Below are 67,160 nucleotides of genomic sequence, written 5' to 3'. Positions count from 1 at the left end.
AAGTTATTGAGCCTCAAAATGTCCACTCTGGAATGGGCAATATGAAAAAAAAAAAAAAAAAATTGCATTTGTTCCTTTTTAGGTTGAATTAAATAGTGTACATGCAAAAATGTAAATGTCACATCTGAAGTCAGAGTGAACAGTGAGAAAATACACAGTAGTAGTGGAAGCTACATTTACATTAGGAGGAAATACTGCAGGGAAAAACAGTTTTCTCATGCACCTGTCAAGTTTGAGATTTTGGTCTTTTTGGTTTTTCATGAAGTGCTTTTTTTTCAGACTAGTGGAAAACATCCAAAATAAACTGTTAAGTGTTTCTTTCATAGCACTGTATCCATTTGTGACAATAGATTTTAATTGCATAATTTGTAAGGCTGTTTTCTCAAAAATATATTTTTTTCTCCTACACTTCACTTACACACACCAAACTTTACACTTATATTCTGACTATATCCTGAATGATTTTACAGAGGGATTTCACAGAGAATTTTGAAACTGACTTCATCCAGTGTTTAAACTTTTCTACTAGAAATCCATGCAAATTTGCGCATATTTTATTAAATAATGCCTCATTTGTATATTTAAACCTAACATAAAAAAAAAAACTTGTAATACAAAAAAAGCTAGCAATTATCAGTTTAATCAATAACTATTAGGTATTTTTTTTTTTACCATATTCAACTGTGGAGTCTCGCCCTAAAGTTAAAAAAGTAGTGATAATTCTGTCCACACTGATACTTTTCTTTTAAATGACTATTTTATATTGCCACAAATAGATAAATAAATGCGTTTATTGGAGCATCAGTGATGTTTTACTTTAAAAAGTAAAAAATGTCTTTCATACATTTGTAACGTTATCTGAAAACACAGTTTATATATAATCACCCAATAAGATTTGAAAAGGGATCAGCATCAGTTTTGTAAGATAATGTACACAATGCCCAAACTTTAAAATCTTAAATCTTTTAAACTGTTGTTGGCTTTAACAGGGTGGACTTCCATCATAGATTTTGTTTCATAAATGTTTGACCAAAATCTTTTTTTTTAAATGTTTTACATTCTATCGTGATTACACAAAAGGTTATTTTAAAAACTGTGTTTGGTTTTCTACATTTTAAACACCAATGGCCTTACCTTGATTATTGTTCTCCAAATTCATTGTATCAGGTGAATCTTTCTTCATCCTGGTGGAGAACCACCACATCAACAGCATACTAGCGGTGATCAGCATGGTTTGACTTTTGCTGAGAGTCGGATGGAGTCTTCAAGTAAACCGTGCAATCTTGCATGTTAAATATATCAGACTATTGAATTATGTGTGCTATCAAGAAGAGAAAATGTTGCTGAAAAGCAGAGTGAGTTTTGCAGTAGTCAAACAGACTGAGAATTCCACAGATTCTGAACATTCTAATGTTCCAATTATGATGTCACGCTTAACTGCTTCCACACTCTTATGGTGCGTTCACACCGGACGCGACTTGCGCGGAAAAACGCTTGAACATTTGAGTTTACTCGCGTCATTCGCGCGTGACATTTTCTTCACAACAGACGCGAATTCGCGTCATGGGACGGGCTTCTGCCACTCGTCAGTGGGAAAGTAGTTATAAATAGGTGAATGAGCTCAATTTGCCAGCTTTAGCTTGCTTGTAGTCTCAATATGTATGTATATGTAGGTCAAATTGAGTAAAGAGCGTTTTTTAAAACTAACCAGATTGTCCGACCGCTTCACTCACTTTCTTCCTAGCAAGATCCTTTTTATTCCTGTTTCTACAAAAGTCCAAAGATGTATCGTACAGCTCCGAGTGACCACAGACAGCAACGGTGATTTTGTCCGCCATTGTTGTTTCGGATTTCTGCCTCCGTCACTACAAGAGCAAGCTCCTGATTGGTTAACGTGGCGCGGATTTTCGCCAAAGTTCAGATTTTTGAACTCGCGCGTTTCGAGTGATTCGCGCGAATGGCGCGGCAATCGCTTGAAATGCTCAATGCGCGCCGCTTCATTCGCGCGTTTCGCGCCGCAGGATGGCTATTCGCGTCTTTGCATTGACTTAACATGTAAATCACTCGCGCTTGCTGCTTCATTCGTGTCCGGTGTGAACGCACCTTTACGGCGCGTTCACACTACAGCATCAAATCCATGCTCAGTGCCGCTGGCAACGCCACAACGCCACTGCTTTGGGGAGTGTCAAATTTAGAGCAGAGCACGCCTCTGAAAAACAATGTTTACACCCTGTTTGCGCTTCATTTGTCTTTTTTAATGGCGGTTCACAAAATAAACTTTTGCATATAATGAAAACATGCAATGTACATTTATTTTTCAATACTATGTGATTTCAGCTCAGTAATCCACCAGTTTCGGAAACATGCGTCATAGTTGCCTTGCCTACTTCTCACAGCGATTGGTTGTCGCCCAGCGTTTTGCGCTCGAGACTTGCATAAAGTTGAGGAATGGCCAACCTTTTGACGCTCTCAGCTGCTCTCAACGCTTTCTCCGCGCCGCTTCCAATCCCAAAATGCACCACGCGACCGTTTACGCGCAACTTCCATGTGAATGAACTGAAAACGCTCGCTTCGCCCCGCTCGCCCCGTGCCAGTGTGAAAGCACCGTTAGAAATAAAGGTACAAAAGCTGTCACTGGAATGGTACCTTTTCAAAAGATGCACCTTTGTACCAGAAGGGTGCTTATTGTTAGTACCTATATATATTAGTACCTGTTAGTGTCTAAAGTGTACATATTAGTACTGAAAGTGTACACACAGTATTAATAATTAAAATGTTGGTGTTCCGTTGCATTTGGTTGTGTACCTCTCATATTTTAGATAAATTTGCATTTGGATCATCCAGGCCAAAAAAAACCAATGCAGTATTATTACTTTTAGTGGATATTTCGACATTTGAGTCATAATGTCTAGTAATCAGTGCTATTTGTGTTCACATGCGTCTCGTTCTGTGAGGCCAATTTGCACCCCTGAACTTGCTTTGTGTTAACTGTTTTCCTAGTTACTACTAACTACTTAAATATATGAATTTGATGAAGGAGATGCCGGTGGGCTTGCCATAGGAGAGATAGACGGGCTTGCCTCGGCGGTGGCCGGCGGACTGGACTCGGAGGCAGCCAGCAGACTTGACGTTTTCGAGGCCCGCGTGCTTGACTTTCTCACGGCTTGTGAGCTGGACTTGAGAATGGCCAGCGGTTCTGGGCTGAGGATTAGGGTAGAACTTTGGGGTAATTCGGGGCCCGGTTGGTGGTCAGAGCCGTTGTTGCGCTATGTGGGGGTGAGCTTGCACAATATGGCGTGTTCCAGAGGGGGCTGGACGACAAGGTATTGGGGGCAACAGGATTGACATAAATTACACTAACAATTTACAGAGGGCCATGACATCCAGGACAAATAAAAACTGTCTCCAAACTTGGCCTGCTCATGCAGTCTCAGTGATACCAGCCTTTGCAAAAATCACATTCATTATAAAAGCATGAATTAACATAGTCATGCAAGTTTAATTTTATTGTTTCAAATTATAATAAATCAATAAATAAACCATCCTAATGTCACAAACTGCTGTGGGAGATGAGCCAGAGGAACTTGGAGGAAACCAGAGTACATTATAAACAGATATTAATTGAAAACAAAGTGAAGACACTGAACAAAAACCAGACCAAAGTAACACTTAATCACCGACCAGGGGAGTGAGGCACAATGAACATTATATACAAGGAACAGGGGTGTGGTTACAAACGAGATAACAAGGGGGGAAATACAGGACTAAATTGCTGACACCTGACATACCCAAATGTCTACTTGGTCTGATATGTGGGGATATTGTTGTCCACAAGCCAAACACAGGTTATCAAGAGGTTCTGCGCAACATTATGAAGTTGTTTTACATTATATTATCACATGCATTTTTCAACCCAAATTAATCTAATTTAAAAACCTGATTCTTTGAGAAGACATAAACCCAAGTCGTCATTCAATGACTCTAGCTTTTCCTGGATAACTTCTTGATATGCAATTGAGGTATGCATTGATAACCTCAGTAAAAAAGTGGCTAAACTATTTTTCACTGTTCAGTACTTGAATGCTTGAACATATTTAAAATAAAAATCAAACTCCCAATAAATCAAGAATTTACTTTACATTTTGTGAAGACCAAGCTCACCTCACTCTCAAGCTTCTCCCAAGGTCCCAGGTAAATTTTTGATATGGTTCTAACTTGCTTTACAATCTTCCTCTGACTTTTCCTGCCCAGATGTCTTGTAATACTATGAATAATTTCAGAAAAAAATAACTAAATAGGAGGAGGCCACTGGCGGCAGTGGAGGACAGAGAATGTTTTCCAGAGGAATTGGTAGGGTGATAGGAGAGATGAATGTGAGAGATGGGGTCAGGGTTGTTAATGTGTAAGTGAATGTGGTGACCTTTTCTTGATTTTGGTGGAGGATCTTCTAAAAAGTCAACCAGGTGATCAAGGTTTACCCTGGGCAATATTTTGCCATTGTCATCCATAAGGTCTAGACTTTTTCCATCAACTTTAGTGATGGTGTATGGCCCAAAATAATCAGGGTCTAGTTTGCCCCCTTTCTCTGCTGACTTCTTTTGTTTTGGCTCAGTACTCTGCCTCCAACCTGCATGGCAACAGCCTTTCCTTTTTTAGTTTTCACTCTCTTGTTTTTCCATCTGGGCCATATTGTCTTTAACTATTTAGCACAACATGTCCTGCTGTTATATCCATTCAGAAATGCACTTCTCTGCAACCATTTCCTCCACACTTTGTGCAAACTGTGCATACACATTGAACAAGAAATAACAGAAACAATGTTGGCATTTCAAAAGTTGAGCTGTGAACATGCATAAATGTGCTCACCTCATAGGACTCTGCTCCCTCACATGGGTACCTAGCCTCACAACCAAATTGCAGATAATACGTATGGAGATATTTTAATGCCTAAATGATTGCATGCGCAAGAGAAGCTTTGTATAGGTGTAAATCGCGTTTCATGCTAATGCAAAATAAAAATGGTCTGTATTCTTCCAACTTTCATTTCTCCGCGCTTACACTTTTGGCACGTTGTTTTCGCCAAAATACGGTCAAAAGTACTGCAAGCCTGTGAACAGTGATTTGCACGCGAAAACAACAGTTTAAAGAACTGCAAAACGTATTGACTGCGTTGAACCAATCTGTATGTGTAAAAACAAACTGTTGCAAATGTCTAAATGCTTGTTGTGAACGTAGGGCAAAACGTTGCCGTAATAATCCTATATGTACAGCTCCATCTTTCTTTTATCTGCGCTTACACTTTTGGCACGATTTTCTCACTTACTCAGTTTTGCAAGCCTGAGAGAGAGTGGGCGGGTCCACCACCTTCTTGTAGCCAATCAAATGAGGCCCTCGCGGACTCTCCATTTACTCTTATCTGATTGGTTCAGTAAACACAGAACGCACCAAAACATTTATACTAATATTTAGTTCAGGATCGTTCTCTCTGCCGGTGAAATGGAAAGCCTCACACCACCAAAGTAATCTACCATTACGCAGATATACTGGTAGCCTTCTTTTGTTGGTGTGAGCTTTGGGAATCCATCCCTACAATATCCCTGGCTTTTCGAACATAATACAAAACGTCATCTAAAAAGCATAAAGTTCTAAATCATTACACGAACAGTAAAGGTAATAAATCCAGGTGTGCATTTGAAATACTTACTTTCAATAGCAAAGCTTTTAGATCTTCTGAAAAATATGATTTTTTTTTCTGATAAGACTTTCCAAACCTTTTAAATTCAGCAAGCACTTTGAATTCTGCCTCATCCATCTTGTGCCTCAACACTGCACTGATAAATCTAATGAAAGGACCTTATATAATATTACCAATTAAGTTAAATTGTTTAACATAAAACATGAAATTACTTGATTGATTGTGCAACACTAGTCTATTTATTGCATTTATTGTTGCTTGCTGGCTTACTAGAAAAATACTCGTTATTGTTGATGTTTTTTCAGTCTTTACTATTTTATACAAATATGAATGCCATTTATCTTATGATCATGTTACATACCTTTTTTAATGAAAATTGTATAAGTTGCACTTTTTTTCCTCCATCCAGTTCAGCAAATTGTCAAAATAATGTTAAATGCATATTGGCTGACTTACTTGAACAATGGATCTTCTTTTGAATTTATGTCATCTATATAATAAGCCTGAACTATTATATGGTACAAAACAATTAGAACAATGTGTATAGGGTGTATGTTGTCTTCTCCATATACACATTTGTATATACACTGACCAAAATTATAAATGCAACACTTTTGTTTTTGCCCCCATTTTTCATGAGCTGAACTCAAAGATCTAAGACTTTTTCAATGTACATAAAAAAGGCCTATTTGTTCACAAATCTGTCTAAATCTGTATTAATGAGCACTTCTCCTTTGCCTAATATCTGTAATGGCAGGATTCAAATAGAAATGGTGACAAAGAGGCCAAACATATGGACTGCAGCTTTAAATACACATTTTTTACCCAGTAACTGTAACTGATTACAGTTACATTTATTTTGTAATTAAATTTCACAATTCTATTACATGTAGAGTCATGTGGAAAAAGTTAGGACACTCTATTGAATTTCATGGTTTTCCGTATCAGGACATCATAAAAATAAAAATCTGGTCCTTGGCTGGTCTTAAAATTTGGAAAACAAAACCTCAGATGAACAACAACACATGACAAATTGCACTGTGTCATTATTTACTGAACAAAAATAAAGGTAAAATGGAAAAGCCATGTGTGATAAAGTTAGGACACCCTTACTGTTAACATTTGAATAAAGAGGGTAAATAACAGTCAAGCACTGCTAATCAAATACCTTTGATTAACGGATCATCAGCAAGTTTGAGCGCCTCTATAAAAGCAAAAGCTTTGGCAGTTTGCTGGTCTGGAGCCTTCAGGTGTGTCTTAACACAATGCCACGGAGGTAAGACATCAGCAATCATCTTAGAGAAGCATTTGTTGCTGCCATCAATCTGAGAAGAGTAATACGGCCATGTCCAAACAATTTGACGTTTATTCACTGTAAAGGTGCTTCAACTATGTACTGAGTTAAGGGTATGAATACTTATGCAACGTACTTATTTCAGTGTTTTATTTTTAACAAATTTGTCAAATTTACACTCCATACACCATAATAATGACAAAGCATTTGCAAATTTTACAAATTTATTAACAATAATACACTGAAATAAGTACATTGCATAAGTATTCAGTACATAGAAGCATCTTTACAGCCTCAAGTCTTTTTGGGTATGTTGTGGCAAGCTTTGGACATCTGCATTTGGCAATTATCTGCCATTCTTTGCCTCACCTTTTCACCTCTCCATCTCTGTCAGCTTGGACATTTTCTAGAGTCCTAGTTGTTCCAATCGTCTTCCATTATGGAGAATGCTTCTGTCAACCTTCAATGCAGCAGATTTGTTTCTGAACTCTTCTCTAGATCATCGCCTTAACACAAGTCTGTCACTGAGCTCTACAGACAGTTATCTTGGTTTTTGCTCTGATATACATTATCAGCTGTTAGACCTTTTCTGAGAGGTGTGTGCCTTTCTAAATCAGACTCACTCAAACGAATTTGCCACAGTTTAGCTCCACTCCAAGTGTAGGAACATCTAGAAGCAATATGAATGCTCCTGAGCTAAATTTCCAGTGTCCCAGAAAGGGGTATGAATACTTATGCAAAGGGATGTTTTCACTTTTTGATTTTTAATAAATTTGCACAAATGTTAAAAACCTATTTTTTGCTTTGCCATTATGGAGTAGGGAGTGTAGATTGATGTGGGGGGAAAAAAGTAGTTTAACATAAGGCAGCAACATAACAAAATGAAAAAAATGAAGGGGTGTAAATAATTTCGCAAGGCACTGTACTTAACAGCTACAAAGACATTCACATAGACACAGGAAAACAACAAGAGGCAATGTTATCAATGGCGTGTTTAATGAGGAGGAAATACAAAAAAAAAGTGATATTTAAGGCGGAAACTTGTAAAAAATAAACAAGGGTGCAAAACGTCACTGCTTTTACAGTTGCTCGAATAGTCTGAAAAATTATTGTTATGGTTGAACCAGAAGGTTCAACAAAAGGTGTAATGCACACATTCATGCAGAGTCATGTACAGAGCTGCTTTGGGAGGTGTATTTAGAGAACACACCTTTACTAAAACAAGGATTTTACATAACCACACCACACACTTACACCATATTCAACATTACAGCTAAGATCAAAAACACTCTGAGATTAAAAACTTAACAGTGTATCTATTGGTTGATTAGAATGTGTTGTTGGTGTACTCAGGTGCAGGTCTTTTTACTTAATTTATTACATGAATTGGTTGTTGATTTGGTTTCAAAAGAGTTCACTGTATGACTAATAAAGTGATTTGGCCCTAGGGCTCTCAAGTCTTGCGCTGTGGGACACACACATTGCAACTAGTTCACACGCTCACACACCACACCTGAGAAATAACGGATAACTCGATGGGGAAGCTACTCTGAAACCCTGAGCTAATCATAAGTTACAGTAGTTACATATGTAACCCAGTTTCCTGAGAAGGGAAACAAGATGCTCTGTCTTTTCAAGATGCGAGATCCTCTCCCAGTTTCGCTGAATGTAATCAATTTCGAAATCGAAAGTGAAACCGAAAAAAACAGCACACATGCAAAATCGATTGTTTGCAGATTACACTTCACAACCCTGTTCTGTGTCTTGTGTTCCGACTTGTTGAAATACAGTCTAAGGCTGTGTTCACACTTGGCGTCCTTTTTGACAAGAAAAAGTTGACAGGCGCGCTTTTTTAGTTACAAAAAAATCTGGACGCTTTGCAGCAGAGGGCGTCTTTTTGTTGCTATAACAACAGCTGCAACAGTAGCCTATGTGTGGAGCAGAAATGTTGATAAAAGAGGAAGCGAACTCTTCTTTTTTGACATTTTTGCCTTTTATTTGATAGGACAGTATTTAGACAGGAAGCGAAGTGGGAGAGAGAGAGAGGGGGGACGGGAAGCCCGAAGCGCAACGGCGCTACTGTAACGTTACATGTCGATATGCGGCTCAAAAAGCTAGCAATGCTGCACGACGATTTTTCAAGTTAACGGGGAGGCGAATCCGGTGTTGTGCCCAATTCTGACCCCCGCCAGATTACTACCCCCCTAGTATTGGTAGGTTTAGGGTTAGGTGTGGGGGAGGGGTTAGGATTAGGGGTGGGGTTAGGATTAGGCAATCAGGTAGCGGTTTCAATGAGAGGGGGTCATAATTTGGCAGGGGTCGAAAAAAGGCACAACACCGGTTCACAACAATAAAATAAAAGTCTATATAACGGCACCTTTCCGATTTTTCTTGTTGTTATGGACACGACAGGTCTAGCTGCTCGCTTGTCATTGGTCAGCTCTCAAAAAAGCGCTTGACGTAGGGCGTTTTCTTCAGAAAAGTTCAACTTTTTTCAACTTGAAAAGACGCTCCGAGCTGCAAAAAAAGAAGCTCAGGACTTTTTTGAAAACACAGTTTACTCCATAGGATTATAATGTAAAACAAACGCTGGCAGTTTGAAAAAAGACGCCAAGCGTGAACACGCCTTTAGGGTGTATTCACACCAGAAAAAGTACACAAGTTCACATGCTTTGGTCCAGATTTTTTGTGTGTGTTGTTTGGTGCGGTTCGCTTTTACACTGCTCTATTTGCAGGTGAACCAGAAGTTGTAAACAAATCAACACATGTGCTAAGGACATCCATTCATTGGTCCATCCATTCAACCTTACTAGAGTTTGTTTGGAAGCAGATGGAGACTAGCTCTTCAGCTGGATCTCGGTGCCAAAAAGATCCGCACCAAAGGGGGCAGCAAACTTTGAGCTGAGCAATCGGCAAACAAAAATGTATGCAGTAAGGACTTTTCGTGCTTCAATAAGATAATTAACCTATTTGCCTTTTTAGTTTATACGTTTTACATGAAAAATGAGACAATGCAAAAGTATAGTTAACCTACATTTAAATGTTTTATTAAATTTTTGTATATAAAAATACAAATTAGTCTTAATTATATACATAGGTTTTATCTATTTTAGTGGATTTGGTTTCTGGCACCCCTGCTGTCAGGAAAATGTGTGTTTTTTATTAAATTATTATTATTTTTTAAATAGTGTATTAACAAGAATGAATGCAAATTTACTGCTATTTTCAGACAGAGAAAAGGTTGTTTTCTTTGGAGGGGTTGACCTAAGCCCATATTCACAAAACATCTTGAGGCTAGAAGTAGCTCATAACTTTAGAAGAAAATCTTAAAAAAGAATGGCCGTGTCAGTCCTAAATTTAGGACTCTTACATTTTTGCTCTAAGAGTATTTCACAAAGAGTTAAAGCATTAAAAACTAGCTCCAAAATCTGTGAAACGTTAGTAGTGAAGAGAACCTTCTAAAACCACATCCCAACTATACTAAAAGGAATGTTGCTGGCAATTTACCTCGGAACTTAAACGTTTTTAAAAACACTTTGCATTTTGCACACATATGTTTTCCCACACAACTTTCTGTGGTTTTGGAAGTTATCCCAACTCAAAATTTACCTTTGGTTATATCCTTGTTTTCATTACCCAGAAGTAATATCTGTTCTTGCATCCTTGCACGTTTGTATGTCTTACTCTCAGCCATGATTATTCTATTCTGTTAATTAAAAAGGCTGTTTATATGCATCTCAGCTAAATGTTTATGAAAGGCAGACAATCAGATGAACACATACTTTAATTAGTGACACTTGGTATGCATTTTCAAACCTTTATTTAAATATGGCAACATAATATCGCACTCTACAATATTTCTATGAACAAACCTCTGGCAGAGACTCCTCCCCTATCAGCCAATCACAGTGTGCATAGTTAATAAGCATGCTGACATCATCCATAGCAACAAGTTAAACCACGCCCCTTACTTTTAGTTTAAGACTTCTCTCTATTCCTTAGTTTGTCTCAGCAGCTTTGTGAATAGGTTTTAAAAGAAAGCTCTTAGCTAAAAAGCTTTACTTCTATTTAGAAGAACTCTTAGTGCTAAGATCAAACTTTTTGTGAATACGGGCCCTGCTTGTTATGTTTAGGAGAAAAGCTGTCAGACAGGGTGGGACATCTGGCATTAGGACACAATACCAGCAGCCAAGAATGTGTTTTCCTTTAAACGTGCAAAGACAAGACTGGCTTGACTTAGCAATTTCACTCAAGGAATTAGATCTCTAGATCTTTTTATGCGCAGGAGAGATTGCAGAAAAAAAAAAAGTAAAGTTGTGATCTTTCTGGCTGTTGACAACTTGAATAACCCCTTCATTTTTTTCACATTTTGTTTTGTTGCAGCATTATGTTAAACTGCTTTGAATTACTTTCCCCCCCCACATCAAGCTACATCTCATACACCATAATGACAAAGCACAAAACAGGTCTGTAACAACTTTGCAACTTTATTAGAAATAAAAAACTGAAAAGATCCCGTTGCATAAGTATTCATACCCTTTTCTGGGACACTCAGGAGCATTCATATTGCCTCTAGATGTTACTACGCTTGGAGTGGACTTAAACTGTGGCAAATTCATTTGAATGAGTGTGATTTAGAAAGGCACACACCTCTCAGAAAAGGTCTAACAGCTGAAAATGCATATCAGAGCAAAAACCAAGATAACTGCCTGTAGAGCTCAGTGACAGACTTGTGTTAAGGCGATGATCTAGGGAAGAGTTCAGAAACAAATCTGCTGCATTGAAGGTTGACAAAGGCATTCTCCATAATGGAAGACGACTGGAACAACTAGGACTCTAGAAAATGTCTGACAGAGATGGAGAGGTGAAAATGTGAGGCAAAGAATGGCAGATAATTGCCAAATGCAGACGTGCAAAGCTTAAGGATACTTATGCAATGTACATATTTCAGTGTTTTATTTTTAATACATTTGTAGAATTTACACTCCATACACCATACTAATGACAAAGCAAAAACCAGATTTGCACATTTTACAAATGTATTAAAAATAAATCACTGAAATAAGTCCATTGCATAAGTATTCAGTACATCGTTGAAGCAGCTTTACAGCCTCAAGTCTTTTTGAGACTGATCTGACAAGCTTTGCACATCTGCATTTGGCAATTATCTGCCATTTTTTTGTTTTTTATTACAATTTATGTACTTTTTAATCTCAAAAGCTCATCTTGTCTTGCTCTGCCAGAACTCGGTTGCAGCCTCCTTCTCTAGCCAATCGATCTAAGCGGAGAAGTTGACGTCACTCTAATGCGTGATGGATGATTCCCGTCAGGAAAATGCTGGACAGTCTCAGTTAATTTTTGTATTGTATTTGTATTTTGTATGCAATACATATATATATATATGTATATCTATAACAGACTTAGTCAAAGCCTCAGATGAAATCAACTGAAATAAAACACAATAAATCTCTGAAGATCTCAGAAGAGCAGGATTAAACAGCTCCACAAACAGCAGCACCAGCTTCACTCATTACTGACCAGATTGACTAAATTATGATTGAGAACAGAGGTTTAGATTCAAGTGATCAATGTTTGCTTTAGTTGTGTTCTTGATCCTTCAAGATCACCTTGATGCTGAATATATGTTTGCAAAACACATTTGTTATAGCAAAATAATCCAGAAGAAAACATCAGGAGGTTTTACCTGGTTGATGATAAAGTATTGTAACTTACTGGTCTTATCTAAAGACTAGAACTGTGGTTATTTAATATTAACATTTATTATGTTATATGAATTTATGTTGATGAGAGTTTTGTATTAACTAGATAATTTGACTGATTAAAAACACTTTGCTCCCTTAGCTTTTAGAAAATCTGAGATATAGATGCAAACGTTAATGCATTATAATGCATAGTCACAGAATTTGCAATTAATTTTCTGCTAAATTCTACAGTAAAATCTCATGAAAGTTGAAAAAGATAGAGACACGTTCATTCAGAAAAAAATAATTTATTGAAGTGTTCATGTTAACTCTGAAGGAATTTAAATAACACATGTACAATATGACTTTATTTCTCAAGAAAACTACACCGTTTAGTATATTCAAATGTAATATAATTGTATCTTTTAATGAAGCCTACAATATTGATATGTTTTTAAATATTTTCCCCTTGTTTTCGGGCACATTTGATTTTTACCCGCTGAATATAACGTTAGATGTTCGTCAGCTTTTTGGCCGCTTCGAGTCTCTGTACCGTAATACCACAAATAGACGTGCAGCAGAATTGAGGTGGCGGCTGGCTTGACGGGGTCTTCGCAGATGGCGGCTCACTTGACCGCGGTGTAAAACGGGTGCAACTTTCAACATAAAAAATATACTTATGGAAAATTAACTGAGATTGTCCCGCATTTTCCTGGCGGGAATCATCCATCACGCATTGGAGTGACGTCAACTTCTCCGCTTCGATCGATTGGCTAGAGAAGGGGGCTGGCAATCACATCTGGTGAACCAATGGTGATGTTAAAGCCCGCCCTCATTTACATGAAACCAGGAGCGCAACATTTAGAAAACCAAGCGCAGATTGTTGAACCGAGAGCGAGTGAGCAAAGAGCATAAACGTACGAAAACTAAAAATGTGAGCAGAAAACACGATTTTAAGAGTGAATCAAATAACTGTGAATTCACGTTTCAGATTTGTGCGTGCAAGTGTATAAATATTTATCTTGTGCTTATTATTTTTCAGTTTGTGTCCACGTATTTTATTCTTCTGAATGTCTTTGTATTTATTTTCATTTGTGTGCGATATATTTTTACATGCGTTTTCAAATCTTTGATTCACGCTTGGTATTTTTCGATCTGTGAGCGCGATACTTTTGAAGGAAATTTGACCTCATACATCTCTCTCTGAATCAGGCTTTTTCTAAGAAAACATAAATATGAAGGAATTGATTGAATAATTCTACACTGTAAAAAATGACCGTGAATTTAACGGTAAAAAACTGTAAACATGCTACGGTAAAAACCTATGAAATGGTTAACAGTAAGTTCCCCTTCTACAGGGTGGGCCATTTATATGGATACACTTTAGTAAAATGGGAATGGTTGGTGATATTAACGTCCTGTTTGTGGCACATTAGTATATGTGAGGGGGCAAACTTTTCAAGATACGTTAAAACCAATTGTTTTTCTTGTGAAATTCCCGATAAGTTTGATGTCACATGACCCTCTTACTATTGAAAAAAACAAAAGTTGGATCCAAGATGGCCGACTTCAAAATGGCCACAATGGTCACCACCCATCTTGAAAAGTTTGCCCCCTCACATATACTAATGTGCCACAAACACGACGTTAATATCACCAACCATTCCCGTTTTATTAAAGTGTATCCATAGAAATGACCCACCCTGTACATACGGTAAAAAACTGTGTTAGATATTGCATGTAATTTTACGGTAGTATACCTTTTTTTTTAAGTGAAAAAGGACGTAAAATTCACAGTGAATAACCGTAAATTGACATTCCCAGAATTCCCAGTGTTTCATTTTTTTTAATTGAATGTTTTTTTTTTTTTGTTGAAATAACTTTTTCTTCTTAGATTTTTCTTGGCAGTTTTGTACATTAGGGTTGTATGTTACATATAATTATGTTTTTTTTGCATTATTTCAGTTTTATGTGTGTTACCATGATGGTGTTTAGTGTTTGTGTGAATGACACTGTGCACCTTCTATATATATTTTTATTTAAAACCGGCTTGTTCATCATGTAATGTTGTCATCATCACCTGCATTTGATGGTTATCAGTGTATTACAAAGGTACAAAACAGATTTCAGTGCTTCAAAAGGTTGGTACATCACCATTATATCAGTTTAAAAAAATCTGAAATTACGGTATTTACCTGTACATTTAAGTGAAAACTGTAAAATGTAAAACATTGCTACCATATTTTTTTATAAAATTTTACAGCTTTTTTTTTTAGTGTACATTGTTGTGCTATCATCTCTTAATAAAAAACACACAGTTATCATCACAAGTTAGATAGACCACACCCTCAAAACAGCAGTGAAATAAGAGAGTCTGTTATGCTTGTCCTCACATACGAGCAGGATGTTCACGTACACGGTGACTGTTAGCACTGGCAAACAGGAGTTTGCTGAGACAATCAATGACATATACCTGACGCTGGTGGGCACAGAAGGAATCAGTGACAGAACTCCACTGGACAAATCTGTTGTCAAAAAGTTTGGAAGAGGATCGGTAAGAATTGTTTTTTACCTTACAAATTTAGCATTAAATATTTCATTTATTTACTTATGTCAGAAGTGGAAAGAAACGTATAACAAATACTTGAGTGCATTTTTACATTTTTCTACTTTTCGAATTTAATTAAATTGTGGTACTTTGCTACATGGATTTTTCACTAAAAGTACAAAAAGGCATTGATGGAGAAACGGGGCGAGCTGGCGTTTGCCAGGCACTTTTTAAACTACATAGGTGGAGCCCTGCGCTTCAGGCAATAACGGACAAGTCTGACTCAGGGGGCAAAACTTCCACTTTGCTTTGACAGACAATCACTGGTGTTGCTGTGTTCAAACAGTTCAGTTCAATCAGTATTTAAGTTGAATGTAAAAAAAATCTGTGCTCTGAATTTAAATTTAAAAGCAGTTTAAGTAAATATAAAACTCGGTTGATAGATGGATGCAGGTCTTGCAAGAACAATGTAAGTGTCTTAAATGCATGCACACGATTCATTTGAATGGTTAAGCTCACCCTCCTATTAGTGCAGTCAAACTAAATGAAGTAAACTTAGTACAAAGTTGAAATAACCTCAACATTAGTATTTTTTACCTTAAAATAATGTTTCTCAACTCGTGTCAGTGGTTCATCAACTCATAACAGGGTGAAACGGCACTTTGGTATTGGCTTTGCGACCCTCTATCGGCCATAACAGCACTATGTAAGTTTGAGTCGTCGGGTCGCGGTTTTGTAGTTCAAATGAGACTACAAATGCGACTTGCTTTACGGCGTGCTTCACAAAAGGTTTTCATACTTTCATTAAGTCATACAACATACTCTAGCTTGTCACTGGACATCGTTATTTCCAAAGCCGGTCCTGGATAGCCTCCAAACAATTAATGTGCATGTGACGCGACGGTAGGCTAAATTATTTCAACAATGACTGATTGCAGAACAGCAGAACAGCAGAACCATACGTCACAGCAGTCACACGGCAGCAGCAGGCTCAGCCGGTTGTGGGCGGAGTCTCCTGCTGCGGCCCAATCAGGTCCCAATTCGCAAACTATGTCTTAAATGGTATTCGCAAATAGAATAAGTATGTCTCAAATCGTAGTATGTTTAAAAAAGTATTCCAAATATATGTATATTTAATGTTATCCGCGTTATATTTCATGTGCAGCAACATAGTTAACTTTTAGAATGGCAGAAACAAATGATGAGAGTCTGCTGGCCAAAGAGTCCTTCGTGTTTCACTTTGTATTTAAGGATGATATTGATAGGGACATTTTCCTTAAAGAGTGTGTGGACAAAACATGCCTCAGGATTAACTGCATGTTTAAATAGGTTTTTATTTATTTATTTATTTTAGGTTTAACCTAATTTAGTGAGTAATGTGTGGTTATTATTGTTGTCAAATGTGTGCCTTCTGTGCTATAACATTTGTTTGATTTTGTAATATTTTTTGGAAAATCCAGTTAATGATGCGTAGTGTATAGTACATGGTATTATGTACAATGAAAAATTTAGTTTAACTATATAAATAAAAACGTTCTATGGCTCAGGTTTTGTTTTGTTTTTTTGTTTAAGCTTTGTACTCAGTTTATACTTTTTATCTTTTAAGACAACAAAAATGTTACACACACGTAGCCTATATATAATTAAATACATAGGCTATATAATTTAAACAGGCGCGAACACACACACACATATTTTTATAAATATGTATATACATATATTTTTTCAATTAAAAACGTTAACTTTAAATTAAATGCTGACTTAACATTAACAGCTTTGAAACACTTCACAAAGATAAGTAGTGTTTATCATTAATAAATTATTTATATTATTTTATTATTATTATTTTTTAAATAGCACACAACACGTTATAAAGAAACAACATTAAAAATAAGAAAAGGAAAAGAAAAAATATAAGCTGATAATTATGTTCACACTTTAGATCTGAGTTGGAGACTCCGCCCACTACCGGCTGAGCCTGCTGCCGCGGCGCTGCTGCCGTGTCACTGCTGTGACGTATGGTTCTGCCGTTCTGCAATCGGCCCTATCTCAATTATTTACGACAGCGGTAACAGACAATTCCGCTTCCAACCTGTAGAGGGAGCGTTGAGGGAAAAGTTACTTAGTGTTGCTTTAACAATATTGTAATAAATAAGCATGCATTTTTATGTGCATTTAACTGACGGATAAACCGTGATTTCGATTCTGCTTATCAAACCATTAACATTACTTTAAACCATATAAGCGCAAGAAGACTCAGTATCACACACTTTACAGTATGCGTGCAGCAGAGAAAACTAAGTTTGCATTTAAAAGGACAAATACACACAAAATGTCCCTGTTAAATGTCAGTTATGTCTTAAACTTTTTTTGGAAATAGGCTCATTCTCCAGCTCTCCCCGAGTTAATAAGTGGAGTTTTACTGTTTTGAAATTCAGCCGTTCTCCTGTTCTGGCGATATCTCTTTTAGCATAGCTTAGCATAGATCATTGAATCCTATGAGACCAATTTAGCATCGCGTTCAAAAATGACCAACGAGTTTCGATATTTGTCCTATTTAAAACTTGACTTTTCTGTAGCTATATTGTGTACTAAAACCGGCGGAAAATGTAAAGCTGTGATTTTCTAGGCCGATAAGAAACTTCCAGTAAACTTCCTTGGCTATTACGCCGGAATGGGAGTGTAGTTCCTAATCTTATCGGCCTAGAAAATTGCATTTTTACATTTCCGCCGGTTTTAGTACACAATATAACTACAGAAGAGTCGAGTTTTAAATAGGACAAATATCGAAACTCGTTGGTCATTTTTGAACACGATGCTATTGGTCCCATAGGATTCAATGATCTATGCTAAGCTATGCTAAAAGTGATATCGCCAGAACAGGAGAACGGCTGAATGGATTTCAAAACGGTAAAACTCAACTTATTAACTCAGGGAGAGCTGGAGAATGAGCCTATTACCAAAAAAAAGTGGAGTGTTCTTTTATGTAAACATAAACAGTTCAGATAGAAAACACATGTAACATATATTGAATCTGTGCTACTCCTAAAGTGACAGCAGCCAAACATTCCCGCTGCCATCTATAATAACATTAATCAAACAAAAGACCAAAAATTGACCCGCTGTTCTTGCCTGAATAACTTTTGCAACTATATTTGTATTGGGGGCAGCCATGGCCTAATGGTTAGAGAGTTGGACTTGTAATCCAAAGGTTGCAGGTTCGATTCTCAGGTCCGGCAGGGATTGTAGGTGGGGGGAGTGAATGTACAGCACTCTCTCCACCCTCAATACCACGGCTGAGGTGAGTCCCTTGAGCAAGGCACCGATCCCCCAACTGCTCCCCGGGCGCCGCAGCAATGGCTGCCCACTGCTCCGGGTGTGTGTTCACGGTGTGTGTGTGTGTTCACTACTGTGTGTGTGCAATTGGATGGGTTAAATGCAGAGCACAAATTCCTAGTATGGGTCAGCATTTCCTTCCTTTTTTCCTTTCCTTATATGTTTAGTACAGTTTTTATACCTGAATACTGACCATCTTAAAACACAGTTTTTCACCAAGCTATTTATTTACTCTTATTTGAGTCATATTATTTTTCCAATCTTTTACTTGTGTGTGTGTGTGTGTGTGTGTGTGTGTGTGTGTGTGTGTGTGTGCATACATATAATCTGATTTAATTATGTGTCATCAAACACTTTTGTTTCCTCAATAGAAAGCATGCATTATGTCATATAATTACATTTAACAAAATGAACATGTTTTAGCAAGTCATTTTTGCACACACAACCTGTGTGATTCAGTTATGCCTAACAAAATTTGTTGTTAAAGGTGGAATCTGTTGACATCAGTGTGAAGGAGATCCTTGGAGACATAGTCCTGGTGAAACTTGAGAAGGAGAAAATCTTGTTAGATGACCATTGGTACTGCAGAAGCATCAGTGTGACGACACCCTCTGGAGACAGCTTTGAGTTCCCCTGTTATTGCTGGATAGGGAAGGAAAATGAAAAGGAAGTGTTTCTTCGAGATGGCAAGGGTGAGTCCTGTTTCAATCTGTTCACTATCTGGCACTGAATGAAGCATGTCATAAATACTCGTGTTTATGTGTCTGTGTATATACGCATGTTTGTTTAGATCGATTGCCTCAGGATGATAATTTGAAAGAGTACAGAAGCAAGGAACTGAAATCCAGACAACTACTGTTCAGGTTTGATTCCATAGTTAACAAATATTTAATCATATAATGCTGAAAATGAACCAGACAAAACAAATCATGTTTATGAAGTTTGTACACTAAAATAACTTAAAGATTAATTTGGTCGTTTCTGGAAGGTGGAAGGAATGGAGCCCTGGTTTCCCCATGAGCATCGATGCCGATTCAACCGATGACCTTCCTTTAAACATTCGTTTTGAAACGGCAAAATCTGTGGACTTCAAGCTCAATTACATTAAAGCGTAGGTTGTGTTCATACCTTTGCATGCATCTCCAACAAGTACGCATAGATTATATTTAAATTTCCTGTGACACCGTTTGAATGTTGTTAGGACATATCTCAAAATAAATAGACAAACAAGCATAGCTGAAATTAAAGACACTGGAAATCTGATTGTAAGCATTCACCTGTATTTTTCTTGCCATGATTTTCTCTTTCAGGATTAAGAATCTTGGTCTTAATAAATTTATGGACTTGTTCCGGTCCTCTTGGAAAGATATTGCAGATTTTGAAAAGATATTTGTGAAAATCAAGGACTCTCTGTCAGGTTTGAATCGTTTCTTGTTCTTTTATTTACGTTCCACTGACTGAGTATAAATTATTACGAGAATGCTCCTAAACTCACTTTATTATTCCCTTTGACAGACATAAATGCAGAACTGATGCAGAACTGGAATAAGGACTACTTATTTGGCTATCAGTTTTTGAATGGTCCCAATCCTGTGATGATCAGGAAGTGCATGAATCTTCCAGACAAGTTTGCAGTCACACATGGAATGGTGAAGGGCTCCCTGGAAAGAGGTCTCACACTACAAGAGGAGTTAAAGGTCGGAAAAAATTTAATATTTTTCATATTTTTTTGGGGTTCTCTGGAGACACTCGCATGAGTTAAAGAACAGTGGTCAATTCTGGATGTGAATGAATTATATAGAATGGAATAAACATTCTCCAACACTAAATACCTCTCCACTACAGGCAGGAAACATCTACCTAGCAGACTATGCGATACTGGAGGGAGTGCAAGCCAATGACACAGACCCAAATACCAAGCAGTATTTGGCTGCTCCCTTCTGCCTGCTCTACAAGAACAGCCACAATGAAATCGTCCCAATTGCTATTCAGGTGCCTGTAGAAATAATTTTCTAGTTGTTGCTTATACTGAATGTTATAGATTTTACCAAATACTCAGTTTGAGCTTACTTTGCTATATGATACAGCTCAGTCGTCAGACCACTGCAGGAGTGGGGAACACAGTCTTTCTCCCAAGTGATAATGAGTACGACTGGATGCTAGCCAAGATGTGGGTAAGGTGCTCCGACTTCAGTGTACACCAGCTGGTCACACACCTTCTCAGGACACATCTGATATCTGAGGTTTTCGCCATAGCCATGTACAGACAGCTCCCTGCAATCCATCCCGTATACAAGGTAACTATCCTCTAATGCTTTCAATGCAATGAAATTAAGGGGCAGATTTACTAACGCTATGCACCAGTGCAAACACTCTTTTGATGTTAAAAAAATACTGTCAGGGTTTACCAAAGACATGCAGTGAAACATTAGTGACAAAAAGGCCATTAACCTTATTACGTATGCATTTGTAGGAATTTCCCCTTGAGACACAAAGTTTACGGGAGGCGAGTTTTTGAATGAATCGCGCAAGTTGATTTACTAAGTTTGTGATAGTTAACTAGAATGAACCTTAATTCTCTTAATGTTAAGAGAAAGCTCGTCTTAAAGGATTAGTTTATTCCAGGATAAAAATATTCCTATAATTTTGGACATTGGATAACATCGGAAACGCTACATGCAGTTAACTCTATGTCTGGGTACTTTGGCTCAAAAAGGTAGGGTATGGCGAAAAACTCAATCGTCTGACATCGTTTTTTTACCTTTATCATTGAACATTGGTGTCCTTTGTTATTGCTCTTGCTTTAGAAGCAAAAAGTTATTTTGTTATGTTGATTTTGGCACAACTCCCCTTACCTGTGGTAGAAAAACTAAATTAGTTTGTAACGATTGGCATTATTGGTAGATGTTACAATTGTAAAAATAGGGTCAGATTAAAACTGTGAGGTAAGGAGTGTTAAAAGACTCATGTACAACAGTTATGAAGTGAATACATGAAGTGTACTTACAATTTCCATATAGAACTTAAAACAACACAACAAAACTAAAAAACCTAGGGTGTAAAAAGCAAAGAGTTCTTCAGTTCAATACTAAAAATCAGTCCCAGCCAGTTTGTTTGCCATGCTACTTCCTTTATGGTGTATATTTCCTATTTCCTGTCATATGGTCAGTCAGAACCCAAGACCATTTAAAGACCTAAGAACACATTAATACCTATAAAACCCCAAATATATATAAAACCACAATAATATATTGAGCAGGTAGAACATATGTCTTGTGTGACAATGTTGCATAGTGGCCTAGAATGGTTTACTGTTTTTTTTAAATGTTTCATTTTCTCCTTACAGTTGCTGATACCTCATGTCCGTTTCACCATTGCCATCAACACTGCAGCTCGTGAAAAACTCATCTGTAAATCTGGGCTCTTTGATAAGGTATCTTTAACCCTGAAAACAATTTTGCATTCATGTTTATCTCTGATGGCTTCATTAATTGTATTAATATTATAATTTTTGTAATAATTTTGCCAGTGTTAATGCCAACTGCATACATTTCGGGACTAGAGTGTATTTTTTTGTAATTTTAATATGTCACCTGTATTTGCTTTATTTTTCTATATTATTTATTTTACATTAGGTACACAAAATAGTTACAATCAGGATCATTTAAACTTACATTTTTAATCCTAGGGCCATTTACCAATTAAAATGATACAGTCATTGCTAATAGGCTTTCATTCTGTTGGCGCTAATTGGTTCAATTATGCAGCTATAATTGTGATAGTATGGCTGAGTGTGGTTTGTATGTGTGTCCTAAAAAAAGTGATATATACATATATACTATATACAGTTTACAATAATCTGCCAAGGGTCTTCTTTAAAATGAAACTAAATTTAGTCTGTTCTTCCAAGCTTCAAATTTTAAGTTTTTTTTACATGGAGATTTTTGTCTTCTGTCATAACCCGGCTCAAAGGGGATTTAATCAAAATATAACAAATCGACTACATTGTCAAGATACACAGTGCAACCCGGCATATCACCTATTATGCAAGTCTTGAGATGCTGGAAGAACGCAGGTGAGTTTTGAAGCCCGAAGGGCATGATCTTAAATAAGTACAACCCTTTTGGAGTAATGAACGCAGCAATTTCACAAGCACAGCTTCGCAGGTCCCACCTGATTGATGCAATCATCCATTCTCTATCAGATAAGTGCATGTAGGAGAAACAAAAAATAAACAATTTTTCCAAGTTAGCCAAATTCTTTGAGTTTTTAAAACAGTCTAAATACATTTGTTCTACCTCATCCAATGCATTTTCAATGTCTATACAATCAGATTAAACTGGAGCTACTGAGTCAGCGACACATGCCGCATGAGCATGATTTACACGCAGAAGACTGAAGCACACAAGCAAAATTAGGTTTTAACAAATTATTGTGACAGAACTGTGTGCTCTTTCTACGTTAAGCTGTTGAAATTATATAGTTTTGCTCAGACACCTGCTTCACAACCATATAGGGGCCTGAAAACTTCACCTGAAGTGAAGAACTAACCAAGGGAAACAGAGCCATTACCTGGTCACCTGGGCTAAACGTGCATCGCGCAGTATGTCTGTCAAACCACGATTTCATTTTCTCCTGAGACAATGGTTTTTCTTTTGTTAGCACCCCAGCTATAAAAGGGCGATGTCAAAATCTATTAACAATCAGGAGGTTACACATCTTTCCAATTACCTACCAATGCTCCCAATGGACCACGCACTTCATGCGCAAACACAAGCTCATTCGGGGCCTTCTAGCTACAAGCATTAACCAGGAAGTGCCCTCCTCCCAGTCAGTGGGAGGACGCTCGGTGCAGTAACAGGGATTTTAACGATTGTGGGAAGCGTTGTAACTAGACGCTAAAAAAATCGATTCTCCGATGCATCGCGATTCTCTCTTCAACGATTCTGAATAGATTCCTAATATTTCAGAATCGATTCTGAGCTTGTTTTTTTTTTTTCGCATATGGCATGTGTGCGCGCTAGAGACGCTGCCAGCTTCATTGCACAGAATTTGCACTGTGAGACTCGTGCGCACTGCTTGACATTGTGTGCTTCCACCCGCCGTGTTTTACTTAAGTTATGCTTTCATTTATGCCGTCTGGAATGCAGTACTATTAGATGCACTGACAGACTTTCGCGTGCGCTGTGTGTTTGTTCGTCCTAAAGCTCGATTGCAGATGCGGTTAAATGCACTTGTGTTTTCGAATAGTTTTAAACGAAATTGTACATACAGTCAGTTATGTTTTCAGAGCAGGACAAAACATCTGATATATCGAAATAGATCTGTGCAACAGTGGCGTTCCGTCCATATAAGCTGCTAATGCTCCGCATACCCAGGCTGTCAGAGAGACTGCGTTCACGTGTTAAATAATATACACATGCTTATAAGTTGATCCCTTATTTGAGATAGAATCTTCCGGGCAAGCAGATTCTCCGCATCTTTCTCGAATTGATGCGCATTCTCTGTTTTACTGTCATGCGCATGATTTCATTCACGGGGTAAGCTGTCCGATGTCTATAATTTTTTAAAATAATAATAATAAACAGGAAAAAGAGGAAATATTAAAATATGATTTTGTCTCTGATTTTATTGGTTTCTAAATAATCTAAAGATATTGTTATTTTTGGTATTACTGGTGGTTTTAGCACAGTTTTAGCACACACACACACAAAAAAAAGTCACAGTTCGCCACTGCTGTACATTAGTTTGTTAAAGCTGCCCGTCTATGATCTCATCAGTAATAATAAAACGGCAGTAATGCTGAGGAAAAAAGAAAAACTATTGTCTGTAAACTTTAAGATACCTAAAGAACACTCATTTTAAATAAGTAATTGTTTTAAAAAGTACCTTGCTTATATAATTAAAAAAATAAAGTAAAATTGGCACAAAATAAATTTGATATAAAACATGAAAATGTAGCCATGTGCAGTATTATTGAAAACTAAGAATGTGAGCATCATGATATTTAGTTGATAATGAAAACAGTAAATAAATTAAATTGAATCTTGAAACCAGTGAAGATTGACACACCTACTTTTACAGAGATTTCAACTATAAACAAAAAGCATAGAAACTGCAATTTTACATGTTTTTAAAATTGTAAAGTTGTATTTGCACAGCAGAAGAATTAATTGGGGAAAAAATGTAGATCAAGAATCGCTTTGGAATCGGATCGTGACTCCCAGAATCGGAATCAGATCAGATCGTGAAGTGCCTGAAGATTCCCACCCCTAGTTGTAACACCCCTTGACTCTGAGAATGATAGGCTGAGACTTGGACATGACGTACACAAAGTTGTTTTAAAACCTGACCAAACACGAGAGGAGAAATTTGATCCTTGATCTGATTAAACGACCTTTGGGATACCAAACATTTAAATAAACTGGCAGAGTGCACGAAACACAGACCTGGTAGTTAGGCCATTTTTACATCAGACTTCAATCTAGGTGACATAGCGTGCATTACTACACAGGTGGTAAAAACTTTTTTGTTTTTTGCTCCACTGCCACAGATATCAGACCAAACCTGATTATCTGCTAGTTTGTTACCAAGAATAACGGCCGCTCCTTCAATTGGCAATGCCCCACGCACAGCCAGTGCAGCTTCGTCTTAAAGCAAATCACAGTCAACCATCACTTTATGTAATGGTACATGCAAAACCATTCAACCCCATACCCTGAACTGGCACTAAACTACCCAATTCAGACGCCAAAGAAAAGGCAAATGCTTCAGCCAGGATAAAGGAATCAAATGCTCCTGTGTCTCTCAACATTTTTGGTACAACCCTGTTCTAATGAAAGGTTGGTATGAGTCCAACACTCCAGAACATGGGTTTCTAATTTGTACCGAAGTGCTCATATCAGACATACACAGAGGTAATGATAAACCTGTACCTTTAACTGAAGCACGTTTAAGCAACAGTCAGACTTCTAATGATTTCAATTATGACAATATTGACAAAATCTATCCCAGTCATGCAAACCATTACCTCTATTTTCAGACCGGAATCCCTTACTCTGGCATGCAACAATGTCAGACACATTAATATTATAACTTCACTGGTGCTTATTTTGATTAGAGATGTGTCTGTGCAGTAACACAAACGTCTGCAAGCATTGCTGCTTTGGTTGCTGTCTGTGCTTTTTTGCTCACTAACATACTGTATACTGCAACACAGAATTTCTAAATTGTTCCAAAATAATTAGGTTGCACAACCCTTCAAAGTCACTGACCTTGATAGCACAATACCAGCAACGTTTTGTAAGTCACGCGCAAACTCCCGATGACTCTCCTTTTTACTTAAAAAAAATCTGGTGTTCTTCTACTTGCAGACTAATGGCACCGGTGGAATTGGAATTGTTGAAGTGATTCAAAAGGCCATGGAAACTTTAACCTACAAGTCCCTGTGCTTCCCTGAGGCCATGAAAGCTCGAGGAGTGGACAACAAGGAAGATCTGCCCAACTACTACTACAGAGATGATGGCATGATGGTCTGGGAGGCAGTGGAAAGGTAAGTGTTTTACACTGGGATTTATTTTTGAATTTGCTGATGCATATTCGAATTTGGTTTTCCCCCAGTTTTGTTTCTGATGTGGTCGGGATCTACTATGGCAGTGATGAGACAGTTCAGGAGGATGTGGAGATCCAGGCATTTGTTCAAGATGTTTGTTTCTCTGGTATGAAGAATTGTGGCAAGGATTCTGGTGAGTACAGGATAAATTTACTAAAATGTAAGTGTGTTTATATCTGTGCAAGCACCTCTAATTGCATAAAAGAGGTAAAATTGTTGCCAATGTTTACAGAGTTTCCAAATTCCCTGAAAACTCGGGAGGAGTTGGTCGAGTACCTGACTGTTGTGATTTTCACAGCTTCAGCACAACATGCTGCTGTCAACTTTGGACAGGTGAGATTAGACATGCTTAAATGGATGAATATAAACTATGTTTGGATTAGTATCTATAAGCGGATGTCTGTGTGTCTGTACTGTGTTCCAGTTTGACTGGTTTGCCTGGATCCCTAATTGTCCTTCCACCATGCGGAAGCCTCCTCCCACACAGAAGGGCCAGGTGGATATGAAGTACATCATGGAGAGTCTGCCAGACCGTGGACGTTCCAGTTGGCATCTAGGAGCAGTTTGGGCTCTCAGTCAGTTCCAGGAGAAAGAGGTTTGAAGACTGATCATTCATAACTAGTTTGAATATACTTACCACAAAACTGCTGAAAATTTTTTTATTTTGTCCAAATCTTTTCCCCAGCTGTTTTTAGGCATGTATCCAGATAAGCAACTCACTGAACAATCAGTCACAGAAGCCACTAAGGCTTTCCGCAAGAAATTACTTGAAGTGACCAAGATCATCAAGAGGCGAAATGAAAAATTAAAACTGCCCTATTTGTATCTGTCTCCAGACCAAATCCCTAACAGTGTGGCCATCTAAGAGAAGATCTGTGAGAAACATTTCCAAGCCACATTTGATTTTAACCAGTATATGCTCAACATCTAAAGAAAATATGTAGAAAAGCTTGGCATGTTTTTAACTGAACTATTTGGATCCACAACACAACATAAAAGCATTGCCCTTCAACTGTAAGAATTTTCATGAAAATGTAATCTGGGTTAAAAATAAAATAATAATACAAATTATAAAAAAAAAAAAAAAATGTCTTTACAAAATAAAAATAAATAAATGGTCAGTCAGCATTCGTAGTAATTGAAATGTGATTTATTTATGGATTTGGTCATTTTATCATGTATTCATTTTGGACACTTTATTTTTTTTTTAAGGTCCATTTCTGGCTATTAACAAACTACAATAAAGTCCTAATTTGCTTTGTATTAATAGTTTAGGTATTGGGTAGGATGATGTAGAATATGTGCTTTATAACTACTAATAAAACGGCTAATATGATAATAATAGGCATGCTAGTAAGCAACTAGTTAATAGTGAGAATTGGTCCCTAAACTAAAAAGTGTTACCTTCATTTTATTACATTAATCATTTATTCTTAATTTTATTATACATCATTTATGTTTTTTATATTACATAGTATTATTTCATTGCCATTGTTGTTTAATCCTGTAATAGTGGGGCTTCATAACATAACACATGTTGGATTTGTACTGATTAAATGAAGTCAGCGCATTGAAACATACAGCTAAGATATTCAATAAACTTGTCTTTTTTTTTACCATCACTTTGTTTTCCACTTTCTGCTCTTGGGTTCTTACACCTTTTCCAAAGTACAATTCAAGCACTTTTCAAGCACTTTCAAGGTGCATTTTCAAGATTTTCCAGCACTGTGGTAAATTACATATTCACATACATGAGTTCTAAATTTTAAATCAGATGTTATTGTGCTATTAAAAAACAACTGTCTCTAGATTGCATATAACATTGCCCCATATAAATAGTCAACATTCAGTATTCAAATTGTATAATTTAAAATATATAATTAATATTATATGTAGTATTTTAAAAATAAAATTTAAAGGCTTTTTAAGACCTGCACAAATAAAAGTAATACTGTATGAGTGGAGTAGGGCAATGTCTATGGTAACACATTAATGACTGGTATAAAATGACTGTAAAAAAATATGATAAACTAAAATTCTAAAACTTGAAAACTTTCTAAAACTTGAAGGATTTTCACAAATACATTTCACATTCCAGCCTAAAAGTACTAAAAGGTAGTCAAAAAGACACTATAAAATTAATAATAAAATTTAAATGGCCCAAATGAAAAAAGACAATTTTTTAAACATTGAAAATATTTTTGATTGACATTTAGACTCCTATCTGATTTCCTATTAACAAATATCAAGGTATTTTTGTCACTATTTACAGTGTATCTGCAGAATTTTTAAATATCAATTTAAGGCAATTTATGACCCTTTTTAAGAGCTGCACAAGTAAAATGAACGCCGTAGTGGGGTTGAACAATGTACAGTAACATTAAGCCATTAAATGACATGATTTATAATTCAGATTTTCACAAAAACAAAACATCTTATTCAATGGCATTTCAGCCTTTATACCTTTAAAATTGATATATCAAGTATAATTTATTTAAAACATAAATATTACTGTCTTAATTGTTTAGATTTTTAGAAAGCACATAACTTTTACATTTACAAGTCTTATGTGTTTGCTGCACAAAAACATGGGCCAAAATTGGTGATAATCTTACTAAACAGCTGAATATTCGCAAATGCATTCCCTGTCACGAGGGGGCGCTTTAGGAGTGCTGAAATTCTACGGTTTCCTAGTAATGGCTGTACACAAATCAGCATTAACGCAGTTTTATCAGACATAAAATGAAAATGCCAACGACACGTTTCTGAGGACAGTCGGTTCCCTTCAGATACATTCATATAAAGACATCCGTGCCGCGTTTTGACTTTGAAACCTGCAGCATGCATATTTATTCAATATGACATCATTGCCTTTTTAAGTTTTATCCAGCCCTATCGCGATTCTCGTATATCCGTCCCTAACTCTTAAACTTATAATTAACCCTTTTTTATACTATTTAATACATTTAAAACTTTGTATGGCCTTAACTTTGATAAGGCTAAATTGATGAGTTTGTAATGACCCGCACGAGCCCTCTACTTTAAGATAGTCCGGTGAAACATTTTAGTAGCCCGACTGGAAAACACAATAGCCCTGGGACATCGGGCAGGCAATTTTGCGATCCCCAAATTCTCGTTTTAAACATAATTCTTATTTGTCGTTTTCAAGCCATCGAGGGCTGATGCAACAACCTCCTGATAACTGGCATGTTTTATCTACCGCTCTGTTCCATCAGAGGGCGCGCAGCAAGAAAGACCGGCGGATCACACTACAGCCTCACGTGCACACTCGTGCGGAGCTGTTTTTTTTTCTTTTCTTTCTTTTACATATTATAAGCATAACAAAAAATAACTATTTAGTATGAAAGCGAATTAATATTAAACCGATGCAACTGCATATTCAAGCACTTTCAAGCACTTCATCCAAAATCCAAGCATTTTTCAAACCTTGAAAACACTACATTAAAATTCAAGCATTTTCAAGGAATTCAAGCACCCGTACGAACCCTGTAGCTTTCTTGGTTGAATTCTCAGGCTGATAGAAGTCTGATAATACACCTTTGGTTACTAGACAAGACTTGTTAGATTTTACTGGTTTGGATATCAGACAAAATGGATATTTTGTGGTAGGATTTGACATCTGAGGTTGGAAATCTTGTATAGAAATCTAACAGTAACATGAATAAGATATTATTTAGGCATCAGCGCTATAGGAACTATAGACACTGTGTCTGAAATACATGTCTAAACATGCCAATCTGATTGGCTGAACATACCGATGTCATGACATAGTGTAGTGCTTCACAGTGTCCATAAGTAGTACTTAAAAGTTATACACACCTAAGTGTGATAAAGAAACATGTATGGATGAAAAAAATAAAGAGTGGGATGTGATGACCCAGCTCAAGAACATTATACAACTTTGCTCATAAGAGCAAGGGACATCAATTCTGCACCACTTAGTTTGACTGAAACGTACTTATGTTTGAGACAAAAACACAAATACATACAATCCAATCTTGTTTGCTGAACTGCCTCACACTCTCTTGCACAATTTCAATCAGCTACTATTTCTTTCTTTTTTGCATATTTATTGTCTAGTTTTTGTGTATGCTTTAAATTGTACTTTACTGACCTTAATAAAATACATGAATTTATATTTACGTGTTTCCATAAATCCATCCTACCCATTAAAGAAGTGCATGATGAGCATGAATATTAAACTTTATATAGCCTGTATTTGTCACGTTACACTGTTGGAAGGGATGATGGAGATGTAGATAAGTGAAACAATATTTTAATAAATCTGAACACAGGGTAAATCCACATCAGGAAGGGAAGATGAACATGTATACAACATGTACACCTGACACTGGAGGAACGCACAGACAAGAACTTAAATGCGTGGGGTAATTGGAGGAACACAGGAGCACAGAATAAATAATCAGACTAAACAAGGACAGGAAAAGGACCAAATAAGGGCAGAATGGAACAGAAACAGGCGAAAACACAATAAAACAGGTCCAAATTCCTGATATATCGCCCCACTCCCAGAAGGCATGTCCTCGCACCATAGAAACAATGACAGGAGGAACCAGTGCGGATCAGACGGAGGGAGGATCCAAGGAGACGACAGGAGGAACCAGTGCGGATCAGACGGAGAGAGGAGCCAAAGAGACGACAAGAGGAACCAGTGTGGATCAGATGGAGGAAGGAGCCATGAACACGACAGGAGGAACCAGTGCGGATCAGACGGAGGGAGGATCCAAGGAGACGACAGGAGAAACCAGTGTGGATCAGACGGAGGGAAGAGCCAGGGACAGGACAGGAGGAACCAGTGCGGATCAGACGGAGAGAGGAGCCAAAGAGACGACAAGAGGAACCAGTGTGGATCAGATGGAGGGAGGAGCCATGAACACGACAGGAGGAACCAGTGCGGATCAGACGGAGAGAGGAGCCAAAGAGACGACAAGAGGAACCAGTGTGGATCAGATGGAGGGAGGAGCCATGAACACGACAGGAGGAACCAGTGTGGATCAGATGGAGGAAGGAGCCAAGGAGATGACAAGAGGAACCAATGCGGATCAGACGGAGAGAGGAGCCAGGGACACGACAGGAGGAAACAGTGCGGATCAGACGGAGGGAGGAGCCAGGGACACGACAGGAGGAACCAGTGCGGATCAGACAGAGGGACAGGACAGGAGGAACCAGTGCGGATCAGACGGAGGAAGGAGCCAGGGACACGACAGGAGGAACCAGTGCGGATCAGACGGAGGGAGGAGCCAGGGACACGACAGGAGGAACCAGTGCGGATCAGACGGAGGGACAGGACAGGAGGAACCAGTGCGGATCAGACGGAAGAAGGAGCCAGGGACACGACAGGAGGAACCAGTGCGGATCAGACGGAGGGACAGGACAGGAGGAACCAGTCCGGATCAGACGGAGGAAGGAGCCAGGGACACGACAGGAGGAACCAGTGCGGATCAGACGGAGGAAGGAGCCAGGGACACGACAGGAGGAACCAGTGCGGATCAAACGGAGGAAGGATGCATGTTTTATAAGTATTAATATAAGCATACATGGTCCATGAAAATATTGCAATACACTTAAAAATATCATCAGTAGTTTCCCATATATAGAAGTGTACTACTTAATATATTGCATTACATTTTCCAATACATTTCTATATTTTTTTTGTTTCATAAGGGAACACTGTCCACTTATTCATATTTATTTGGAGTCACTGTATTGTGGAGGAAATTCTGCAGGCTGGTGAGAAATGGAAGTTCTGCTGGCCACAGGTATCTTCAAAAAAACAACAACCCAATAATCAGTTTAATGAATACTTTCTTATTGATAATATTATATAGCAATTATTGCACTCATATATATTATTATTATAAATGAGTACCATTTTACTCAAAGTGTAGCGGCCCCTTTGGCATCCGAAATATAAGGCAGAGAGTTTTGACGGGTGTTTGCAGTTTTATTAAGCCTTGGTGCAATAAACATTAATAATGCGCGATTATTTTACTCCTTTACATCACAGCACTTCAATGCACCACGCTCAAACTTATCCATGCTGCATCCTTTATCACCGTAAAACTATACAAAAGAAACATAACAGAAATTAAACTCCAGCAGTACGTATGCAATATGTGACAATATAAACTTTCACAGCACAGTGATTCTTGAGAATTTGGATAAAACAGGTTTTAATTTTCAAAAAAAAAAAAGTGTTTAATTACACCATCTGAATGTATATTATTATAGACCAAGGTCTTAGCTTTTCAGCAATGTACTGGTGTCACCTCCCCATTTTGTATTTTTTTCATAAAATAGGCGTTTTACTTTTTAGTGTTTTACAACATTTACTTTTTGCTTAAATCAAACAAAAAAAATTTTTTTATTTAACAAATGTATTTTTGTATTAAAAGAGACTATTACTTTATTAACTCAGCAGCACTGACAAAATATATTGTAGGCCCCTATGCATATTTATTTAAAAAAATTAAAACTCCCTCTGACGGTGGTGACACTAATCTGACGGTGGTGACAGTGGCCTCATTACAACATAAAATTCCAAAATGTATACCACTCAAGTCAACGGCTTCTTGTTTAACAACTTTATTTAACTATTTGGTCCAACAAATAACAATCCTGAGCACTCTGATAAAACATTTTTCAAATATTTCAACATCGTCAGACAGAAAACCTGACGGTGGTGACATCTGACGGTGGTGACAAAAACCTACTATTTCCCATGCTATGCATTAGTTGTTCACAGTAGCCATCTTGTTTTCACTCTGTTGCTAGCTACTTCAGACTTGTTTTTAAAAAGTATACATTTATGTCATAATCAAATCTAATATTATTTATACAAAAGAGACGGTGTTGACATGTTATGGTTGCCACAGTAGCAGTGTCCAAAAATATGAACAATTTTAAGAGAAAATAGCAAATTTACAGGAGCTTGGCTGATCTTGAAGCATACAGTAGAGCTGAAGATTTGATAATGTGGTCCTCAAAAATGCAGTTGACCTTGTAGTTGCCTGATTTTATTGCTTTTTTATAAATATCTGACGGTGGTGACGCATATGTGGGACACATTTTGTGCAACCAAAAATAATTGTAAATATTATTCAAACACAGTGTTTGTAATTTGTGATACATATTACAATGTACTCTTTCATATAGTAAAATTATTATTCAATTAAATGATTACTTTTTGCTTTTTTAATCAAGCTGAAATGATTATCTCCTATCTGAGGACAAGTGATTTTGTAGGCAATGGGCCAGATTTGATAATTAAATTAATACAAAATTAAAAGAAAACTATAAAAGAACCTTACATATGTGCAACTGACCCTCTGATTATAATCTTGATTCTTTTGATTTATGAAAATGTTCTTCATTTCCAACAGAATGAGCACTTTTCTTGTTGGGACATGTTTTTGCCAAATTTTCAAGAATCAGTGAGCATTAAACAGCGTGATGCACTCAAACAGGATTACTTTTCCACAAAATAAGAAGAAAACACAACAGCATGAAATGCATTATAAATTTAACATACCTCGTCCCGCTATTGCCAAGAAAAAGGGGGCTAAACACAATTAACGTTATAATAAACTTTAAATGCTGCTCTGAAGTGAGCACTATACAACGCACATGAAACCTTTCTTCTCTTGTACTGCAGCTCTAACCTTAAGTTCCCTTGCGCCCTCTAGTGACGCCTTAAAATAAAACAAGGGGCAAGTGGTCATTACACAAAGTCCAACTACATTTCAGGTTTAGGTTTCTCTTACCTTGACCATGCAAATGACTGGGCCTGAAATCAGAGGGCTGTGGAGGTAAAGGAGCATACTGCACCTAAAAAAAAATACACAAGTACTGTTTTATGCCTTTTACTGTGAAATGCCATAAATGCAATAACACCGGCAGACAGTTTCAGTATCACAGGTTTATAAACCTCATTGTATTTTAAATGGAACTGGAGAAAGCAAAAGACAGAAATGCTTTTGAAATGTCCCATTGTGGAACCTTAAGCCTTCATCTGGATTTCTTAATTTCAAAACTGAAAGCTACATAACATTGCACAACAGATGCTAATGTTGCTATTCTTGAAGCAGTTAAACTCTGCTATTAGTAGACTCTACTTCTGCGATTCGTAGAGATGCACCTGCCGAAGACTGTTGAGAGATGCACAGACTCACACTTAATCAATCTCTGCATATCAGTGGCTCAATATTTATTGTTTGCAGCCACTTTAACATTGTAAATACACAGTTTGAACATTAACACTGCACAGTGATTACAAACAAGTAACAAAAAAGCTTAAATGACTGAATTAAAATGTGTTGTACCCAAGTTTAATAAAAAAAATGCTGTACTTTACTCAAATAAAGATTAAATGTATTGTGTTTTAACATTAATTTATATTTAATTTAACAATTCATCTGAGTACCACACTTTGAGAACCACTGCTTTAGAACATTTTATTGTTGTTTTTAACAGGCATTTTTGCGGAGTAGGCCTAGGTGGTGGAACTTTTACAAAGAAAACAGTATAATTTAATGAAACAAATGTCTTGTTATGAAAAATACATTATTGTTAGACAAAATATTTCACTATAAAACTGAAAGATTTTGAAAGCTGAGACTTTGTTTTATATTAAAAGTACCAAAAGCACAAAGCTTAATGCTATTATTGGGTGGCTGGCGCACTACAAATAGGCCTAATAAATGCAATCAAAGATACAAAACGATATTCACAAGCAAACTGTCTCTGCGAGTATATCAACTTTGATGATTTCTGCTAATAATCCCACATATACTTATATCAATTGGCCTGGCAACTTATAACTTTAATTGCTACTATTTAATTCTAATTAAATATTTCAACTTTATTCTCATTTCGACCTTATTCTCAAAACATTTTGACTTTATTCTTAAAATATTTCAACTTTAGTCTCAAAATATGACTTTAATCTGTCTTTTTTTTTTTTGTTTACATGGCACAAAAGAAATGGGTTTTACAAGAAAGGGAGTTTTAACAACAAACACCTGAAATGTTAGGAAACAAAATATTATTAAGTAGGGAACTGACTCTAAATTATTATATTGGCTTAAAGCACATACTGACATATTACTTAAACAACAACTTCTGAGTCTACAAATGTGACACTCCCCTGCTGAAGGAGCATTTGATCATTACAGACAGTTGTGTTTGATCAGGGTAGGAAGGAGGATCTCCAGGAACATGGTTGGGCAGCCCTGCATTAGGCTTAAATGTGCTGAATCCCAAGCACAGTATGAAGTGTAAGCTGGTTTATTTTAAGTGGAGCAGGGGGAGAAAAGTTCTGTCTATCAGAAAACACAACGGTTTAACTCAGGCCTCAAGTTGAAGCATAACCTAATTGTCAGTCTTTTGGACCTCTTTGCTGCGTATTAGTTCCCGTTTTCCTTATTTGGTCATTTTCCTGTCAAATAGACGTCCATTAGATGTCTTTAAGATGTTCTTGAATCAGAATGTATGTAAAACTGACATCTCACAGACGTCAGATGCTTTCCAGATCAAGTGATCTTTAACAGACATCTTGCTGACATACGTGTGCTATCTGGGTTTTGAATAACACATACATTAGCTGTGTTTGGAATGGCAAACTAACTTACTGTGTTCTTCAATTTGGAAGTAAGCCTATTTAAAAAAACAGTTTGGGAACCCCTGATTTGGCTCATTACTAACCTGATAAGGATGACAGCAGGACTTAATTTTACAGGCAAATGCTGACAGACAGATGGAGATGAACTCAAGCGAGGCAAAAACCAACAACACAGCTCTGATGCCCATGAAAAGAGTCTGAGAGAAAAGTCAACATTAACACAAATAAAAGTAAGAAAATCAATCATAATTACTACTTACACTGGTACACTGAATGCTCAGCTGTCCAGAATCGACTACCTTTGGGGTTCATTGGGTAAACTATCACTTTAATGCTTATGTACTGACCAAACAGTGATCTTATAGTAATTAACTAAATAAATGTGAATATAAAAGTTGATGACATACCGTATACATTCTCACTAATTCATCACAGTCATAGTTCTCAGAGTAAGTGTATGGCCCTATAACTATATCCAGTAAAATTAAAATAATGGCGATGTCTGCGGTTATAGTACTCAATGTTCCTTCCAAGTGAAGCGTTCACCTGTAAGCAGAAAAAGAAAAACAACAATGTTAAACCAATCAATAAATTAGCAAGAACTTTAAAACGTTGTGTTAACATGTTAATGTAAATCGAGTGCGATTTAAAAGTACTTGATATAAATTAAAGGGATGGTTCGGAGTAGAATTGACTTCATTGCTATGCACTCCGAAGCCCATCTAAATACCCCATCCGGAGTTTTTTTTACCTTAGTCAAACATTTATGGAGATATTAGAGTTTTTCTAATTGCTTGTTACAGGAGTGATTGGTACATGTAATGTATCTCGTAAATTGCACCACTAAACGTGCAAGTAATCTTACCAAACTTGTACAGTAGTGTAAATAGGTTATGTACTCACAAAACACTGCATCAGAACATTTGTAAGTCCACCATGAGTGTTTAAAAACACGTTTTACCCGAGAACTACTAGTCTCAGAAACTACAAGTCGACGTCACTTCCCTGGTTTGAAAAAAGCACGTAAAAGTCCTCCTACTACATCTGTGTGCATGTCAACTTGTAGGAGGACTTTTACGTGCTTTTTTCAAACCAGGGAAGTGACGTCAACGTGTCGCCATTTGTAGTTTTTGAGACTAGTAGGGATCGGCTAAAACGTGTTTTTAAAACACTCATGGAGGACTTACAAATGTTCCGATGCAGCATTTTGTGAGTACATAACCTATTTACACTACTGTACAAGTTTGGTAAGATTACTTGCACGTTTAGTGGTGCAATTTACGAGATACATCACATGTACCAATCACTCCTGTAACAAGCAATTCGAAAAACTCTAATATCTCCATAAATGTTTGACTAAGGTAAAAAAAAACTTCGGATGGGGTATTTACATGGGCTTCGGAGTGCATAGCAATGAGGTCAATTCTACTCCAAACCATCCCTTTAAATAAAATATATATTAATCATGGTCTAAGCACCACTGGCTGTGTACACACCAAACACAGACTGGAGGGTGAATTAATATTATTTTCAGCACAAATGCAGAGTGCGCCAGCGGTAATGTACTGAGAAGAGAGAGAGAAAGACAAAAATGAGACTTGGAATATCTAGCTTATATCATAAAAGACAGAACACTAAATTGTACAATTGTTTCTTACGATCAGAGATCCCCAGTAAGGAATACCACTAATGACAAAGATGATTTCTGCACTAACTGTAGAGACAATGCCAAACAGGAAAGTCAGCACACCGATCATTATCTGGACCGTCTGTTAAAAAAAAAGAATGTACAGTCTGAGTAGGACTTCATAAAGGGGAACAATTTAAAATACATATCAATTTATGGCAGCTGTAGTTATGAATTTACTGTATGATTGTATATCCCAGAAAATATCCCAAAAATATATTCTGGAAGTGTGGAACTACCATGTGCAAATGTCACTGTATTTTCGAATTTGCAAGATTGAATTACTTAACATTTTTTTTATAGTTTGCTCCAATATCCTCTGTCACTAATACACTTTAAAGTTGACTGTTTTACTCTGTAGATGATAAACCTAGGTACTTAGTCCTCAAGGCAACATATACACACAGAAAGGTTGATTATTTAGGTTTATGAGACATTTCTCACCCCAAGGGCTTTCGGTTGGCCTTTCAGAAATGCCTGAGGTCCACGAAGAGGTGAAACTCTCGCCACCTGTTGGACATAAACAGGCACAGGTACATTTGTCACCGTCGTAAGAGGTGTTGTCTGTGTTGGTGGTTGAAACTGGATGACGAGCGTTGAAGAGTTCACAGGTATGACTGTGTGGGACATTCTGGTTTCTGAATCTCAAACCTGTACCTGTACAAAACCATATCTACATCCTCAGTGAGCCCAGACCCAGACACACCATCAAGGAGGGGAAAAAAAAAACAGAAATCCATTGAGGATTTGATCAGGGAGATGGAGGAGAGGGAAAATTTTTGAAAAAAAAAAAAATTCTAAATACACTGGTGGACACAATCAAATTGGGAAAAAGTGGGATACACTTGGATCTTTACTGTTTTATACTACCAAGATAGCACATCTAAAAACAAATGGTGCTATATAGCAGTAAGAGTGGTTCTTTGGCTCGTAATCATAGGGGAACCACTTTTAGTGCTATATAGCACCTATTTTAAAAGGTGCTATATGGCACCTTTGTCAAATGGTGCTATGTAGAACCATCAGATGTACCATATAGCACGATTACTTCAACAAAAATGGTGCTCAATAGAAACAATCATAGGGGCTTGTAATCATAGGGAAACCTTTTTGGAACTTGACACCTACTCTTAAAGAAGCTATGGCACACTTGGTCAAATGGTGCTATATAGAACCATTACAGATACAAGGTAGGGTGTCAGTGGTACCTGAAAAGCAGTGCAAATTCAATTACCTTTTTTCATTCTGCCATCTACACAGTCCTCAGTTTTGTACCTGAACTTCTCTATCAGGGGACTTCATGAAACTCGAAAGACTTGAGGTGTCAGAGAGCTGTGTTAGAATTTTTTTGGTCCACATCAACAGTGGTGTGGTCTCTCATAATCCAAAGAAGCTTATGTTAAGATAAAAGGCAAAGCAGAACAAACCTGTATTACATTATAGTCAACTCAATGAAAGGAGGCAATTAACACACTATTGTACCTACTATTTTGGCCAGTCTGAAATATGGGAACTCAGAGAGAGTCTCCTCTGTGCTGTGGTTGGACACAATTTCTTTGGTAGCATTTCATCAGTGCCATCTTTTCTTTGATGAGCTCTAGATTTTGTCGAAGCTTCTCCGTTTCTTCCTTAATTACTCTTAGATGTTCCCTGATGCTTCGTTCAACTTCTCGGGCATCAATCTATTATGGAAGTTAAATTGTTATAAATGGGTATTGTCAATAAAAAATAAAAACAGATGACTTCTATGGACTAAAGGAAATTGAATAAAAAGTTTGAATAACTACAACATATGAGCCCAGCGATCCTTAATGAGGAGAAAAGGTCAGAAAATGGTCAGTCTGCTCAGACTAACTTAAGACAAAACTTATTGAACGGTACAAAATATAATTGTTATGCCATCATATTTATAGTGACCAATCAACTTGTCAAATTAAAGGACAGGTAAGCATTTTTGAAGCAGGGTCCTATTTATAGCTGCAGAGTGCCAAGTTTCTCTATACTAAAGCGATTAGTGAAATTATGGCTTGTGCCAGTCAACTGTGTCATGTAACGTTTAAATAAGGCCTGCATCAAAAATTTACCAGAATACAGAATAATTTATGTGTGACACTGTGGAGTAAAAAATAATTCAAACTAACCCCAATTCCATCCACAACGCTTTACATTTAAGTGTGAAAGGGTTAAATAGATCAAATAAAATTAGCATAGGGTCATTGAATATCTTTAATCCAGTTAATTCATTCAGTATGTTAATTTTGTAAAAATGTAACGTTAAACGTATTTCCGTTAACTGAACCCTCCCTCGAGCTTGTTTGTCTCAAATCGGTTAAGGTAAAGCCGAGAACACACTACACGATTTTCATGCCAATTATGAATGGAATTTGGTGTTGATCACAGATCGTGCCTAGTCGGGCATAGTCTGTTCCAGTCGGGCTCAGTCGCTGTTTGCAGTCGTCACAAAAAAAAAAAAAAATCGCATAGTGTGTGGTGTCTAAAGATAATAATCTTAGAATTCAAGAGCCAGTCGTTGCCAGTCGTTGCCACTAAGCTTTTTTTTAAGCATGTTTAATATTAGCGACTGAGGCGGCGGTTGATGGCGTCACTGTTACCCTTGAGACGGTTTACTACACAAGGAGATAATGGCGACAAGAAAAGCTTGCGGTGTAAAAACACATTGGACAACTCGTATGGAAGGAAAAAGGATCGAACTTTGGTAAGAACATGAATGCCTTTACAACGTAACATCAAAAACATACCACAATCGAAGCGACAAAGAAAAGAGCTGGGCTTTAGTCGCTGAAGTATTGGATGTATCAGGTAAGATTTCTTTCCATACCGTTCGTTCAGACTATCCATGCAAATACTCACTTATTATTATAATTCTTTATACAATTCATTAATTCATGTTAGAATTAATGTCTATGTATTTAGAATTTAATGTCGTTGCCCAGTTCGTCTAAATTAATGGTCAGCTGTCCCAACACTATGCAATATGAAAACAATAGTGAATAATCTGTACATACCCTCAATCTGTGATTGATAAACGTTTGCTTAGAGTAGCACAATGAGAGTTTCTGAGTAGTAAACCAAAATGCTAACCTGCCGGCTCTCAGATATATTTGGACAAAAGCAGGGAGAGAGATGCATAGCATTGTAGCATTTGCGTGAGAGGCTGAATATTTTAATTTAGACAGCAGCCTATATATTAATGCTACTGCTAATACTAATAATAATACTAATACGAACTGCTTTACAGTATAATAATGTCGGTGTGTGAACTCGATGGTTATAAAATTATCTATAGAATGAAAATTAAAATAAAGAACTGCTGTAATTGTCTTAAAATAACAATTTCATCTCGTTTGCAGAAAATTAAGAGCTTGCTCCTTATGGACCCAGTACAGCAGGCTGCTTAAACCAAAGCGTGGAATAATTGTTTGGGCTGCTTACCTACCTTGTGTGAGCCGTCCATTGACGGAGTCATGGGCTGAGGATACATGTGCAACAATCTTTATTAAATACGAGGTCAGACAGGCAAGGTTCAGAACAGTGGCAAACAGGTGCAATACAGATAATCCAAAGCGTAGTCAGTAATCCAGGCAATAGGGTCAATAGGCAGGCAATCATTTTGCAACAATCACAGGAGGGAATAAACAGTCCAATTGGCAACAGGAAGACAATAAACACAAGGGAAATGCTCAGGATTGATAGAAGAACTATGCAAAACTTTGCAGGGAAATGCCCGCGAAGCGAGTCTATAAATGGCCGTCAGGCGGAAGTGACCCGGTCGACCCGGAACCGGAAGTGAGTCCCAGGTACGGGGTTGATGGGAAATGTAGTTAAGAGTCCAGGGAGGGTTCCCACTGATGGCGGTCGGAGGGAGCCACAGAGACCACGTTGGTAACACCTTGGATGTATAACAAATTAAAAAGTGTAATCACATTTCTCATTGATTTCAGTTAAATCTCCAAAGTAACAGAGACACTTTCCTCAGAGTAGAACACTTTTTAATGTAAAATTCTAAATTTTAATTTTAATTTTGTTCTTAAACTCAGCAATGTTCTCCATATAGTAGACTTCTATGGTGCCCCCGAGTTTGAACTTTCAAAATTTAGCTTCAAAGGACTTTAAACCAGTGGTCTTCAACCCTGTTCCTGAGGAACCACTATCCTGAAATGTTTAGCTACAACCCTAATCAAATACAGAAATGTTCTCCATATAGTGGACTTCTATGGTGCCCCAGAGTTTGAACTTCCAAAATGTAGTTTAAATGTAGCTTTAAAAGGCTCTAAACCAGTGGTCTTCAACCTTGTTCCTGGAGTCCCACTATCCTTAAAACTTTAACTACACCCTTAATCAAACTCAGCAATGTTCTCCAAATAGTGGACTTCTATGGTGCCCACGAGTTTGAACTTCCAAAATGCAGTTTAAATGCAGCTTTAAAGGACTCTAAACGATCCCAGCCGAGGAAGAATGGTCTTATCTAGTGAAACAATCAGTTATCTTCTAAAAAAAATTACTATTTATATACTTTTTAACCTCAAATGCTTGTCGTGTTTAGCTCTGCAACAACTCTGTGTTTTCCAGTTCATGGCAGTTAGGGTATGTCGAAAACCCCCATCTCATTTTCTCTTCCAACTTCAAGATTGCCATACATTGCAGTTTTACTTTTTTTTTTGTAAAGGGCATTCAATCTTTTTTTCACTTTCACATTGTAAACACTGGGTCAGTATTTCTGCAGTGATGTAAGATGATTTTGAAGTTGGAGGAAAAAATTAGATTTTTTGACCTACCCTAACTGTCTTGAACCGGAATACACACAGAGCCAGACAAGATGAGCATTTGAGATTAAAAAGTATATAAATTGTAAAAAATTCTTTTAGAAAATAACCAATCGTTTCGCTAGATAAGTCCATTCTTCCTCGGCTATGATTGTTTAAGAGCTCTTTGAAGCTGCATTGACACTGCATTTTGGAAGTTCAAACTCGCGGGCACCATAGAAGTCCACTATATGGAGAGAAAATCTGAAAAACATAACTTCTTTATGACTGAAGAAAGAAAGACATGAACGTCTTGGAGGATAAGGGGGTGAGTAAACAATCGGTAAATTTTTGTTCTGAAGTGAACTTCTCCTTTAAAGGGATAGTTCATCCAAAAATAAAATTTACACCATGATTTACTCACTCTCAAGCCATTCATGATGTATATTTTTCTTTCAGACAAATCAAAACAATCGTAGTTATATTTTTAAAATATCCTGGCTTTTCAAGATTTATAATGGCAGTGAATGTTGTTCAAATTTTTGAAGCAAAATGAAGAAAAAAAACCTCAAATAAAAGTGCTCCATAATATCTAGCTTTTGCTAACTGTCATGTGCATGTTCACAAGAGAGGGGCATTCCAGCAGATAAAGTAGGTGTAACATAAGCTTCAAGAAGGATACGCCAGTCTCGCAAGTCAAGTTTTGTTTACAGCAAAGGAAAACCAATCTCCTTTTGGCTTATATCAAAATCCTCAGACATTCTTCTCTAATTCGTGATTGGTGTTTTGTTTACCTCTCTCCACTCCGCTTCCATGTTCATCACTTTTCACTGGAGCTTGCATCATCCGCTGGAACCCCACACTCTTGTAAAAGCATGTACAATAGTTAGCGAATCTGAAGATGACTTTTTATTGAGTTTTAAATAAGTTAATTTTTCTTACAATGATTTTTGTTCCAACGATTTGCTTCAGAAGGCCTTTATTCACCCCCCAGAGGCTATGGAGCACTTTTTATAATTATGGACACACTTAACTTTGCTTCAAAATCTTGAACACATTCACTGCCATTATAAAGTTTGGAAGAGCCAGGACAGTGAACCAAAAATGGGAATGACTTGAGGGTGAGTAAATCATGGTGTCATTCCCATTTGTGGGCTAACTATCCATTTAAATAAGAACACAATATATAAGCCTGAGGTTTAGAACAATGATACACCAATTAAACTGAGATTCAACCATTTTGTAATTATACAAATACGTACCTTCAGATAGTCCTTTTTGAGAACATGATGGAGGGCCTCACAAGTCTCTGCCACAATCATGGAGACGGTGCTGGCCCCCATCCTGAACTGAAAACTAAGCGACTTAAAGGTTTCACCTTAAAAGAAAAAAGATAACAATGATCCATTCACACCAACATTCAAAAATGAAATGAAATGGTCTTAAAGCAGACATAACACATAAAAATGTCTTACCAGTTGCCAAGAAGTGCAGTGTTACAGCCAGCCTGTCCTTTGCAGTGATGGCTGGTCTAAGTCTGGTGTTCTGATGGGAAATCTGGGCCTCCACTTTCTCCAAAAGCAAACTGAAATCATTTGACGTCATATGGAACATCCTCCTTAAAACTTCTTGGTCTTTAATCTGTTAATATTGCACCACAACAAAGAGTGTGTGTGGCAGAGAGAGACAAATTGAGATCAAAGGCAGAAATTGAAACTGTTAAATATAGTTTGTTGAGCCTAAAGGCTAAAATCAGATCATAACTTGATGCCCTGATAAAATATTCCTAATAATTTGTTGTTACATTTTGTATTAAATTTTGATATCGAACTTAGATTGAGAGTAACACATTTCAGGTTTGACTGTAAAATGTCCCCAAATAACAATTAATTTCTGTGGCACTCACCTCGAAAAATATTTGCCTATTTCTCCCACAGCAGTATTTTTCCTGATTTTGTTGGGTCCAACAGCGAAATTTCCTCCTGAGGGGAAACTCGACGCCCATGCAATAATATCACTCACCTGGCCAGCACACACTAATGCACACATAGGGTTACAAGATTACGTGGCGTGCTCTGGTCAAATGTATTTCCAGGCAGTTCCAGCTCACGTTTTAGGGCAAAGGGTTTAGGGCTTGTTCATGGTGGGTGTTTAGTATCTGTAAATATAGAGTCTAGACGTCTATATGAAAAGTGCAATTGACATAATTTTGTTATAAACTGGTGCTATATAAGACGATTTAATTTCAAACAATGGTGTGATAAGGTGAAATATACTTACAACTTAGTTTTTAAACAGAATGTTTAAATCACAAGACAAAAAAAATATAGTTAAATATCCCTGATGGCACATGTACATCTCGGAGACGTCTATTTGACGTCTGCATTTACATCTGCAAGACATCTGAAAGATGTAGTTTGCTCATCTGCAATACATCTATTAGACGTTTCCCATCAGATGTCAAATAGACGTCTATTAGATGTCTTTAAGATGCTCTTGAATCAGAATGTAGGTAAAAATGACATCTTGCAAACGTCTGCAGACGTACACAGCAGATGCTTTCCAGATCAAGAGATCTTTAACAGACATCTTGCAGATGTACGTGTGCTATCTGGGATTTGACTACATAAATAACACAAAGAAAAGTAAATATATGAGTATTTCCTTTTTTAGTTTGTGATATAATGTCGATATAGGCTAAATGACTTTGCACACACCTACTGTAAAGTCTCTTATCAGTTTACATTCATTTGAAGACCATGTTTTAGCATTCTCTCATCCTCCTATCACACAATTTAAGCTGCAACTGACAGCTCTTACTGTCTTGTTGCTCCCCACCACCTCCCCATTATCCTCCATTTTTAATGTTACTCCACTTGCATGTTAGTTAATATAGTTACTACAATGGCAAAATGTTTTGAATCACTTTTATGCATTAATAAGGTCAAAAGGTCTTGTGTGGGAAATATTTCCTTATGGGGGCCTTAGGGGCAAAAAGATCTTCAGGAAATACACTGTATGTTAATGTTATTTTTAAGCCCTTCCCCAACTGAAGAGTTCACGAGTTCGCTCTTACATATAATAAACGGCGTAAAAGTTAAGCGTGTTTGGCGTGCTGTCCGGGAGAGGGCTCCGAGCTCGGTAGTCATTCCCGAGCCCGGGGCACTCCCCCTGCCCAGGGAGAGGGGTCCGAGCTCGGCATTTGGCCCGAACCCAATAGCGCTCCCCCTAGCTGGAGGTGAAGAGAAAAATAAAAAGGGGGGGGTGGGAGGGATGCTGAAATCAGAGATAAGTGAAGGTAGGACTGCTTGGTTATTTAAAGGGACTGTAGTGATTGGATAGGGAGAGTGATTGGATAGGGAGTGTGATTGCTGATGGTGAATTGGCCGTGTTAATTATCTGCGCAAGCTCCTCCTGAAATTTGTTAATTTGCATTGCTGCGCGTAGGGAAATAAGAGGGGGCTTCAACAGGAGCCATGCGTTGCTGAGCGTGAGAGGAAAAGCGGGGCGAGCACTGCTGTGCGTAAGAGGGGCTCCAGCGGGGGCGCGCATTGCTGTGCGTAGGGAAATAAGCGGGGGCTTCAACAGGAGCCATGCGTTGCTGAGCGTGAGAGGAAAAGCGGGGCGAGCACTGCTGTACGTAAGGGGGGCTCCAGCGGGGGCGCGCATTGCTGCGCGTAGGGAAATAAGCGGGGGCTTCAACAGGAGCCAGCGTTGCTGCGTGTGAGGGGTAAAAATGGGTGCGTGCATTGCTGCGCGTAATGGAGAAAATAGGCAGAGCCTAGGGTGGAAGCGAGAGGTCCCATGGGGGTAGGACGCGGAGGGGATGGATGAAGCGGGCTAGAGATGGCGTGGAAGGGGGTGAGCTGGCGCTAAAACGGGTTGGCTGATTAGGGTTTGATGGGTTTCTTTGATGAAGGCGTGGTCTGATCGGATGTAGCTCTTGAAAGCTTCTGACGACCACCGGCCGAGTGCTTGGATCTGCTGTTGGGAGAGACCTTTTTGGGCGGCTGTGGTTGCTGCGCCTATGCGGAATGAATGGCTGGAGAAATTGTCAGCTGGGGTGCCAGAGAGAAGCAAAATGGATTTGAGGTGCTTTTGGAACCAGAAGCGTGTGGCGGGGCGGTTGGAATCATCTATAAAGAGAGGGTCGGAGGGGAGTCTGGATTGGGATTTCCTGAGCTGAAGGAAAGCTTGGAGGGTTTGGAAAGGTTGGAGGGGTGATTGAAGGTTAAAGATATATATATAATGGCCTTTCTTAGTTTGGTCTGTCTTACTTTGCTTTATGAAGTAAGAGATGGTTTCGCCGTCTAGAACTGCTAGATCGGAGATGGTAGGGTGGATAGCTGGGTTGAAGCTAGATGTAATGGTGAGTTCAGAGCATCTGAGAAAACCGAAAAAAGCCAGGATAAACATTGCGTCTAATGTGCGGGCGGTATGAATAGCATGGCAACCTTTACGGAGGGTGGAGATGCATTTGGTCAGGATCTTTAGGGTGATGGGTTGTCTGGGGTCTGGGTGGCTGGGCTGGGTTTTTTGTATACCTTTGATGAGGAGGGATGTCTGAGAATTGGAAATATGGGGTGAAGGCGAGCCGTATAACAGTTTGTGGAAAAACTGGACTCCGCTTAGGTATCCTTTAATGGAACTGGCTTGGAGTTTTTTATTGGAGTTGAGATGGGAGATAAATGAGGTGACAGTGAGCAAGTAAAAATCGGGGAAAGGTAAACTGTAGGCGGCGTGGAAAGTTTTAAAGCATTTCCATGCTGTAAGATAGGATTGGAGAGTCTTAGAGGAGACTGCTTGGAGAATGGAGTTGATGGATGCTTCGAGAAGAGGCCTTAGGGGGTGGTTTACGGGAATATCAGTTCTGAATAAGGAGGGACTGGGGTTGGGAGCGGGTCCGCTTCTGGAGCCAGCGATCTGAATTTCTGAAAAGCAAAACGAGAGAGAGAGTCAGCGATTTGATTCTTTGACCCGGGGATGTGTTTTGCAGTTATGATAAATTGGTCACAAGCTGAAATCCAAATCAAACGTCTGAGCAAAGGCATGAGTGCGGGGGAGTGGGAACGGCCTTTGTCAATGCAGTGCACGGTAGCTTCGTTGTCGCAGTGGAAGACGATGCTGGTGGCGGACCATTCTTTGCCCCATAGGGAAGCTGTGGCCACTAATGAGTAATGCTCAAATAGCGCTGAGGATGATAGCTGGAGGGGCAAATCTGCCAACTCGGGGGGCCAGGTAGAAGCGAACCAGCGGCCCCGGAGGAAACCTCCGAAGCCGACGGAGGGGGCGGCGTCGGTATATAATTCGATATCGATTGGGGAAGAAACCAAATTGCTGTAAAAGAACGATAAGCCGTTCCACTGTTTAAGGAAGGAAATCCATAAGCTGAGCTCGTTGCGGCAAGAATCGGTTATGGAAATACGGTCCTCAAGGGCGTGGGCGGAGGAGGAGAGGAGATGGGAGATAAAGGGGCGGCCTTGTGGGATGATGCGCATCGCAAAATTTAGATGACCCAGAATGGATAACAGCTCGCGTTTTGTACAGCTAGAGTTCGTTAACAGAGTGGAAGCTACTAGAATCGTTCTGTCAATCTTTTCTTTGGGCAGGGAAGCCAGGAATTTTTGGGAATCTAAATTGATGCCCAAAAATTCGATGGAAGTGCTAGGACCCTTGGTTTTGTCTTGGGCGAGGGGAATCCCGAGCTCTGAGAAAAGCTTTTGGGTTGTCAAGAGGTGTGCGGCTGGGACGGAATCTGGGGGTGAGATGATTAAGAAATTGTCTAAAAGATGGATCAGATAGGGTAAATTGTAATTGTTGGAGAGGATCCAGCAAATTGCCTCCGACAGTGTGTCGAAGATTTTTGGACTGTTTTTGCAACCGAATGTGAGGCGGATGGCAAAATAGAATTTGTTTTTCCAGCGAATGCCAAATAAGTGCCAGAAATCTGGGTGGATGGGCATAACTTTGAAAGCGGAAGTAATGTCGACTTTGGCCAACCAAGCACCGCGACCTGCCTTTTTAATCAAGGTAGTGGCTTGGTCGACGTCGTGATAGTGAAGAGAAAACTCTTCGAGCGGAATGAGGCTGTTAATGCTAGGGAATGGGGAATTATGCGGAGATGAAAGATCAATTATGAGGCGTTTTTTCATTTCAATTTTCTGGTGGCAACGCCGATGGGGCTGACTCGATAGATGCTAAAGGGAGGGACAGAAAAGGGGCGTATCATGAAATCTGAGTCTATTTCTTTTTTGATTAGGCCGTCCACTATTTCGGGTTCGGTGAGAGGGGCATTGGAGTGGAGATTTGGGCAGATGAGTTTTTGGGAGGGGAGGCTCAGGCACCGGGGTGGAATCCATGTGTGAGACCTGAAAGAACATAACATACAAAATGAGGGTCAGGGTGATGAAGCAATTCAGCAGGTAAGCAGGAAACATTTACAGGAGTCGATAAATAACTTTTTTGGTTTTTATTTGCAGCTTTATAGACAGGGCAGACTAGACGTGCATGAGCGCTGCCACAAAAATTGCACACATGCATAAAACGACAGCGCTGTCTGGTGCACCTGCCGTTGACAGGGCGAGTTCAGCGATTATTGAGAGGTAGTCGCTGAGCTCGCGTCTCCTGTGGGGAAAGACAGTGCAGATGACTTCTGCGTAACGGGTGAAGGCGATGGTAAACTCGGCAAATGACAGAATGCGTGACTGGACGGGTGCTGAATTTTTTAAAGTGACTGAAAAATCGCCACAGTTGATTTGGCGATCGGCTGGTGATGGTAAGATAGGTGACAAGAGGGTGAAAAGATCAACATCCGCACCTGCTAGTATCTGGGTCCTGATGGAGTTGGGAACTGGGGGAGGTTCCTGTGCTAAAGCGTTTGGCGGGGCTGGAAGTGGTGTGGCTGAGGCCAAAGAGAAGGGAGGATGGGCCTGGGGAGGAGGGAAAGTGGCTGCAGGGACTGATTGTGGCGGTAAGCCTGAGCTGCGGCCGTCTCCTGAAACGGGAAAGGGGGGGGGGAGAGAGGGGGAATAAGGGGCACCGGTGCTTGTGGCATGAGCGGGGGAATGCTCGTGCTATGAGCGGAAGGCGGAGCTGCAGGCCATGATAAGGGGAGAGAAAGGAGAGGCACGGGTTGCGGACGGGAATCGGCCGCTGGAGTGGGCGAGTTCGTGCTGCTGCGGCGGCTCGTGGAGGCGATGGCTGGCTCTCTGCCAGCATGAGCAGCGAGCTCCCGCTTCGAAGGTCGAGCAGGGTGGCCATGGCTGGAGACTGCGGTGTCCGGGGCGTGGCCCAAACTCAGTGACGGCCTTCTGCTGCGTCCTGACGTGGAGTAGGGGGCGCTGCGGCCTGAGCGCGCTCTGCCTGAAGCCCTGGTGGGAGGGGTAGATTTAGGCTTTTCCTGCTGTTGGAGAGATGAGTAGAGGGCGAGGAGATCCGCTTTAGAGGAACGGCGTGTAAAGACGACGCCGGCACTGGTGAGCGCCTTGCGAAGCTCAGCTACGGTCCATTTTTCCTTGGTCGGGGTGCAGGAGAAGGCTGAACCGTAGGAGGACACTGGGGAAGATGCCCGACGTCTGGAAGGTGGTGGAGACGGCGTGAGCTGGCATCTCGGGGTGCGAGCAGCGGCGGTGCGTGAGGGCCTGCGGCCCGTGATGCAGCCGCGGGCTCGATTGGTGGATCCTGCGGAGCGCTGGTGGCCTGAGCGGCGACCTGGATGGAGGCTGGAGGAGCTGCAGGATGATCGGCGTCTGAGGAATAATCCTCGGAGGACGAGTGAATCTCGGACATGTTGCGGCAATTGGGTGTGCCAATGCTGAAATCAGAGATAAGTGAAGGTAGGACTGCTTGGTTATTTAAAGGGACTGTAGTGATTGGATAGGGAGAGTGATTGGGTAGGGAGTGTGATTGCTGATGGTGAATTGGCCGTGTTAATTATCTGCGCGAGCTCCTCCTGAAATTTGTTAATAAAACATCACTTAGAGAGAGAGTTAGAGATCCTTATTCAGAGGCTTAACAGGTTCTTTGTATGGCAGTGGTGCTATATAGCACTTTAACGACCCCAAAGAACCGCTGAAGAACCATACAAGGGCTTGACCAGTTCTTTTCACACTATCAGTGCTATATAGCACCACAATCACACCAAAGAACCACTGAAGCACCATTTTTTTCTGTGTGTACATCTGCAAGATGTCTGATCTGGAAAGCATCTGCTGTGTACAAATGTCTAACAGATGTCTGTAAGATGTCAGTTTTACATGCATTCTAATTCATAAACATCTTAAAGACATCTAATAGACATCTGAAAGGAAACATCAAATAGACATATTGCAGATGAGCAAACTACATCTTGCAGATGTAAATGCAGACATCAAATATACATCTCTGAGATGTAAGTGGGCTATCAGGGAAACAACAAAACTACAATCCTGGATGGTAAAATATTCCCCTGATAGCACATGTACATCTCGAAGATGCCTATTTGACGTCTGCATTTACATCTGCAGGATGTAGTTTGTTCATCTGCAATACGTCTATTGGATGTTTCCTATAAAATGTCAAATAGATGTCTATTAGATGTTTATGATTTAGCATGTATGTAAAGCTGACATCTTACAGATGTCTGCCAGACATTTGTGTACAGAAGATGCTTTCCAGATCAAGAGATCTTCCCAGATAGCACCCCCGATAGCACACATACATCTGCAAGATGTCTGTTAAAGATCTCTTGATCTGGAAAGCATCTGCTGTGTACAAACATCTGGCAGACGTCTGGCAGATGTCAGTTTTACATACATTCTGATTCAAGAACATCTTAAAGACATCTAATAGGCGTCTATTTGACATCTGATGGGAAACGTCTAATAGACGTATTGCAGATGAGCAAACTACGTCTTGCAGATGTCTTGCAGATATAAATGCAGACGTCAAATAGACATCTCTGAGATGTATGTGTGCTATCAGGGACAGGTACATCTGCAAGATGTCTGTTAAAGATCTCTTGATCTGGAAAGCATCTGCTGTGTACAAACGTCTGGCAGACGTCTGTAAGATGTCAGTTTTACATACATTCTAATTCATAAACATCTTACAGACATCTATTAGACATCTGATAGGAAACGTCCAATAGATGTATTGCAGATTAGCAAACTACGACTTGCAGATGTCAAATAGATGTCTCTGAGATGTACGTGTGCTATCAGGGTTTAAGAAGATGCCTTGCTTAAGTCTGGAGCTCAAGATCCTTGCATCGACCATTCCCAGATAGCACACGTACATCTGCAAGATGTCTGTTAAAGACCTCTTGATCTGGAAAGCATCTGCTGTGTACAAACGTCTGCAGACGTTTGTAAGATGTCAGTTTTACCTACATTCTGATTCAAGAACATCTTAAAGACATCTAATAGACGTCTATTTGACATCTGATGGGAAATTACTAATAGATGTATTGCAGATGAGCAAACTACGTCTGTCAGATGTAAATGCAAACTCTGAAAGATGCAAAAGTGCAAAGTCTCTGAGATATACGTGTGCTATCAGGGTTACCTCCACATTTAGAAACAGATTGTATTGATGATGTTAAAACAGTATTGCAGGCTCAGTCAAATTGAACTGTATGATTCTAGGGGGCTGTTGAATGCTTGAACCTGATTGGTTGATGAATGTTTTGAGCTGTGCATAAATATGGACAGTTGTTATGTAATGAGAAAGGAACTAAAGACTCTGACACTAGAGTCCAGTCAGTTGTGAGGTAATGTACTGTAAGAGTCATTGGGGCAGCCGTGGCCTAATGGTTAGAGAGTTGGACTTGTAAAGGTTGCAGGTTCGAGTCTCAGGTCCGGCAGGGATTGTAGGTGGGGGGAGTGAATGTACAGCACTCTCTCCACCCTCAATACCACGACTGAGGTGAGTCCCTTGAGCAAGGCACCGTTCCCCCAACTGCTCCCCAGGTGCCGCAGCAATGGCTGCCCACTGCTCCGGGTGTGTGTTCACTACTGTGTGTGTGCACATGGATGGGTTAAATGCAGAGCACAAATTCCTAGTATGGGTCACCATACTTGGCCTCACTTCACCTCCTTTCCTTTCCTAACTGTAATAAAGTACACTAACTCATACTGTATGAGACTTACAAAACACAGCAATTATTATCTGATCAAGTGGTTTCTTTCTTAGCTGGCATGTTCTCTTATAAAATAGAGATAATGGGCATTGGGAAAATGACTGTGTTGCACGAAAGTATCACACATACACAACGGCAGGATTACAACACTTATGCAAAGAAATACTATCAATAACAATCAATTATTATAAAAGTTGTTTAATGTATTTTTAAAAACAGAGAATATTTTAATAACATTCGTAACTGTTACATGTCTCCTTGTGTTTCTGTTTATTGGACTGTTCTGTTTTGGTTTCTCCCATTGTCTTCCCCTGTTGTTCTGTTGAATTTGGTTTCTCCCTGATTATTGAGTACACCTGTCTGTCATTAGTCCCTTTATAAGTCGTTTGCCCCTCAGTTTCATTGTGTCTTCTTAATGTTAATTTTGGTTGTTGCGTTTCATGGATTCTTGATGTAAGTTAATAAATACATTGTTTGATTTATCCCTGGTTCCCCGAGTTTCACTCTGGCTCCTCATCTCCCAGCAACCCGTAACAGTCACGTTAAATAGATGTACATGTGATAAAATTATACTTGTGTCGGGGTGGCTGATTAATCAAAGACAGGTGAAGGTAATGACGATAACGAGGGCGAAACCAAAACAAACAGATCGACAGGGGGAGACAATGGAAGAAACCAGTGTACATAGACAGAAATGTGACATTTATATAGAAACTGAGTGTTTTAATAAAGCTATTGTGGTGCAGTATGTTGTTAAGTATAAGCACTAGTTTCTACAACAATATATAGAAATATATTATTTAATATATTGCATTATATTTTGTAATGCATTGCCACATATTTAGTTTCATTAGGAAATACTGTCCACTTATTCATATATTTGTTTGCATTCGTTGTATTGTGGAGGAGCTGCTGGCCGCAGGTATCTGCAGGAAAAAAAAACATACATATTATATTTTTTCTTTTGACCATTTTACTCAAAGTCTAATTAAACTGGGGATCAAGCTTCTCTTACCTCTGCGCTGTTAAGATCCTGGAGATGAATGGATCTGAAATCAGAGGACTGTGGTGGTAAAACTTGAGCAAACTGGAAAAAAATACACATAATGTTTTATGCCTTCTTATTGTGAGATGTCACACATGCAATAATACTGGCAGACCGTTTCAGTATTACAGGTTTATAAACCTCACTGTAACCTTAATCTGGATTTCTTAATTTCACTGCATTACATGACATTTCCCAGCAGATGGTAATGTTGCTGTTCTTGAAGCAGTTAAACATGACGTTTTGCTAAACACTGTTAAAAGACATACAGTCTTTGGTAATTCACACATGATTAATTGGTCTCTAAGTTTGCAACTTCATAGTTAATTCACATTTGCATTTAGCCATTTAGCAGACGCTTTTATCGAAAGCACAAGCACAGTATAAAGTGTGAGGTGGATTATTTTGCGACAAACAGGTTTGTTGAATTATTGTTTGCACAATTATTTTTTAGTTCTAGCAAAGGGAGAAAATGTCTATCAGAAAGCACACAGCTTGAACACAGGCCTCAAGTTCAAGTATAACCTAATAATCCTGACCAACTTTTTTTTAAAGATAGATATTTTTTTGTTTTGTTTTTGCCTTTATTTTGATAGAACAAAATCAGGAAAGGTCTGCAAGCCAGGACTCAAACTTGGGATGCCCAAAACACTGTGGTGCTGCATGTAAAGAAATTGTTTTTTTGAGGATAACATTTCAGCATTGTTCGCCATAGAGTGGACTATTATGGTCCCAGTGAGTTTGAACTTCCAAAATGCATCTTCAAATGTCTCTAAATAATACCAGCTGAGGAAAAATGTATCTCATTTTCTCCTCCAATTTCAAAATTGTGCTATATCGCTGCAGAAGTACCGACCCAATGTTTACAAAGTGAACATGCAAAGAAGGTCAAAAGGCCTTTACAAAAAAAAAGGTAATACAGTGATGTAGCAGAAAATAAGATAGGAGTTTTTCGACATACCCTAACTGTCTTAAACCGAGTGCACAGAGTTGAGCATTTTTAGAAAATGACTAATCGTTTCGCTAGAAAAGACCCTTCTTCCTCGTCTGGGATCAAGAAGCACCATAGAAGTCTACTATATGGAGAACATTGCTGAGTTTAAGGGTGTAGTTAAAGTATTCAGGATAGTGGGTCACCAAGAGCAGGGTTGAAGACCTCTAGTTTAGAGCCCTTTGAAACTACATCAAAGACGATAGAATACCCAAGACTTGTCACTCGTATAGTTTTGAATGGAGAAAAATGCAACACTCATTATTGCTGCGAAGCCCCGCCTTCTCAGTGAAAGAGCCAATCGTTAATTAGTAAAGTCAGCGCATCACTGCAGCTGCCGTTAGGAGTCCCGGTTGCTATAGAAACGATCTCAACTTTACTGATCCTACTAGGGATGTAACAGTATCAAAACTTCACGGTACGGTAATACCTCGGTATGAATGGCACGGTGCTGTATTTATTGAATCATTTACAGGAAAAACAAAACTAATAAAGAGACTCGAAAAAAGTGCCAGAAGTGTTTATTAAACAGTTTACATGAACACTGAACATTTCAATGGCATACAAATTAGCCATCTATCTGTAAACTTTGAAACAGGAACTTTTCAACATTTTTCAATTTTAATAACAAAAAATTATTAAACCATGTAACCACGTTATTTTTTTCGCAGTACTTTAGCCTACTTTGTGTAATAACGAAAACATTCATTTCAGTGGAAAAATAAGTCCAAAACTCTCTGTTTTAACATTTTGAACAATAGGGCTCTACAATCTTTTGCTATTTTTTTTTTTTTTTTTAGAAATTATTATGTGTTTTAATTTGAAGAAAAATTATATTTAGTTTAAAAATAATAATTGTAGTATTTTTTCTACAATTAAGTGGTTAATCTTGTTATAATATTTATTTTTTTATTATATATGTAAATAAATACATGTTTTATGTAAATTATTTAAATAGGAATATATAAACACCTACATTATACTGTACAAAAGTAATACAAGACTAATATTGTTCTGTTTCATGTTAAACCGTACAAGATGGCCATTGTTCCTGAGTTCCCGGCCAAGATGGCCGCCAAGCCTGAGTCCCCGGCCAAGATGGCCACCAAGCCTGAATCCCTGGCCAAGATGGCTGTTGTTGCTGAGTCCCTGGCCAAGATGGCCGCCAAGCCTGAATCTGCACCCAAAATGGCTACCGCCAAGTCAGAATCTCTGCTGGTTCCGCCCAGCCTCCCAGAGTCTCCGCTGGTTCCGCCCAGCCTCCCTGAGTCTCCGCTGGTTCCGCCCAGCCCTCCAGTGACAGCGCCGTCCAGAGCATGCTCCTCAAGAGCGCCGTCCAGAGCCGACGCCTCCAACGCGCCCTCCTGCTCGTCCTCCAGAGCCTGGGCTCTCTCCTGCGTGCCCTCCAGAGCCGGAGCTCTCTCCTGCGCGCCCTCCAGAGCCGGAGTCGCCTCCAGTGCCCCCTCCAGAGCCGGTGTCGCCTCCAGTGCCCCCTCCAGAGCCGGCGCTTTCTCCAGCACGCCCTTCTGTGCTCTCCTGGGTGGACTATGCCTTAAGTTCCCCCAAGAAAATTTTTTTTGGGGGGGGGGATGGGGCTACTCCTCTGATCGGCCATGGCCACCTGGACTGTTTACTCGGCCATGGCTTCCTGAGCCCCCAGATCCGCCATGGCCACCTGGACTGTTTACTCGGCCATGGCTTCCTGAGCCCTCAGATCCGCCATGGCCACCTGGACTGTTTACTCGGCCATGGCTTCCTGAGCCCCCAGATCCGCCATGGCCACCTGGACTTTTTACCCGGCCATGGCCTCCGGAACTCCCTGATCCGCCCTGGAGACCACCCCTGTATCCTGTGTTTCCTGTATCCCTGTCTAGTGGTCTCCAGGGCGCCCACCCTCCCTCCCCTATGGATGTTAGACGGCGCGAGACGCGCCTTTTGGGGAGGGGGGTGTAATGTCAGTATTTTGCCCTGTCCTGTTTTGTTTTCCTAGTGTTTTTCCCCCATGTTTCTAGTGTAATGTTACATGTTCTCGTTTTATGCTCCTGGTTTTTGTTTGTTTGTAATTATATTCAGTGTTTCATTTAATAAACTTTATTTATTTCATTTACAAAAACAGAACAATGTCTAAAAGCTGCTGTGAGACAAGGTGTACAGTAAACACCTTTACGGAGTCAGCTTCCTGCAATACAAAGTCAATGGAGAGCGTTGGATCATCCCCACTGAAAATTGACTTTTGGTTCATTTTGAATGATTTATTCTAGTCTAAACTGATGACTGATTCAATATAAGACTAAGGATTGATCCAGTTATATATGTCATGCATGTTTGCATGCTGTACATTTGCCTCTATATCTGATTATGTCTTTTGAACTTTAGTTCATAATATTTCAGTAATTCATATAAAGGGAATGGGACAAAGCTTTAACAAAACTTTAATTTTTGTTTTCAGTGCACACTTTTTTATACAATCCAAATATATATGTAAAATGTGTAACTAAGCAAACAATAAAGTGAGATTAATATATCAAATAATATTTTCTTATACATTCCCATATATTTTGTTTCTTAAGGGACTTATTCATATTTATTTGGATTCGCTGTATTGTGGAGGAGCGTCTTCAGGCGGGTATTGAATGGAAGAGCTGCTGGCCAAAGGGATCTGCAAGAAAAAAAAAACCCCACTATGATCAGCTTTATTCCTTGACTGCTTATTTATTGAAAATAACTTAATTCAAAAATGTTTTATTCTTTACCATTTTACTCAAAGTCCAACTAATCTGGTGCTACAAGTTTCTCTTACCTCTGAGCTGTTAAGATCCTGGAAATGAATGGGCCTGAAATCAGAGGACTGTGGTGGTAAAACCTGCTGGAGGAACTGCACCTTTGGAAAAAGAATTAGGAATGTGTAAGAACTGAGTTCTACAAGAAAATGTGTTTTAATGATAAATCCCTGACAAATAATGAAATACAATGTTATGTGGCAAAGTTCAGAAACCCCTGATTTGGCTCAATACTCACCTGAGAAGGACAACAGCAGCGGTTGGCTTTACAAGCAAATGCTGACAGACAGATGGAGATGATAAACTCAAGCAAGGCGAATACCAACAGCACACCTCTGATTCCCCTGAAAAGTGTCTGAAAGAAAAATCAACATTAACACATTAAACTGACTGGTGCGAACCTTAGTAAATCATGTTTTGTGATTGAATAATTTTGTTCCTGAAAGGGAAACTCTTATATATGCATTATAGCTTTTGGACCTCCAGCTTCCATTGTACAGATAAATAACAATTTGGGTCCTTTATCTGTGAATTCTCATACACATGCAAAACATTTGGGATATAAATTTGACTAACAAACTCAGTAATGAAAAATAGCTTTTGTAAATATTTTTACGCGTTCCTTTTTAAATATTTTTGGTATTTTTAGCAATTTTTCTCTTTTAACAAAAAACCGAAAATGCTATTTCAGTGCATCCCTAGTGAATATAAAAGTTGATTACAAACCTCATACTGTGTCTGTAAATAATAACAGTTATAACCACTGCAGTAACTGTATGGCCATATAACCAAATCCAGTGAAAGTAAAATAATGGCAATGCCTGAGGTTATAATACTGAAAATGTTCATTCCAAGTGAAGCGTTCACCTACAAGCAGAAAACAAAACATAAATTAATAAATTAGTGAAAACTTAAAAACATTGGGTTAACATGTTAATGTAGATAGAAAAGTATATGCTACTGATACTTTCTGCTCTACTCTTAAATCTTGTTTAGGCACTGTCTGCCCATACAACCCTTTCTGCCCCTTACATCATTCTAAGCTCAGGGCTTCTGAAAGGGTTTGGTGCAAATCAAAAAATCCTACCGACCTTAATGTCTATCAGTCAGTCCTCTCTTCCTTCTCTGCTGATGTCTCCACTGCTAAGAGGACATACTTACACAACAAACTTAACAATTTGTCTTTGTCCTCTTTCATCAACTCTAACAGCTGACAACTTTGCCATGTTCTTCATTGCTAAAATCAAAACCATTAGCGTACAATTCTCCTCATCACAAACTGTCAAGCACATCTTACCTGCAAACACACACTCGTTCACGTCCTTCTCTTCACTCTCTGAGACAGAAGTCTCCAAACTCATCCTTTCTAATCAAACTACTACTTGTCCAACTGATCCTATTCCATCTCATTTAAGCATTTTATCAAGCTCATATATCCATCTATTAAAGAAACCCAACCTTAAGCCATCTCTATTTGAGAACTACAGACCGGTTTCCCTTCTCCCTTTCATTGCAAAAACACTTGAACAAGCTGTGTTCAACCAAGTCTTAGTCTTTTTTTCAAACAGAACAACCTCCTGGACAGCAATCAGTCTGGTTTCAGAAGTGGACATTCAACTGAGACTGCCTTGCTCTCAGTTGTTGAAGCCCTAAGACTGGCAAGAGTATCTTTCAAATCTTCTATACCTATCTTGCTGGATCTGTCCGCTGCTTTTGACACCGTTAACCACCAGATCTGTCCTATCAACCCTATTGGCAAAGGGCATCTCAGGAACTGCACTTCAGTGGTTTGATTCTTACCTCTCAGATAGGTCCTTCAAGGTTTCTTGGAGAGGTGGGGTGTCCAAGCTAATCTAACTGCTGGGGTGCCTCAGGGCTCAGTTCTTGGACCACTTCTCTTCTCTGTCTACATGGCATCACTAGGTTCTGTCATTCAGAAACATAGCTTTTCATATCACTGCTATGCTAACAACACTTAACTCTACCTCTCATCCCATCCTCATGATCTGATGATAGCTGCTCGCATCTCAGCTTGTCTAACAGACATTTTTCGCTGGATGAAGGACCATCAACCTTGCCAAGACAGAACTGCTTGTGGTTCACAATTTCACCATCCAGTTAGACACATCAACCATAACTCCTTTTAAAATCAGCTAGAAACCTTGGAGTTGTCATTGATGATCAGCTTTCTCAGAGCCTATTGCTGAAAGTGTAAACCAGTACAGAAAATCAGCATAAACACAACAGAACACTTTCTGCACTTCCAGCATGGTACTTGGACCCTTACAAGTAATAAGGGCTGTGTACATACCAGACACAAACTGGAGGGTGAATTAATCTTGTTTTCTGCAGAAATACAGAGTGCACCAGCGGAAATGTACTGAGAAGAGAAAGACAAAAATGTAGACTTGCGTTGGAATAGGTAGATTGTATTAGAAAAGACAAATAGTATAATTGTTTCTTACGATGACAGATCCCCAGTAAGGAATACCACTAAAGACAAAGATGGACTGTGCGTAAACTGAAGACACAATGCCAAACAGGAGAGTCAGCACACCGATCATTATCTGGACCGTCTGTGAAGAACAAAAATAAAGCAGAAAGTGTGAGTACGATGACAGTCTTTCATATAGTTAAACAATATACAATATAGATTAATGGCAGCTGTAGTTCTGTAACTTCTATTCTGTCATAGTCATGGTCCCTGTTTTGTCATGTGGTTCCTTTCCCCTTACGTATTCCTGGGCTGCAAATTATGAGCACGGAAAAGCTAATTTTATTTTAACAACCAGTCCGATGAATCTTTTCAGATTTGCAAAGTGAAAACACAGCTGTCCAATGAGATTTGTCCAAAAAGGATGAGAACGGTTTCGAAAACCAGTGTAAACAAACACATAAGAGGAGTATTACGAGAGAGAGGAGGATGCACTCTTGTTATCATCGCATCTGAGAACAGATGGCTATTCTCACGTGTTCTTAATATAATTTCTATTAATTCTCCACTGAATTATGTGATCTGGAGGAGAACTCTGTCCGTTTTCTTCTACGTGCGCAAGTGTTATATAGCAAGAGTGTCAAAATTGCAGTAACTACAAAATCCAAACTAATATGGTGTAAAAACTTTAAAGGCATTTTTCTCAGTTTCAGTGTTGGTGTAGTTACTGCACTTTGCCTTTGTAGGGCAGTATTGGTTCCTTTGTTCAATGTTTCATGTTCTGACTGGTTGTTCTAATCATGTGTCATGTTCTCAATTGGTTGGTTTATGTCATGTGACTCTTTTTGTTTGTTATATATAGCCCTCATGTTGCCCTTGTCTTTGGTCGTGTATTGAATGTTTGTAACCCTGCTGTTGTTGAAAGTCAACTCAAGTCAAGTCTTTGTTTTTGTATTTGTTTGTATTGGATTATAATGAACTGCATTTGGGTTCATTACTCGTCTCTAGTAGACTAATTGTTACTGAAAACTCGAAATGTCTGGTTACTTTCCTGCATTATCACCAAGGCAGAAACTCACATTCCTTAATAAAAAGAGTGTATGCTTTGCTATTGTGTTTACCCCACAGAGATACAGATGCAGAAAAGAGTTTGAGACATTTCTTACCCCAAGGGCTTTCGGTTGGCCTTTCAGAAATGCCTGAAGTCCTTGAAGAGGTGAAACTCCTGCCACCTGTTGGACATAAACAGGCACTGGAGCATTTGTCACCGTCGTTTGTGTTGGTGGTTGAAACTGGATGACGAGCGTTGAAGAGTTCACAGGTATGACTGTATGGGACATTCTGGTTTCCCGTACCTGTAGAAAACCATAGTGAATCAAAATATGAACAATATGATTATGAAACAGCTCATAATACAGGAAACAACTGATGCTTTTTGAGCATTTCCAGTCAGTGTAAACTTACGTAGATGTTTCTTTAATGTAATCGTGTTGCTTCAAATCTGTAATGATATTTTTCAGGAGAGAGTGAGGTTTTGACCCACTTGAGAGAGCTGGAGGAAACAGAGAAAGTTTAAAGAGGGAGAGGGGAAAAGAGGAAGAAGAGTTTAGGATGAGAATGAAGATCAGAGATGAGGAGATGAAAAGAGGCTGCAGCTCAAGACAGTTTCCTCACTTTAAAAAATGAAAAATATCTGAACGAACTGGTAAAAAATACATATTAATGTAACATAACACTGTATCTGGTGTGATTATTAATTCTATGGCAGTGATTATGATGTTAATCCGTTCAGTTTTAAATTATGTACCAGCAGATTCTTTATTTCTACTGAGAAATCTCAACTCAAAAATCTGATGACAACTGATGTTTTTTTTTTTTTTTTTGTTTGTTTTTTAAATGCAGCATTGCATGTATGAACATTGCACAGCACACAGACTGACATTTTATAGAAATATAAACATCTGAATCCAAAGGAGTTGAGTAATGACTCTAGGAGAGGAAATAAATTATTGACCCCAAACTCGTCAACAGTAGCGTGTATTATTATTAATATAATTGATTTCTATTGTGAGTAAATGCCATTTTTTTACTTATTTATCAAAGAATTCTAAAAAAAAAGCATAGCACTGTATATGTGACTTGTTTTTTTTAGGCTTCTGTTCTACTGAAAAAAAAAAGCTCAACTAGGATGGCACTTATCCTTTTTTTTCTACCTGGGACAACCTTGCGATTGCGAACCTTTGAGATTCTTACATCATCTGAAAGCTGAGTAATAAGCTTTCCATTGATACATTTTTTGTTAAAATAGAGAAACAACTATTTGAAAATATGAAATCTGAGGGTGCAAAAATTCTAAATATTGAGAAAATTGCCTTTAAAGTTGTCCAAATGAAGTTCTTAGCCTTGCATATTACTAATCAAAAATCAAGTTTTTATATATTTATGGTAGAAAATTTACAAAAATATTTTCATGGAACATGATCTTTACTTAATGTGCTAATGATTTTTGGAATAAAAGAAAAATTGATAATTTTGACCCATAAAATATATTTTTGGCTTTTTCTACAAATATATCTGTGCTACTTAAGACTGGTTTTGTGGTCCAGGGTCACATATTTAAACTTGTTACTAACACTGTAAAGCATGAAATAAATAAAGAGTCACTGTCAGATAACCACTTTTAAAACAAAAAATAACATTTTTTTGCCGTTTGACAAAATATGATAGAAAAAAGTTTGCATGTGTTTTTTTGTGTTGTCATATACTTGATACAGCAGGCTTTAATAAGTCTTTTGATTTTAGAAATCCATGTATTAAAAGTTATACAGTAGGCGATAAAAGCATCAGCATAAACATTTGATAAGTCACCTGCATTAAATCATAAAAACAGATGTTCTGAAGTTATCCGTTCTCTTTTTGTAAATTGCCCAGCCCAGTGGTTTTTTAGGTCAGAAATTGGTAATAGTTGTCTGTGGTAAATTCTCATTGCAAAACAAAACAAAACCAGAAATTAAACCAAAATAATCTTGTGACTTCCGTTTCTTTAGCGGCTTTAGCGGCTTTAGCGGATAACGGGAAGAATAACAGTAAACTGTCAAATTGTTTGTGCTAGCAACCATTGTGCTTAGACAAAACATTAAAATAATGTGATAATAAAAGCCAGTTTGCAATATCAAGGAGTAAAACGAGTTGTTTTGTGAAGTTAAAAAAGCGTAAAGCGGATGGTAGATTTACAAAACGCCGCGTCCAATCTAACGGGAAAATACGGGAGGATTACATTCGAGTCCAGACTTGTTGAGCTTCCTTGATTCCGCCCCCTTTCTTCCACTTAATTTACTGTATGTAACGTAAATATTAAAATAAATAATGTTTTTTTTGTGACCAGAAACGTCATATACTCTCACTTCTAAGCACTGGATTATAATTCGCATAAATGTAAATAATAGTAAACGTTAGCTATTCATAAATTGTCCCTGACTTCTCGAATAAACACATTTCAACTGTAAGTATATTAAACACACACATTTCGCTACATTTATATGGCAGTATCATGTAAGTTATGAAAAGGACATACTGGATTTACCGATAAATAAGACGGAACTTACAGGCTTTTGTTTACAGCGTTCAGAAATTGTGTCTTTATCACACGACGATCTCAAACTTAGTTTCGATTTCCATGTGGAGCATTACAAACACCATAGAGACAGAGCGCATTTAGGCCACGCCCACGCTCCCCATTGACTTTGTATTGCGCACTGCAAAAACAAAATGCTTTCCTTAGAGTTTTTGTCTCGTTTCCAGCCCAAATATCTACAAATTCAGAAATCAAGTAGTATTTTCTAGATAAGTAAAAATGATTGTCTTGTTTTCAGAAAAAAAGAAGTTAAATTTAAGTGAGTTTTTGCTTAGAAACGAGCTAAATAATCTGCCAATGGGGTAAACAAAATAATCGAGTTGTCTGCTTGAAATAACATTATTTTTCTTACCCCATTGGCAGATTATTTTGCTTGTTTCAAGCAAAAACTCACTTAATTTTTAACTCTTTTTTTCTGAAAACCAGACAATGATTTTTACTTGTCTAAAAAATCCTTCTTGATTTAAGAAACAAGTAAAAATTAAGTGTGTTTTTCTTGAAACAAACTAAATAATCTGCCAATGGGGTAAGAAAAATAATCTTGTTTTCAGTTTGAAAAAAATATATATATATTTTACCCCACTGTTAGATTATTTTGCTTGTTCTAAGCAAAAACTCACTTAATTTTGACTTGTTTGTTTTTTCTGAAAACAAGAAAATAATTATTACTCGTCTAGAAAATCATTCTTGATTTAAGAATTTTGAGATATTTTGGCTGGAAACGTCAAAAAAATCTAAGTAAGAAAGGCATTTTTTGCAGTGCAAATGGGCCAGACCGCAACAGAAACAACTCTTAGACGTGGCCTTGGTTTACGGGAGTTTGTTACAATATAGAAAATTGAAATAAACTGAACAGGGCAAACTTCAGTCTTAAACAAAGCCCTAATCTCTTTCTAATCTCATCAAAAAAGAAAAAGAAAATACTGATTATCTACTCTAACTAGCTAACGCTTTAAACGAAGACAAAGAATATAACAAACTAAATAAATGGTATCCGAACCCTACATCCCAACAAAGCAATATTTGAATTATAAGCAAAAAAAAAAAAAAAAAAACAATGAAAATACAATCGCAACAAAAGAAACAGAAAAAGAAACGAAAAGAAAATAACAAAAGGGCAACTAAGCCCAACGTCTAAGAGTGAGCATTCAGGGAAGCTCTTGAAGAAGGTGAATGGAAGACAAAACAAAAAAAATCTAAGTAAGAAAAGCATTTTTTTTGTATTGCGGGAAGCTGCCTGCTTGAGCAGAATCTAAAATCTGCTAAAAAAAAAAAAAACACAAAACACAAAACTACATTTTTATAAGCTGTCAACTCAAAATAAACAAGTTTAAAGACACAAATAGTTGTAGATGTCAGGATATTTCACATTAGGCCGTTCAGTTGCATCATTTCTCAAGAAGGTTAGGAAAAGAACTGACGTAGACCAATATATGTACTGTTGCCATTAAATTTCCCTCCAGTGGGAGCAGTTCTCAGAGGAAAGACTAAAAATTTTCTTTGGCCCATATCAACAGCTATAGTGTGGCCCAGACAAGTATTTGTTCGCCAGCCCAAACCTGGGCCACATCTTTTTAGCCAGAACTCAACCAAAACAGTGCCATAAGCCAACCCAAAATGAGCCAAATCATGAAAACATATGTGGCTGATAAATGATTATATGGTATTCTTCTGTAAAGAGCTGATGGCCCTTATGTGGCCCACATGTGGCTGATAGTATTGAAGTAAACATTTAAATTATGACATCCTACTTTCTGAAAATGGCTCACTGTTACGTTATGTGTTTTTATGTTGTTGTATTCTGTATTTGTTATGTTTTTCTTATTCATTCTTGTTTTTTGTTAGATCGCCGCTGATTTGCCAGTTGTGGCACCGCCTATCAGCGGTTATTGGACGTCAATCGGCGGTCCTTTTAAAACGCCTCTTCCGCTTATCCAGAAGGAGCGGGTGTGACTTCGGGCCGGTCGCGCTGTTCCAGACTCCGTCAGCCGCCAGACCAAAGATCATTGTTCATCCTTTACTTATGTTCCAATTATGTGGTCTTTGTAGGAGAGACCTGCTCTTTTGTTTGAATTCGTTCTTTATGTTTTTGTAAGTGTAGTTAGGTAAGGTTTTTGTAATTTATTTTTCTTATCTTCTTTTGAAGGTTATTTAGTGTGATTTATTTTTAGTTTGATTTTGTTTGTTGTTTTGGGCCTTGGGTCTCTCTGAAGTCTATAAGAACCACTAAACTAAATGTTTTTTCTCATCTTTTAAATAAATCAAATAATCAATTAATGTTGTTTTCGTGTGTTTGGTCTGACGGCTTGATGAGAGTCTATTTTTATTGCGTCTTACCCCTAGCGGACGTAATAATTGGGGGCTCGTTCGTTTTTCCTATTTGGCCATTTTCTTATGATTAGTCTACTTTGCTGGTAAGTATTCTTTACTTTTTTTTCTGATTGGCGATTCTTACTTGTGTCGGGGGGGAGAAGAAATTATGGAGTTTTCTATTGAGGCTTTTAAGCAAACTCCTACGATTGAGGCTTTACAGACGTGTCGTAAATCTGATCTCATTCTTGTCGCAGATTATTATGATATACCTATATCTAAAGTGGCCACTAAGCAAGTTATTCGTGATGTTGTACAGGAGAATTTGGTGTCGACTGGGGTTTTAAAAATTGAATCGGCGTTGGGGAATTTAGCTGTTATTGCGCCCACTGCAGACGAGTTGGGAGCTGGGGCTTCTGTTAAAGCTGCAGATGGAAGCTTTGTTCCTCATTCACTTGTGGGTCTGAGTACGGAAGATCTTAAATTGGCTATACAACTTAAACAACTCGATTTACAAGTGAAGCGACAAGAACATGACACACAGCTTTTGCGCGTAAAGCAGTGTGAACTTGAAGTTCAGGGTGCACGCCGGTTGTCGACGGCGCCGGTAGTTGTGACTCAAACCCCAACTTCTATACCTAGTGCACCTAGCGTTGCTTCTCCTGGCCCACATCTAAGTGCCGGTGATTTTGATATTAGTAGGCAAATTCGTTTAGTTCCTGCGTTTAGAGAAGCTGAGATTGATTCTTATTTTAATGCGTTTGAGCGCATAGCTGTCGCTTTGCAGTGGCCACGGGAGATTTGGTCTCTCTTGCTCCAGTGCAAACTGACTGGTAAAGCGCAGGAAGTCTGTGCTGCTTTGTCCCTTGAGGAAAGTTTAGATTACGATGTTTTGAAGACCTCTGTTTTGAGAGCCTATGAGTTGGTTCCCGAGGCTTACCGTCAAAAATTCCGTACTCATGTAAGGGTCGCCAATCAGACATTTGTTGAGTTTGCCCGTGAAAAGGGAACTCTATTTGATAAGTGGTGTCAATCCAGCAAGGTAGCTAATTTTGAGAACCTTCGTGAGCTTGTGTTATTGGAGGATTTTAAGAATACGTTGCCGGATAAGATTGTGGTACATCTGAATGAGCAGAAAGTTACCACTCTCGCGCAAGCAGCGGTTACCGCTGATGAATTTGTGTTAACTCACAAAAATGTTTTTGTTCCGTCGGTCCGTCGTGAATCCTCCCAGCTCAGTTTAGAAAAGAGCCCGAAATATGTAAAAACTACTCCGTCTAATCAAAATCAACCGCGTGAGTGTTTCTATTGTCATGAGACCGGCCATCTCATTGCCGTTTGCCCCGTTTTGAGGAAGAAAAACCAGTCGCCTAAATATCAGGGCCCAAAGAGCGTTGGTTTTGCTCGTGTTTCAGATTCGCAAATTGATTTGGATGAAATTGATGTGGGATATAAGCCGTTCGTTTCTACGGGTATTATTTCTCTTGGTGGTCAAGAGGAAGATCAAGTTCCCGTTCGCATCCTTCGTGATACTGGGTCGAGCCAGTCTTT

The 67,160-nt window shown here is 38.5% G+C and overlaps 2 protein-coding genes and 1 pseudogene across 2 annotated transcripts; 1 reads left to right on the top strand and 2 right to left on the bottom strand.

Annotated features, from left to right (window-relative positions):
* Positions 1-15,095: 15,095 nt before the first annotated feature.
* Positions 15,096-27,136, top strand: LOC141333943 (polyunsaturated fatty acid 5-lipoxygenase-like). Its single transcript, XM_073839094.1, has 14 exons — positions 15,096-15,245; positions 19,063-19,267; positions 19,366-19,438; positions 19,564-19,686; positions 19,886-19,992; positions 20,091-20,272; positions 20,421-20,567; positions 20,663-20,872; positions 21,922-22,008; positions 25,949-26,127; positions 26,196-26,320; positions 26,420-26,520; positions 26,612-26,782; positions 26,873-27,136. Exons 1-14 carry the CDS (start codon positions 15,096-15,098, stop codon positions 27,050-27,052), a joined length of 2,040 nt encoding a protein of 679 aa, XP_073695195.1. The 3' UTR covers positions 27,053-27,136.
* Positions 27,137-33,891: 6,755 nt separating this feature from the next.
* Positions 33,892-63,360, bottom strand: LOC141332905 (membrane-spanning 4-domains subfamily A member 15-like; annotated as a pseudogene).
* Positions 56,867-61,008, bottom strand: LOC141333976 (membrane-spanning 4-domains subfamily A member 5-like). Its single transcript, XM_073839128.1, has 7 exons — positions 60,832-61,008; positions 59,697-59,807; positions 59,543-59,611; positions 57,958-58,098; positions 57,470-57,586; positions 57,252-57,332; positions 56,867-57,110 (listed from the first exon to the last, which is right to left on the bottom strand). The coding sequence occupies exons 1-7, from the start codon at positions 61,003-61,005 to the stop codon at positions 57,036-57,038; spliced, it is 768 nt and encodes a 255-aa protein (XP_073695229.1). The 5' UTR covers positions 61,006-61,008; the 3' UTR covers positions 56,867-57,035.
* Positions 63,361-67,160: the final 3,800 nt, after the last annotated feature.

The sequence above is a fragment of the Garra rufa genome, chromosome 4 (genome assembly GCF_049309525.1).
Source record: "Garra rufa chromosome 4, GarRuf1.0, whole genome shotgun sequence".
In the NCBI taxonomy this organism is placed as follows: domain Eukaryota; kingdom Metazoa; phylum Chordata; class Actinopteri; order Cypriniformes; family Cyprinidae; genus Garra; species Garra rufa.
Note: the sequence above shows the minus strand (reverse complement) of the source record. Positions and strands in the feature narration are given on the sequence as shown.

Coding starts and splice junctions, on each gene's coding strand:
- LOC141333943 (XM_073839094.1), top strand. CDS start 15,096: ATGTTCACGTACACGGTGACTGTTAGCACTGGCAAACAGGAGTTTGCT. Junction 20,873..21,921: donor CAATCCATCCCGTATACAAG/GTAACTATCCTC, acceptor TTCTCCTTACAG/TTGCTGATACCTCATGTCCG. Junction 26,521..26,611: donor CTGCTGTCAACTTTGGACAG/GTGAGATTAGAC, acceptor ACTGTGTTCCAG/TTTGACTGGTTTGCCTGGAT.
- LOC141333976 (XM_073839128.1), bottom strand. CDS start 61,005: ATGTCCCATACAGTCATACCTGTGAACTCTTCAACGCTCGTCATCCAG. Junction 59,612..59,696: donor CTTACTGGGGATCTGTCATC/GTAAGAAACAAT, acceptor TTCTCTTCTCAG/TACATTTCCGCTGGTGCACT. Junction 57,587..57,957: donor ATTTACAGACACAGTATGAG/GTTTGTAATCAA, acceptor TTTTTCTTTCAG/ACACTTTTCAGGGGAATCAG.